At 41.9% G+C, this 60,948-nt stretch overlaps 3 protein-coding genes across 8 annotated transcripts; 1 reads left to right on the top strand and 2 right to left on the bottom strand.

Moving 5' to 3' along the window:
• The first annotated feature begins 5,626 nt into the window (after positions 1-5,626).
• On the top strand, positions 5,627-26,753 carry LOC142097306 (uncharacterized). Of its 4 annotated transcripts, none has more exons than XM_075179025.1 (13): positions 5,628-6,058; positions 8,621-8,660; positions 8,756-8,790; positions 12,628-12,675; positions 13,652-13,693; positions 15,582-15,615; positions 17,014-17,054; positions 17,955-17,987; positions 18,739-18,792; positions 21,390-21,420; positions 23,868-23,914; positions 24,972-25,127; positions 25,803-26,748. In XM_075179025.1, exons 1-13 carry the CDS (start codon positions 5,947-5,949, stop codon positions 25,847-25,849), a joined length of 720 nt encoding a protein of 239 aa, XP_075035126.1. In that variant the 5' UTR covers positions 5,628-5,946; the 3' UTR covers positions 25,850-26,748. The 4 variants fall into 4 exon arrangements, with proteins under 4 accessions (XP_075035129.1, XP_075035126.1, XP_075035125.1 ...); XM_075179024.1 differs by having other exon boundaries at positions 15,558-15,615; positions 25,803-26,747; XM_075179028.1 differs by lacking the exon at positions 24,972-25,127 and having other exon boundaries at positions 5,627-6,058; positions 15,558-15,615; positions 25,803-26,753.
• A 415-nt stretch (positions 26,754-27,168) lies between these two features.
• LOC142097305 (matrix remodeling-associated protein 8-like) lies at positions 27,169-40,183 on the bottom strand. Of its 3 annotated transcripts, none has more exons than XM_075179023.1 (6): positions 40,086-40,183; positions 36,528-36,857; positions 34,181-34,228; positions 31,406-31,771; positions 29,432-29,485; positions 27,169-28,692 (listed from the first exon to the last, which is right to left on the bottom strand). In XM_075179023.1, the coding sequence occupies exons 1-6, from the start codon at positions 40,099-40,101 to the stop codon at positions 28,556-28,558; spliced, it is 951 nt and encodes a 316-aa protein (XP_075035124.1). In that variant the 5' UTR covers positions 40,102-40,183; the 3' UTR covers positions 27,169-28,555. The 3 variants fall into 3 exon arrangements, with proteins under 3 accessions (XP_075035124.1, XP_075035123.1, XP_075035122.1); XM_075179022.1 differs by lacking the exon at positions 40,086-40,183 and adding an exon at positions 39,427-39,669 and having other exon boundaries at positions 29,432-29,482; XM_075179021.1 differs by lacking the exon at positions 40,086-40,183 and adding an exon at positions 39,427-39,660.
• Positions 40,184-43,622: 3,439 nt separating this feature from the next.
• Positions 43,623-46,581, bottom strand: LOC142097304 (obscurin-like). Its single transcript, XM_075179020.1, has 3 exons — positions 46,432-46,581; positions 45,351-45,683; positions 43,623-44,674 (listed from the first exon to the last, which is right to left on the bottom strand). Exons 1-3 carry the CDS (start codon positions 46,484-46,486, stop codon positions 44,502-44,504), a joined length of 561 nt encoding a protein of 186 aa, XP_075035121.1. The 5' UTR covers positions 46,487-46,581; the 3' UTR covers positions 43,623-44,501.
• Positions 46,582-60,948: the final 14,367 nt, after the last annotated feature.

Here is a 60,948-nt window from a genome sequence, read left to right as displayed (position 1 = left end):
TGGCTCAGTACAGAAAATGGCTGCCTCAACATTACTCATGAACATTGGTTCAGTACACAAAATGGTTGCCTCCACAGTTCTCGTGAACTTTGCTTCAGTCCACAAAGTGCACCAGTTGTGTGAAGACAACTTTAAGGGAAAAGTATTGATGGCTATAATCCAGGCGTGCTGGTCGCGGCGGTTAAAGTCTATCCACCAGCCATTGCACGCAGACAAAGGGCGCATGCCCCGTAGAAGGCAGCGTCGCTGCCTGTCTCCGGTGCTTCTGAGGAGTCGAATAATTCAGCGAGGTCAGCAAGGAGGAGATCCCTCTCCCCTTCTCGTTTCCGCAATTACCTCCCTGGTCAGCAAAGTTTGTTTCTCCCATTAGCTCCCACTGGCTCACAGGCACAAAACAACAATGTGAGTAAGCCGGGGAGGGAGAGTATTGATGTTAATGCCAGTGGTCAGATAGAGCGCCACACAGCATGTATTTTGTCCATGTCTCCAACCCACCCCTGGTAAGCCAGATATTTTCAGAAATCCCAACACAGACACAAACTTCACTCTCTTATCCTTGGCATGAACTTTTTTCCCCAGCCATCTGGCCCTTCTCAATTCACAACAGTGACTTATCCTCAACAACAAGGGAGTGCTAGAGGACAATTCTTCGGCAGCTGTCTGCTACATTATCCTTTCCCCCATGCAACAAGTTCTGTATTGCGCCCTCATTCATCTGTGTTCCTGTCTCCATATCTCCCCCCCCCCCCCTTAATTCAGTACTCGGCCCCTTTAATTCACACTACTTTTCTCCAAACTCAACAATCTGCCTCTTCACCTCATAACTCCACCTCATTTTCAGGGTGGTCCACCCCATATCCGCCCTCCCCACCACTACCAGATTTTCAATTTAATTTTTTTCATCTCAGGGTATAGGCCCCTTACATCATGTGCACCTATTTTTCTGGAGAACACATACAAAAAAAACCTCCCAAAAAACAAAAAGTAGGAAAGTAGGAGTAGAAAATAGGTCTGATGTTGATATATTTGCAGTTCCACAGGTCACAAGTATAGTGTGAGAAGGTGGGAAACAGGCAGATGTCAGGTCTAACGTTCAGATGGATAGTTGACCGCACTCTGCAGCGGATCAGCAGATGAGTCAAGCAAATGCTCCAGAAATTCAGATGATTTCAGCGGATGGTCCAAGACGGATCAGCTGGCCAAAGGCCAATGCCTATCTTTGACAGCTCAGGAGGATTGGAAGATCTGTCCTGTTCATTTCTGTAAACAATGGCAAAGAGTAGGTCCACGAGGGTTATAACCGTGGCTAATTCATGAAGATGGTCCCCACTTGCTAAATTTTAATTTCAAGCAATTCTAAAACGTGTTTTGGAACATGTGGGTTTAGAGACCCAACCCTTAATGACACCCATTCTTTTAAAATTGTGCGGCTACTGTTGCATCCGGCAGGGGTGCTTCCATTTCTGATATCAAATCTTTAGGCAGGTGGAAGTCTAATGCTTATAAAGCATATATTAGACCCAGGCTTTGAAAAGGTAAATTTATAGTATCATAATTAATTTATCGGTAGCCCAGGGCTTTGCTGTTCATCGCTTTTAGCGGGGGCATGAAGGGATTTTCTCCTAGTTTCTCCTTGGATTAAGACCTGATTAGTCGTGAGCCTCTGGGGTTTATGGGTTTTTCACCTTTTCCCGGTCCATCCACTTACCTTTATTTCTTCATCATTACCTTGTGGATGTTAACTCGTATAAATTTGCATAACAAAATTCTTTGCTGAAAACGGACAGACATGCTTAAGGGATGTATTTTATGCAAAACCCATCCTCCAATCTCAATTTCTTTAAAGTTTAGCTCGTGGAGGTTATATGGATATTTTTCGTGACAGGAGTTTTTTCAGTGGAAACGGACAGACATGCTAACGTTGGTGTCATTTATTTGCTTATTTATAGATTCAGCTCATCGGAAGATACAAATTTGGTTTGTCGGTGTTCAGGGCGTCCAGGCACGATTTAGAAGTTAAAGGCTCAGAATTTTCTAATCTGGTTGAATTTAAGTGGTTGGGTGAGATGAGACTTAAAGTGGTCTTCTCTTCCACCTCTTCTTAAAGGCGAACAAGCAAGGAACGGTATACCACACATTTTGCTAATCCACTTGGGAAGTAATGATTTAAATTTTGAAAAATCATTAAATCTTCTGATAGCGATTAGAGAGGACTTGCGCACGATTAAGGTCCAATGGACGCGAGTGTGTATTTGTCTGGTCAAACATGATACCTAGAATTTCTTGGAGAGCCCCAGAAGAAGCACCTGTTATGATGAACCTTTTAAAGAAGGCAAACAGGATAGTAGGTAAAGAGGTAAGGTCGTTGGGTGGCTTTGTTATTTCACACTAATAGATTACAGTTGTGAAAGGTCACTTGTACAGATCGGATGGGGTACACTTCTCTGATAAAGGTAATGAGCTATTTTTGGTTCAGATAAGTTAGGTTTATTTGTTAGGTCTAGTGGTGGTGGGCTGTACATCCCTTAAGGACTTCAATGTGGCAGGACAGTTCTTGCAGTCAGCGACTGATTCCATACGGTGCTATCGCTGATTGGCCGCACGTCACTGCCCCCATCGAACCACCTTGGCTCTTGGTCCCTTTGTGAGAGGGAACCTTGGCTTGTTTTGAGAGGGCTCGTGATTGTGATACCAGAGGGGGGCAGTCACGATGATGTCAGATTTAGCATCGGTCAATCATAAGGGACTTTGTCTTGGTAGCAGTGACTGTTTGGTTTCCGGGTATTAGTTGTTAGCTAACGTCCAGGTTACTCTCACCGCCATCATTTTATTCAACGTGTAATAAACCGTGACCTATATTTCCAAATTGAAGAAGTTGTCCGTCTCATTATTTCTGTAGGTTATAGTTATAGATTTAACAATTAAGATAGGTGGTTGCTATAGTTGACAGTATCAACAGTATGGAGTTTAATAAAATGCCCAGGTTAGATCACCAAAACAAATGTATATAATTGATCACACATATTGTTTTTGTCACAATGGAAACCATGTGTGTACCCGTTCACACCCAAGCGATTGCATTGGGCCAGTGAACGCCCTGATGACCTTACGCATTTTAGAATTTGGGATTTTAGCATGGGCACACTTCCAATGGCCACTATCTTAATACATTTAGTAATTTTCTTTTTAGAAGTTTATCAGAACCGAACATATTTGAGACACAATTTGATTGTGGGGGGCAGGGCCGCCATCAGGGGGGTACGGGGGGTACTGTTGTACCGGGCCCGGGCTCACCAGGGGGCCCGGTACAACAGCTCAGCAAAGATTTACCTGGGGCCCGCCGCTGGTCTCCGCTATTCTGTCTTCAGCCTGTCTGTCACCGTGACAGCCAGGCACCAGGATCCGATCGCAGGGGTGGAGAAATCATTCCCCTGCGATCATGTGATCTGTCACAGGCAGAGCACATGATCGCAAGCTGAAGACAGAATAGCGGAGACCAGCGGCGGGCCCCAGGTAAGTATGTGTTGCTCATGGGGGGGGGCGCTCATGGGGGGGGCCCGGGTGGCACGGGGGCCCGTACTGGGCACCGATTTTTTCTGAAGGCGGCCCTGGTGGGGGGAATAAGTTTTGCCTATGTCCTCCAGACTTTCTGTCTGTAAGAATATTGAAGGCTCTTTCATATACTTATCCTAAGCCTAAAATGGATAATAACAGGAAAAGTCACTTGCAGGTAGACTGACAACAAGGTTAAATACAATGGTAAATGTCTTAACTCCTGATAAGCTATAGGAACATTTTCAAATGCATTTTTAATGTTGCAAGATGCATTTTACAATGAACAACATATAGGGGGATATTCAATTGTCAGCTAGTTTTAGTCATTTTAACGCTGTTTTTTTTTATCATTTTCGAGCAGGTTAACTTAACCCGCAATTCAATTCCATTTTTAACGCAACGTTTTTTTTTCATGAAACGGTCCTCTCGCGCTCCAGTAGAAGGTCTATTGAAAGTATAGGGTGTGCGAGAGGCAGCCGCGTTAAAAGCTATTTAATTGTTTTTTAACGCGGCGGGTTAAACAGGAAAATATGTTGTTTTATCTCGCACCTCATTGGGGTGTGTTGAAAAAAAAAAACCTCTGAAAAGTATTTGAAATCATGTAAAAATGTGGGAAAAAAGTTAAACTTATGTTTATCACTAATGCCTAACTTGTGTAAGTTAATTTTCTTGTGAAGAAAAAATGAAAAAAACTAATAAAAAAAACAAAACACTAATTAATTATATTTATGTATGTTTTTGGCACAAATATGAATGTAGTAATGTGTTTTGACATGGTCTAGATGATTGTATGGTAAAAAATAGTTCAATTAAAAAATATGCTAAAGAAAGTACTGCAATGTAGATATTATCAATATGTAATGCAATCTAATGCATGGAAATGTATGCAAAACCTTTTTTTTGTGTTATACATGACCTCGTTAAAACTCCCATTCACTCCCCTAATTGTTAACGCGTGGGGACAGCACTCCCTCTTTTTTAATTGAATTGCACAAGTTTTCCTGCTGCGCTAACTCAAAACGGTCGCTATCGCCGTCAAAAACCCGCGGGAGATTTTTTTTTTTTTTTTTTACACGGTGGGGGATAAAACAACTCGCTAACAATTGAATACCCCCCTTAGTGTAGGAGTAATCAATCATTTGGAGCGTACAGTGTCTGAGCTCACCATAACCAATCAAATTCATGTGTGTCATTGGTAAAATGTTGGTAGTTTGAGTAATTGGTCCTATTTTTATTTAATCATTTGCTCAGATCGTTTAGTGCGGGTTGATGAATGAGGTTGTAAGGAATATGCTTCAGTTGTCGTGGTCTCACTTCCTTTATCACGCTGTATATAGCGAGCGGCAGAGGCCATCACTCTTCCCCCCCCCGTGTGAGAACAGAGAACCTGTAGAAACAGTAATTATCAAAGCTGTAGATATATACCAATATGCCCTGTGTTTTCTATTGTGTCCTTTCAATCACCCAAAGCCCAACAAACTACCAAAACGAAAGTTGTTTTGCGTATCTCTAAGTGGGCTGTATAATGTATTTATATATAAATAGACTTTTCAAAAAATATAATAATAATATCGAGACAACTCTAAATCCGGTCAGAAAATCATGCTAAATTCTTATATTTGTTTATTTTTACTCATCACTGAAAAACATCTTTACAAAGAATTCTAATGTCCAGACAGATTTGTGTTTTCTCTTTGCAGTAGATATGACACCAAATCTGCTGTGTAATTACAATTGTATCCAATAAACAGACCTGGAATTAGCTGTTGCCAAGTGCTCAAGAAATTGACACATGTCTGCCTGGGTGATAGAATTCGAATTTGGGGTTCCCCCTTAAACAGTTTGTTTTTTAGCAGATCAAACTCACAAACGACTTGTACTATGCGTGTGTTGATCCCTTTTAAGAGTTACATAGACCCCCTGTTGTAGCGTGTGAAACTAAAATTAGGACAGCTTGAGACTTTGAAGTGGCCGGTAAAGAGCACAGCATCCTGTCCTCTGTGGCTTTGTTGGGTTTATGTGAATCATGGTTCTCAGAGTTTGTATAGTGTCTTACTGGGGGGGTGGTGTATATAGAAACATTATAAATCCCTCTCATTGTTGCACTGTTGGAGAGTCAGTGACTATATTGAGACAGGCACACAGTAAGAAAGGTTCAAAAGAACAAGTAAGGAACGTGTGGAAGAAGAGAAGACATCTCTTGGATCAGAAAGTGACACCAACAATAAAACCACAACACTTGCACAGAAAGCTGCGGAGTGGCAAAAAAAAGGTACAAAGTGCGAGAAGGAAGAAGAAGGAGAAGAGACGGGTCATAGCGAGGAAGAGAAGGGATGAGTTAGAATAGTTGGACACAATAAAGAAGAAGCCTGAACGAGGAAGTGGCTGTGAATGACACTTGGTTCAGAGGACCTACCCTACACAATTCCTGGCATCTGGGATCTTGGAGTGCTCACGATATTGGTCATGGCTTTCTTACTTGGATGCGCCAGTTGCCGGCAGAGTAAGTTCGATTTACCTGATGTGACTTTTCATGTTCACTGGCCGTTTCACTCATTAGCGTAAAGTCTCTTGCGGTAGAAGACAGTCACTGACAGTGGCAGTTCTCTCTATAGATGTAAGGTAGCCCAGTGACCCAGCCCAAGGTAGCCAGCTATGGGACTGTCCCAGGGGACATATGCCACCCTGGTCCATCCAGCCCCTGCCTACTGAGAAGTTGTGTCACTGGTAATGACGGAATGGCACTCCCCATCCATCTGAAGGGTCAACAACTGGATGGCAGCCTTGTAAAGAAGTCTCACAGGGCCTCATACCCGACGGCATCTTTTTTTTAGTTTAAACAATTTATACTTATTCATTAGGTTTCTTCTAAGGGGCATTTTACTCCAAAGTAAACAAACCTATTTTTTCTAAAGTTTTTTTAAATGAAATGTTGCCTGCCTCTGAACCCTCTCGTGACTTCTTAGGTCCTTCTTACAGTGTGGTAGCCAAAGCTGTAACCGTTATCCAAGGTGTGGTCTAACTAGTGATTTATACAATGGTAATATTATGTGCACATCTTTCCCTTTTAATGTAGCCCCAGGATTTTGTCAGCTTTGTAGCCACTACCTGACACTGAGCTTACTGTCACCCAGTATTCCTAAATCTTATTCCATATCAGTCTTCCCCAGCTGTATTCCTTTTAATGTGTAAGTAGCATAGTAATTAGTGCTACCTAGGTACATAACACTTCCTTTATCTACATAAAACCTGCTCACACTGTGTTGTCACATTATGGGCTACAGTATATTTCGGAATCACATCTCTCAAATCCCCTACATATCATGTACTCTGGCCAAAGGCTCACAGTCCTGTCATTTCCTTGATTGTCTTCCCTTATACGTACCACCTCTGCTTTCAGCCAAATTGATGACACTGGCCCCGTTATGATGAATTAAGGAGTATTATCAATTACTGAACTTTGTTTTTTCAGCTGTTCTCTTTCTCTTTCTAACAATTTAAATGTTTTGCACTTTTACCATATTATCCCCAAAACTTTCCAATATTGTCAAATTTAGCCTGATTGCATTTTATTCCTAGAAATGGTGTTGCTCTACGGTGTGTACGTGCAACAGTATTAAGTTCAAATAAATGTAAAAATGTCATATGAGGTCTTTGTGTTTTTAAGAGTACGCTCTCTAATTACCCAGAGCTGATTAACCCTTGCCCTTCTAAATTTCATAGATTTTGTAGCTCCGTTCCAAAACAGTTGATTGAAAAATAGGTCAAATGTCATTGTCTTTTGTATTTTAAAATAGATAACAATTATCTTCCTTTGACATACCCATTATCTGTATTAGGATAGATAAAATCACTTATGAGAAGGACACATTTCTTTTCTGTTTACAATATTAATTGAAGTTAAATAAAATCATTACTTGCAAAGCATTTGAGCGATTTTCCAGCTTGTTTAATTTTTAAAGCTACAAAGTTGTTGTCTACACAAAGCTTCTGTTTGGCTGGAAGCAAATCCTCGGTAACCATTATTTAAACACGAGATGTATTATGAGTGTTTTAGATGGTCCCAATGGATAGCCCCAAAGTCAGATAGTACTTTGAATGGGACTCCCCGTTTTCCCTTATGGTTTGCTGGTGGGAAAACAGCGAAAATCTATAGCACCTGTGTGCCCTAAACACCACAATACACTTGTGTGACATGACTTTTTTTTAAAAAAAACAAAACAACACAACGTTCATTTATATAGGAGAACATCGCAAGAAATCTAAAACTCTGAAATTTCCTGCAGGACAATAACGCAGAAACAAAACTGCTCGTGTGACACCAGCCTAACTGTGAGGTCAGCTGCATCTCCCGTCAGGGAAGATTGTATACTGACATCGCTCATTCAATTCTGCACTAGAACATACCATCCTCTCAGAAAATTGCTTCTATTGTGTAATGTGTATTAGATACAGCAACGCTAAGCTCTGATTGGTTCGTATGGTTTAAGGGCAGATTTGCACCTTTGACCTCATTTACAGCTGACACTTGAAGAGCAGTGAACGTACTTTGGCTTTGGACTAGTGAACACTAGCTGCTTTGCACATAAAGAGGCACACCGACTTTCCCATCTGCATACTAGAAGTGTCTAGGTGTAAAGGGAGGCGTGAAAATCTGCGCTGTTTGCACTACTATAGATCCATCACCTTTCATTAAAGGAAACTTTTCAGTTTCATCCTAAAATACTGTTCCGCTTAGCTTTTTTTTATCCACGAGACAATTCTCTGTGTTCTCGACGCATTTCTTTGACACTGGTCAGTGAAATGCGCTTCTAAGCCAAAGTGCAACTGGATGGCACAAAATGGGTACTATTAAAAATATAGGACATAAGACAAGACCAGGCAAGATTCTAGTCTTCTTGCAGGGTGAAAAGGGCTGCGTACACAAGAGGTGCCTCAGTTTCCCATACAAAGACATTAAAATGGAGGGACTTTGTCAGTTTTATAAAACAGGGATTGTATGGACAATTGGCACAGACATATTGGAAATTCGATACCAATTTGTTAATCCCTGCTCTCTTCACAGATAAATCGCCAGATTCTACGGAGCGCCGGCCGCCTCCTCCGTAAGAAAATATCTCTAATTAACAGCAATCTTTGTAAAATTACGTATGCAGATTTACCTACATTGGCATCATTTTATCATTCTTTTATCTAAAAGGTCTCCGGAACCCGAACATCCTCGATATCAGCCTGGTAAACTCGTATTTATCTATCACTATTTGTATTCCTTTACTCCCTATGATATGATATCCCATTAATGGACTGTAGAGCAAAAAGCCAAAACTCATGGTGTCACAGCGCCACCCTGTACAATGGGCAGTTATAGTACTGCACCCACTCTATCATTTATGAAAAATGTCATTTCTGCTAATGTAACTTTTAAATGAGGCACAGTATCAGCAAGTCTGGTAACAGATAACTAAAACCCATAAACTTAAACAAATTAAAGGAAACAGAATTTGTATTACACCAAATGTAAATCACCAACTTTAACAATAATAAAAATGAAATGAATAAATGTTTCTAGTGCCCTATATGAAGATTAAATAATATACTGTAAGCTATCATTTTATTTTACTATCATAAAAAGAAACTTAATTCAAATATGCAATTGTCTGTAGACTCTTATATCTTCAAAAGTAATACGATTTTACTCCGAACGTAAACTAATGAGGACACCAATCGATAATTGAATAATGTTATTGAAATAGGCCCAGGATGTTTCAGCCAAAAATTATAATAATATTAATTTGAAGCTGACAATCAACGCCACAGCTTGGAACGTAAAACTCTTGGTATATCACTTCAAATGCCAGCGCACACTGGTAATAATTCTAAACTAGCTGGGCCCAGCATCGGACTGAAGCTCTATATCTACGGTGAGACTTATATTTGTCCAAAATGAATATATATGTTCCCAGTTCTATGGCCAGTTTGTGTAACTTAGACTTCTGGTACTTAGATATTGTTATTCATAACATTTACAATTGCTGCTGTAGGTATTTACCATAATAGAGTTTTGAGTTCATTGTATTATTTGAAGGTGTAACAATATTCAGTCATTCAAATGTTTTTGTTTGTAATGTTTTGTTTTTGTTTTGTTTTTTTTAATGTAAATTGTATTTTCAAACAGATTTTAAATATTTAGATACACAAATGAATATATTGTTACATAGATAATTTCTATCACGTTTCTGTAAACAGTAATTTTTACACCCATTGCATTCCTTAGTAATATCCCAATTTCTAGCACATTTACCCCTTTTAATGGTTATGTAAACAAGATGTTTTTATAATCACTGTTGTATATAATCATCATCATCAGTTATTTATATAGCGCAACTAATTCCGCAGCGCTGTACAGAGAACTCGCTCACATAAGTCCCTGCCCCATTGGAGCTTACAGTCTAAATTCCCTAACACACACACATAGACCGAAAGAGACAAACGTCTATTTAATAGCAGCCAATTAACCTACCAGTATGTTTTTGGAGTGTGGGAGGAAACCGGAGCACCCGGAGGAAACCCACGCAAACATCGGGAGAACATACAAACTCCTCACAGATAAGGCCATGGTCAGGAATTGAACCCATGACCCCAGTGCTGTGAGGCAGAAGTGCTAAGCACTGAGCTATATCCATGGCTCCTGTGTAGAATAATACCTATTTATTATCCAAACAGCCAGCAGTTAATGCCACCTTTTTCTGTATTACACTTTTTACCACATCACATTAGGCTCCCACATTACTCCCTCTGCACAATATGTTTTCTTGCCACAAACCAAAGCATTTATTAAAGGTTTTTATTATTAATTTTAATAGTAAAAATTGAGCTCATTAGCCCCTCCCCCAAAGGGGTCTTATTCTGAGGCACTGTCAGCATATAATTGTTATCATGTATTTATATCAGGCCTGATCAACCTGTGGCTCTCCAGGTGTTGTGATATGTGACATGTCCCAGCATACCTTGCCAACTATCAGCTGGCTTATCTGCTGGCAAAGCATGCTGGGGCTTGTAGTTTTCACACCTGTAGAGGTCTGATTTATAGAGTGTCAACCACATTGCTCAGTGCTAGGCAGATAATACTTCATTGGAGCTTACAGCCGACATTTCCCAGAAAACACAAACAATTTTATACTATACCCTGTGTTATTTCATCATTTATTTTGGTTGCTACACACAACCCACTGGTCTGTAATGAATTGACAAGATGCATTTTCATGAACATTGGTTCAGCTTGCAAAATGGCCGCCTGCAATATCAGAGCTTTGTACTGGTTTAAAAACTGGATTTACCTGATTATTGGTTAATTTTAACATGTGAATTTACTGCCTCACATTCCATCTATGATGTCCCTAATTCATATTGACATGATAGTCTGCCTTGGTTCAGCATAAAACATGGCCGCCTCCACTGTGTGCAGGTGACAGATGCATGGAAAATATTTCAATATGTAGATGCACAATAAGGTTCTCTGAGCTAAAGGCTGGAAGGAAGATGACACATGATCAGTATTATAATTAAAAACAAACACCAGCGACAGAACTCAGATGTGAGACAGCAGAGAGCGCAGCGTCTGGTCAGTACAACAGAATCATTTGCATTTCTTAGACAATAGACATCTGACAGGAAGACAGGAAGCCGTGGCTGGAAGGTTGGGGGCAGATGAGATCCCATCTTACAGACTTTCATTTACACTGTAGTGTGTTCACTAATGGTGCAACAACTTGCAGATGGGGGATGGTGCAACAAATTACAGATGGGGGATGGTGCAACAACTTGCAGATGGGGGATGGTGCAACAACTTACAGATGGGGATGGTGCAACAACTTACAGATGGGGGATGGTGCAACAACTTGCAGATGGGGGATGGTGCAACAACTTACAGATGGGGGATGGTGCAACAACTTACAGATGGGGGATGGTGCAACAACTTACAGATGGGGGATGGTGCAACAATTTGCAGATGGGGATGTTGCAACAACTTGCAGATGGGGGATGGTGCAACAACTTACAGATGGGGGATGGTGCAACAACTTGCAGATGGGGGATGGTGCAACAATTTGCAGATGGGGGATGGTGCAACAACTTACAGATGGGGATGGTGCAACAACTTGCAGATGGGGGATGGTGCAACAACTTACAGATGGGGGATGGTGCAACAACTTGCAGATGGGGGATGGTGCAACAACTTACAGATGGGGGATGGTGCAACAACTTGCAGATGGGGGATGGTGCAACAACTTACAGATGGGGATGGTGCAACAACTTACAGATGGGGGATGGTGCAACAACTTGCAGATGGGGGATGGTGCAACAACTTACAGATGGGGGATGGTGCAACAACTTACAGATGGGGGATGGTGCAACAACTTACAGATGGGGGATGGTGCAACAATTTGCAGATGGGGATGTTGCAACAACTTGCAGATGGGGGATGGTGCAACAACTTACAGATGGGGGATGGTGCAACAACTTGCAGATGGGGGATGGTGCAACAACTTACAGATGGGGGATGGTGCAACAACTTGCAGATGGGGATGGTGCAACAACTTACAGATGGGGGATGGTGCAACAACTTACAGATGGCGGATGGTGCAACAACTTGCAGATGGGGGAAGGTGCAACAACTTGCAGATGGGGGATAGTGCAACAACTTACAGATGGGGGATGGTGCAACAACTTACAGATGGAGGATGGTGCAACAACTTGCAGATGGGGGATAGTGCAACAACTTACAGATGGCGGATGGTGCAACAACTTGCAGATGGGGGAAGGTGCAACAACTTGCAGATGGGGGATAGTGCAACAACTTGCAGATGGGGGATGGTGCAACAACTTGCAGATGGGGGATGGTGCAACAACATGCAGATGAGTTAAGATGCAACAAGCGGCAGACGGGGATGGTATATTAGATGTAGTTGTTGATCTATACAAGTGTTGCTCACTTTGCAGGCCACAAACTGTTGTGTATGATCAGGATATTTTTTTGCACTAACGTTAGTATCTTAACTCTATTTTCTTTTATAGATCTTTATCCTCAGTCTTCCTGTGTCACTGTAAGTCAAGAAGAAGCAAGTAAGTCACTATGTAATTCATGTATTTGTATAGCTACATGTGTTTCTCTACTGTACATCTTTCAACTCCTTAAAATTTGGGTTTCATTACAACTCTATCTGTAGCTCATGATTAGAGATGTTCGAAGACTCTGTACAAAAAATTTAACATTTATTACATTTTTGACGTGTTAAAAAAACTAAGCTAAATTCAAGAAAGTTAAACAAATACAAGTATATTGTGGCTTGATCAAAAATGTTTCCGGCAAGTTCGAACATCTTTGAGCTTAAATTAATACAGTTCAACCGTTTCTAATGGCGGACGGTAAGCCTGGCACATGAACAGGGTACACGAATGGCAAACATCTGACACGATAGCGTTCCCAGTTTGGATTTTTTTTAAAAATGTTACATTTACATACATTTTAATTATTTAAAAATGTTATTTAATTGGTGTTTAAAAATAATTGAAAAACAGACATTTTAACCCAAAACGAAAACGAGAAACCACCAAATGTCTAACGCAAACTGTGAATAAGACCTGCAGATTCTGGACCTCCAATTCGCATCGGGGCCAATTGGCTATTTTATGGCAAAAGACATATTTGTTGCCATCGAACCAGTGATATTTGATCAAATTTCTAACCAGTTTGAAATGTTCGAGCATCTCTGCCTATAATAAAGATAATTACATTGTTACAGCAATGTAAAATTCCTGTCTGTCTGCCAAGTTCTATTATAGTGCTCAGACTATTGTCTTTTAAAAAATAATTGATACACGTCAGCTGAAATCTCCAACTCTCAAGTTTTGGACTAATTTTACATTTTTTTTTTTTAAATATATTTCAATCTCTCTACCAGAAAGCGTCAGGAAAGTTAATAACAATATCTTGCAAATCATCTTTTTTTTTAATTTGGGTATAGAATAGTTTTAAAGAAAAAGATTTTGTATGGTTCCCTACAAACACCAAAACAACCTGTTTTTTCACCCTATGAAGGACAGAGCGAAGATGATGATGATGAAGATGATTTTGAAGATCGTAAGTTCAAAATCTTATACGGGATAATTCACTCCTTACTGTATATTATATGGATATTGGGAATCACAGAGGAGTTTTGTGACCATATAAAAATTCTAGATCATAGGCTAAGTGCTTCCATACAGGTCACTAAAATCGGAGATGACATGTAATATCCGCAGTGAGTTATAGTAGTAATTAATTATTCCTTTTTAATACACATGTTTTCCTCATGAACACAAGTGAAACTACAAGCCCCAGCATGCTTTGCCGTCAGACAACTAGTTGATAGCTGGAAGGGCATGCTGGGACTTGTAGTTTCACAACACCTGGAGGGCCGCAGGTTGGACAGGCCTGTTCTAGAACATGATAGCTAGAATCTGATTGGTTGTTGTGGGCAACACCTCCACTTTTTCGAAGGTTTCATAAATTCCTTTGCAATTGCAGTAGTACAGGATGTGCTGGGTTTTGCATTGGCACTTGAATATTTCCTGAATAGATAATGGTGCAAATACCGCTCTATACAGCAGGCATCCCCCTTCCTTATTGTTAGAGGGAACCGTGAACGATTGGTAAATACCACAACTTAAAGCAAAAAGCATCAAAAGGAAGACAGTCCACTTAAAATTAAAGGTAGCAATGTAAGACTATGATGAACGTAAATCTATTTCTGTGGCACCAAGGCCTTGTTCTCGGTACTGGTAACAGGAAACCAGAATTACTGTCTTCCTGTTAGTCTCACCACGTAACTAAGTGACACAATGATATTCTGAAGCAGTGACAGTCAGTTTGGCTTTAGGTGCTATTTAAATGGTTTCACGGTAAAGGAGAAGTTTACTCTATCTCTTATCATAATTGCAAATTGTCCTGATTTTCACTGGACAGTCCAGATTTACGGCAGCCACAATGGGAGACATGAATGGGCGTGGTTTGTCAGGCCAGGGGCGTGTTCTTTTGTCGCACTTGTGAGTTGGCTAATGAGCCCCAAGTGTTCTAATCAGGTCTGTTGGCAGATATATGACTGTGAGCACCTGACAACCACCGTATGTGACACCAGCCACTGACAGTCAGTTAAAGTGAGATTCTACTAGTGAGAAACAAATAGGCCAGTAAAAATCAGCTGTTATGCAGAAATTACTGTATTTCTGAAATGAGCACAATTTGAAAAACTGTTGTGTAAAATAGATCACCTCCTTCTGCATTTGACCTAGTCCCAGTATTCTAACAAAAAAAATAAAATAAAATTTAATATATACAGTAAATATAATATATACGTTACGTTATAGCTACCTTTTTTTCTGGAGGGTGGGTCAATAACCCTATTCGTTTTGGAGAGATCCAGACTGTTTAATAAAAAATATATTTTTGTTTCCTATCCAGGACTTCTGTTAACAGTATCCTGAGATGGCGTTACGCTAACATAACGGTTACTATGCTTTTTGGTGGTGTAGCCCCTTTAATAGATAGGGTGACGCGATAGCAAGCTCTATTGCCAGTTTCCGCTAGCAATGGGGCTTTTCCCCCTTTAGTAATAATTCAGCCCTGATGTCCCCTCCTTCAGGTGGAAATAATGCTTGGAAATTGCCAAATCGGTAATATTATTTGCCTCGCGGAGATGTGTGAGAATTCCGCCATAAACATCTTACTGATGGTGCCCACCGGGTTCCCATACGTACCCTTAATTTACTGATTGGGAACACACACCTGGGGCACATGTATATGCACATTTACAAATGTACTAGGTAACGTCTTCCTTACACTCCCCCAATACCCCCTATTTTATAGTTGATCATATCCAAACATTTGAATTTCTGTTATGTGCTGTGGAGTTCCAAATAAATTAATTCTATGTAATATTTTTCTTTACCCCCCCTACCAAAAAAAGTTACCTTTGTTTTCCCAAAAACAGCAGAAGACCTGAATAAACAGCGCCAGTCGGATATGTAAGTTGTATAATATTTCTGTAACATTGTACCAACAAAGTTGCTAAGTTATAATGCTAAATATTTTATCTTCATTCTTTCATTCAATATTTCCCTCTTTCTGTTGATATTTAAATTGAGAAAATTGATATTTCTAAAGTCAATTCTGCAATCTCAGTGTTTGATGCATATTTCAAACGTTAAATCGCGTTATCGTTAGACGGTGTGGAATACACTGTATAGAAGGTACCTGTGGACACTACAGGTGTCAGATTATCAGAGGGGAAACCACCAGTGTTGTGTAGACTGTTTGGTACAGAACAAAGTCACTAAATGCCAAGTTCACATTAACGGTGCTCGGGAGCAGCGTAGACTCCAATATTGTTAAAAGTTTGGGACATTCTAATATGTATAAGGCCTTGGTATCTCTGGGAGCTTGCAGACCTCACCTCCTCGACCTGACCATAGACTTTAAAGTATAATTCTTCAGGAATAGGGCCATACAAATTGCCATTATAATGATCAATGTATAGATTTTATTATCTTATGACAGATTTGGAACTGTTGAACTTATCGTAATGTCGAAGTTCAGTTGATGAAACCGGAGATGAAAGTCTCGAGGTCACTGCGTTGGGCACAAGCCTCAACTGGCAATTCCGGCACTTTCCAAAGGGGCCGGGCACTGAAACCTTTGTTAAAAAGAGCCGCTCATTCAGTCGACCAGCCCTACGTTCTTCGGTCGCTGTGCTCTCTATACTTGTCCTGCACTACTGCACCAATAGTACACACAATTGTGAAGAATACCGTGAATGGTGAAACCCTCTTTGACATCATTGGGACGAGCAAAACATTTTTGGGTTCGGGCACTTCCACAAATGTGGGATGGTGTACTTTCAAGGGCCGCGGTGACTCTTCGACCCAGTCTGGTTGGGTGTTGGGCTCATTGAGTTTACCCAACTGTAAACTAAGAGTGGGGTACGAGCAGCTTAGTTCCCAGTATCCTGTTTCTAAGAAATATCTATTCCTTAAGCAGTAGACCCACTCCTAGAACAAGGCAAGACAGTAACTATTTATGGCCGGAGGACAAGATAAACGTTTCTCAAAGCTCTCCAGAGCAGGGCAAACCGTGCCAGTCCTTGTTTTTGGTAGGGAGCCCAGGTTCCTGTCTCATTCCTTGTAGATTGACACGATGAAGGACGAGAATGTTGCAGAAGGGTTGTACTTGGGGCTGGAGTTAGGTGCAGATTAGTCCACCGTTGACAAAGCAAAATACAACTAGGCCTAGTAATAAAATGTTCCTTGGGTCCATTGGGATAAAATAAATTTTGTTATTTAAGATTGCATGAAATTCCAGGAGGTTTATCAAATACATTCAAACATATAGAATCCAATTTGACACCTTCATTTATTCCATTCTAGGAGCGGTCAGCATTCTGCAGAGTCTCAGAAATCCCTAGAAGGTAAATGATACATATTCAGCAGATCTGAGGCGTTAGAGGTGATCAGAAATAAAAGTTAGTCACTGAAATAAATACCGTAATGAGGCACAGAGATAATGATTGGTCCAGTATCATAAACATTCTAGGCAAAGCACGGTGGCTCAGTGGTTAGCACTTCTGCCTTACAGCACTGGGGTCTTGAGTTCAATTCCCGACCATGGCCTTATCTGTGTGGAGTTTGTATGTTCTCCCCGTGTTTGCGTGGGTTTCTTTCGGGTGCTCCGGTTTCCTCCCACACTCCAAAAACATACAGGTAGATTAATTGGCTGCTAACAAATTGACCTTAGTCTGTCTCTGTATGTGTATGATAGGGAATTTAGACTGTAAGCTCCAATGGGGCAGGGACTGATGTGAGTGAGTTCTCTGTCCAGTACTGCGGATTCAGTGGCGCTATATAAATAAATGGTGATGATGATGATGATAATCACTACACGGCAGTCAAACTCCCTACACCACCTAACATGCATCGATCACGCCCACGTCTCTCTGTGTGACACGTGGGCGTGATCGATGGTATGTCATTGAAAAAGATGTTTTGGGAAATCACAGCTTTGCAATCCTACATTTCAGAACATGAAGTAGATTTACTAAACGTTCTGAAAAGGAAAAGTGGAGGTATTTCGCATAGTAGCCAATCAGATTCTAGCTATCATCTATCAAGTATCATCTATAATAGATAGCTAGAATCTGATTGGTTGCTATGGGCAACATCTTCACTTTTCCTTTTTAGAAGCACGAGATACGTTTGGAAAGAAATTCAATTGTTGGAATTAATACCAGGTAGAAACGTCTGTGGTCAGTGATTTCCATTATTAATTTGTGTCTTCTGAAACAAACGTTCTAATATTCTGTTCCTTACAGATACCAGTAGCCAAGCAACATACGTTAATATAAGTAAGTTCCCACTGTCATATTCATATACATGATATATGGAAGTAAGATAGTCACATTAGTCTTCTCTCATTTCCAGCCCCTCGGTCAGGGTGTGACTTTGGTGGATTAGGATGTGCTTTAAGGTGTCTCTATTTTTTTTTTTTTAATCAGGAATGATATGGGTAAGAAAAGTGTACCTTATATTGTATATGCAAAAAAAAAAAGGTACTTTTCGCCCTGGTCTTGCACTGAACTTTGCGAAAAAAAACACCTCACTCTATATAACTCCTCCCCTTGGCCCATGTAAATTACTGGCCCTCCGCAAACCTTGACATCTTGCCCCGGTCGGCACCATAATTATAACTGAAATACAATAGTAGCGATTAACAGTGTTAATAGAACTTTTTTTTTTATATAATTGTTCATGATCGAACAATATTTTTTATGTGTATTTATATCACCTGAAAGCATACTTAATGCCTTCCAGCACATTCAGTAAAAAACGGCAACTTCCCAATAGGCCAGAGATCCCTACCCCAAAGAGCTTACAATCTATCTAGCTGAAGCTTTTCCCGCTAAGTGAGTAAATTGAGGTCTTTTGCAGCTTGACTGGCTCTGGGATTTGTACGATGTTTAACCATGATACTGGTTACATAACCGTGAACAGAAGCAGACCACAAAATGTGATTAAGTTAGTTTTGCTAGTTTTTTTTTTTCTTCCAAGTCTCCTAAATGATTTCCTTTGTTACATGATACTGTTCACACATTGCAGAAGAAGATCAGACTGAGGATTACGTCAATGTCGAAGTTCCCAACAATTCGGGCGGTGAGTGGACAGAGCAGCGATGTGTTTACTGAACTGATCCATATATATATATTATGTGCTCCCACAGTCGATAAAGATTTGTTTAGTTGGTTTGTGATATGAAAATCAGAAATTGTTGAACTGACTTCTTGTATTTTCACCCAACCTATAGAGTTAGAGGTCATCTCTCTATTTACACTACAGGAATGTCTGATGAGTCTGTCTTCTGTCTGGAAACATTAGATGGGGAAGGGCAACAACCAGGGCTGGTAGAAGCCCCAGGCACTGCACTGCACACCCTACCAGAATGGCGCGCACTCCACTACTGGAGTGCTAAGCAGTAATATTTACCCCAAAGAGTAAGGAGAGAGTTTTCTCTAAACTAGACATATTAATATGTGTACTCTATGCCTCCCAACTATCCCGATTTTGGCGGGACAGTCACAAATTTAGGGCTCTGTTCCTCTGTCCATCTGTGCAGCATGGGGATATAGCCTCCCCCAATGGGCCCGCAGGTGGGAGAGTTGCAGGAATGGAGGTATCTAATCCACAGGCTAGAACTTTACAGCATTGGGCAGTTCTCTGGGAGAGAGGCCACGCCCTGGACACAACATGACCACACCTCCATTGCGCCACGGTCAGACCTCTTTCCCGCTGGCGGAGACTGACATGTTGAGAGGTATCCTTGCGACAGTTCACAGCAATTCGAGGATGTATTGCGAGGGGTCAGGTGGCTTAACACCTGTCAGAAGCTCCAGTCACGCCCCAGGGATGTGGCCACGTGTTAGTTTCCAGATTTAGGATTTTTAATTGTTGGGACGTATGGTACTCAGGTATAGGGTGACCACACTAGGCTACTCTACTACCACCCTCTACACAGCTAACACAAGACAACAACCCTCTGACCAACATTGCTGTGTGACTGATCACACAGCCCACTCAATACTTTATACCTTTGTATTCTAGCTGGACAAATATGTAATATGATGTAGCACTTACCCCTGTGTATCAAACCATTGTCCCATAGATTGTAAGCCTGTGAGCAGGCCCCTCTTACCTCTCTGTCTGTATTACCCAGTATTGTTTTATTAGTTTGTTTCCAATTGTAAAGCGCTACGGAATCTGCTGGCGCTATATAAATAAACGATGAATGGTGATGATATAGGGTCCTGGACAGAGGTCAGCTTGTTAGATTTCTTTTTATGTTTGTGACCCGACGCTCTTCTTTCTCCACCTTCAAATTATTATACTTATTATCCTTTATTTATAAAGCGCTGACATTTTACCCAGCGCTGTACATAGAGGGAATCACAGTGCAAATTACATACAGTGATATGAAACAGTAGTTAAAGATGGCCCTGTCCCATGAGCTTACAATCTAATACATTTGACAATAGCAGTCTTCTGTTACATTTCATTTAACAGCAGCACATTGTCCGTTTCCTCCTATAAAATGTATTTTTCTTTAGTATTGAGTCTCCGTGTTCATGGCTACTGCATACTGCTAGAAAACCAACATTATCCCAATCAGATACTTCCCATGTAGGGTGTATTGTGATGAGAAACGTCTGTTACGTAATGTTTCCGTCTCAATCACTATAGGATTTTATATACATTGCTGTGGGATTCCAGAGACTTATAAGGGGATCAGCGGGGTAATGCAGTTTCTTATCACTTGTTTAATATGAGATTTTCTGTGTATTAATGTAAGTCTCTAAATCTTCCATGTGGAAGTAACATAAGCGTTTCCTATCTGTGCTTATATAACCGTCTGGATTGTTTAGTCTGATACAAACATTCTTAGAGATCAGTCAGGTTGCTGCGTTCTGCTGAAGTTGAGATTCTGGTGATACAATCTTCTGCTCGTTGCGTGGGATTGTTTTAATAGGACACCAGCAAAACATACAAAATCTTGCAGCCAAATGCGGAACAATAAGAATATAGAATTCTTATTGTATATAAGAATATAAGAATGTACAGAAAGATGATTCCGTGCCCAGTAAGATGAGCTTATGTTGCACTTCGTAGAAATTCCTTGACATTGATTTTGTGGCACTTTTCCAAATTTTGTGTACCCGATTAGCAAAGTTCTTTATAAGAGTATACAAAGTGAGAGTGCACAAAATGAATGTTGTTACCAATGTATGTTTAGTTTATATCATTTTTTTATTATGATGAGTTTTGAGGGCCACAATGCAGAGACCCAACTTAAGATACTCATATATGATATGATGTCCCCACTTAAGTCGCTTTTCTAACTGGAAAGTACAGATTGTGGGCACTGCTTAACCTGATGTGGTCAGACAGTGACGTATCTCAGAACCACTAGTTGTGGCCAAATTATATATAGATAACCTTATGTGGGGGTATCTTAAAGGGCTTGGGAACCTCCAGTTAAAACATCCAATCATAAGACCCCATCTTAGGGATGGACCGTCCCCACTGTCACAATCTCTCCATGTAGATGGCATTAAATATAGTGACAGCTGGTGGTTGCCTATTCGCCTTCAGTTAATAAACCATGCAATGGTATTTCCTTTATCCATCTGAAAATGTTATAATCATTATTAAAATAATTAATTAAACTGTATTAATTATTTGCTTTCTTGTTTCTTCAGGTCCTGACCGGAGAAGAGATCACACGTATCTGTGAGACAATTTTACATTAAAAGCTAGCACCCTAATCCCCTCTGTGATATGTGTGAGAGCACCGTGCTATGTGAATACAAGGGGGACCTCAGTCGTGCTATCCCAATGTTTAGAGGGTATTGAAAGGAAAACTCTCCGCAAAACTAAAACAAAATAGTTTGGAGTGGAATTCTCTGAGATTAAATAGAAAAAAACACCTTCCAAGCTTCATTTGCCAAAGTGTTGGTGTGAATGGTCCCATCCTACTCTGCTCTCTCCTCATCCAGCTCGGTCTATTTGACAAAAAGCTGAACGGATGTTGACATCCTTCTTCCAAGAACCGCCTGTGCCAGCTTGACAATAATGATGATAGTGGTGGTGATGATGATGATAGTGATGGTGATGATGATGATAATGATGGTGGTGTTGGTGATGATGGTGATGATGATGGTGATGATGATGGTGGTGATGGTGATGATGATGATAATGATGGTGGTGACAATGATGGTGGTGATGATGGTGATGATGATGGTGGTGTTGGTGGTGGTGATGATGGTGATGATGATGGTGGTGGTGGTGATGGTGGTGATGGTGATGGTGGTGATGATGGTGATGATGGTGATGATGATGGTGGTGTTGGTGGTGGTGATGGTGGTGATGGTGATGGTGATGATGATGATGATGATGATGATGATAGTGATGATGATGGTGGTGACGATGATGGTGGTGATGATGATGATGATGATGATAGTGATGATGATGATGGTGGTGATGATGATGATGATAGTGGTGATGATGATGATGATGGTGATGATGATGGTGATGGTGATGATGTTGATGATGATGGTGGTGATGGTGATGATGATAGTGGTGATGATGGGGATGACGGTGATGATGGTGATGATGGTGATGATGATGATGGTGGTGATGATGATGATGATGGTGGTGATGATGATGATGATGATGGTGGTGATGAAGGTGATGATGGTGGTGATGATGGTGATGATGATGGTGGTGATGGTGATGATGATAGTGAGAATGATGGTGGTGATGGTATGGTGATGATAATGATGATGGTGGAGCTGGTAGTGGAGATGGTGATGATGATGATGGTGGTGATGATGATAGTGATGGTAGTGATTATGGTGGAGCTGGTAGTGGAGATGTTGATGATGATGGTGATGATGATAGTGATGGTAGTGATTATGGTGGAGCTGGTAGTGGAGATGGTGATGATGATGGTGATGATGATAGTGATGATGGTGGAGCTGGTAGTGGAGATGGTGATGGTGATGGTGATCATCATCATCACCATCTCCACTACCAGCTCCACCATCACCACCATCATTCTCACTATCATCATCACCATCACCACCATCATCATCACCATCATCACCACCATCATCACCATCACCACCACCATCATCATCATCACCATCGTCATCATCAACATCATCACCATCACCATCATCGTCACTATCATCATCACCATCACCACCATCATCATAATCAACATCATCACCATCACCATCATCGTCACCATCATCATCATCACTATCATCATCATCATCATCATCATCATCACTATCATCATCATCATCATCATCATCACCACCATCATCATCACTATCATCATCATTATCATCATCATCATCACCATCATGATGATGATGATGATGATGGAGATGATGATGATGATGATGGAGATGGTGATGATGATGATGATAATGATGGTGATGTTGGTGATGGTGATGATGATGGTGATGGTGATGATGACAGTGATGATAGTGATGATGGTGGAGCTGGTAGTGGAGATGGTGATAATGATGATGATGATGATGATGATGGTGGTGGTGGAGATGATGATGGGGATGATGATGATAATGATGATGTTGGTGATGGTGATGATGGTGATGTTGGTGATGGTGATGATGATAATATGTATAACATGTTTTATAAAACTATATATAGTTGAACATTTACTTTTGGATCCATGATTCAGAAAAATGTCACATTATCCAATTTGGTGGCACATTAGCTGCACCCTAAATTAGTCTGATGAGTTGTTTTGTATGAGAGTTACCGTCCATCAAAGGCTAGCCTTGTGCAACCTGTGGAACTACAAATCCCATCATGCACAGTCAGCTTCTGCTATAAGCCATTGATTGTCACATTAGGAAACTTAGATATGATCTCATATTATAGTGTCCGATTAGTTTAATGCAAATATTTAGAGGCAATTCTTTACCTTCACAGGGAAAACAAATGACATTTAAAATGTTTTTAATTTGTCCTTTCACCATGTAACCCCACAAAAACAGAGCACTGCATTATAATCGTGAAGTAGCATTTATAAATCAATATTAGGATAAAATCACAAATAAACCGTTTGTGATTTGTATATTTATTCATTAATGTTTTTGAAATGTGACCTAGATCATATTAATGTTTTACTGTTTATTCCACAGGGAAGTATTACCGAGTAATAATGAAAAATGCGAGACCCCCGTAGATGGTAATTTACTTTGTGTATTCTACCGTGTGACGCCATCAGACGCTGATTTAAAGAAAATAGTACAATTGCATGTTTCACTGATGGAACTTGATCCTCACCCACAACGCGCATCAGAATGTGCGCTGTACTATAATTTCTTAGCCCATATTGGGCCATTTTGCGGAGGAAACTGTAGTGTTGTTCATACCAGCCAATCAGACGTCTGCTTTCATCGTCTAAACTGCACTACAAAAATGTGATTGACTGCTATGGGCAATTTTCCTGTGCGCTATCTTTCATAAATGTCCCCACTTATTCATAGCGAACCGCAAAAACTGCGCTGGTTGGTGTAGAAAGTGTGGACATCGCTGTCTTGATCGAGAAGGTGGGATAAAGCCCTCAATTCGGGACTTTCCCACTTAAATTAGGACAATTAGGAGGTATGATAATGCTCAGAGCCAAAATAAGATTTATTGCACCCTGGCTAAGGATTAAGTGGAGAATCTGCTATTGACTGTTAATAGCTCAGACATTTCAGTTAATTGCAAAAGAAAAATTCTATAACATATTGAGCCCTTCACTGCAATAAATTCTGCTTCATCTGTGCTGTTATTTCCAGGAAGGTTTAGGATTTCAAAATTCCCTGGTCTATTAATGACGACTTTTCCATTTTTTACTATTAATACTGCGCCATTCAATTTATATCCCCTGTCACTTTTGTACATTATAATGTTTTTATTATGTTGGCGTTTTGCCTATACATAAGCATTGCACCCCATTGATAATAATAACTGCTGACACCCTCTCTCTGTCATTTTAAGTTTCGCCTGTCCTTTAAGGCACACCACATCACAAAAAGACAAAATTAGTTTTCTCTAGTTTACACGTTTTTTTTCCCAGTGACTTAGAATAAGGTTTGACATAAATATGACAGCCTGCAGTGAGCAACTATTGTTTATGGAATAAATAGAGCAGTTCAGACATACAAGGAAAGGCGAGATGGAACAAATCACCCTCCACAACATCATTGTTAGGTATTGTTCTACTACAGATTCCTGATAGCATCCTCTAATTGCAGACACAGCCACGAGATCCAGCAAGAACGTTCCTGGCAAGGGTTCTTCCCTTTCAGAGAGTCGCAGTCACTCATATGAGAACATGCCCATGGATAACCCTCCTTCCTGTAAGGGACATCTCCCGTCTCTCAGCGATTCTGAGACCGCCCAATACCATGGTGAATAAATACAGTTGTTAGTCATTGTGTCACACGTACGGTAAACCCCATCATTCACTCCTCTAACGTCACTACTGGACAAGATGGCCGCCAACTCATTCACTCCTCTAATGTCACTACTGGGCAAGATGGCCACCAACTGGCTGTCAGTAAAAAAATAGTCTATTTTATGTCTGTCAGTAAATTATAGAGGGATAAGGACAAACATGATTCCTTTCTGACATTACTAATCTATACGTAGCATGTACCACGCCAGTGGGTTGAAGGCCACCATTAATAGGCCAGGGAAAATGTTGCCCATTCAACTTAGGCAACGAGGGTTGTAGGACCCAACATTATTTTTACCTCATGTTATGTTTCAAGAACACATCAAATCACTTATAATTATGCACAAATGTTAACGCTAGTGGTCGTGTTCTCATACCTCAGTTATATATGACCCCTAATGCATTGATAGACTGCATTCAGATAAAGACTGGTTTAGCTCACAAAATGGCGGCCTTCATTGAGTGAACGTGACGCATTTTAACATACAACTACACCTTAATGTATATTTTTAAGATGTTGGTGCTATATTGAGACTAGTTATATGTTTTAACATAATTTTAAGACTATTTTTACTTTACGTTTCTTTTATAGGTTAACCCCGATATCTTGTTATGTTTTCATCTACAGATACAGAGCTGGATATTGACTACGTGAATGTGATATCACAAGCGTGACCTCCCCCCGGGTCATGTGACCATCCTTTCCACACAGCAAACCTGGGGATGTTTTGTGGTGCCAGAATACGTAGAGATTACAAGACGCCATCTGTGTGTGTGTGTGGGGTTGGGGGGGGGGGTTATTTTGTGTAGATAGCAACAGAGGCTAATTAGGATGTTTTATAACATTTTAATGCAAAATTAAAGTTATGGCTTGATAAGGCTACAAGAACAGGAACGACAGAATCGCTGTCGTTGTATCCAGACTGCTTAATTTGCAATTAAATCATTCTTGTCTATTGTCCCAGAATGTTTGGGAGACTCCCGAATTTCAGGGAGGTCCCCCAGAGTTTGGGCCACCCTCCTTTATCCCACCCACTTCCCTAGTGAAGTGAGCATAGCCTTAGATAGCGATTCGCTGTCGAAACGCGTCATCTTGACCCTGCTCTGTGATGACGTGAATCACAGCACTGTACAGCGATGGGTGTGGCCATGATTGCGCTAATTGTGTCTCCACGCCCCCTGCGTGAAACGTACAATGCTCCCAAATGCAGACTTATTGGTGCGTCTAGTTTGCCTAATTCACAGTTTTCCTTCTGTCTCAGTATTAACCAGTGTTTGTACTTATACAATGAACTACAATTTGGGTAATAAAAATAATGTAATTTTGTGGGAGTAAAAAATATCAATACTGTTAAACTGACAAATGTATTCGTTTAGCGATATAAAATTTCATATATTTTTCTATATAGCTTATATGACAGCTGAGAAGAAGGAGAATCATAGTGCATTAAGAAATAATAAAAAGAGTAATACAATAAACTAGATATTGGAAATGCAGTGCCCATTGGGGAAACTGGGATATTGCATGCTTCTGAAACAGTTAAAAATAAAATATTTCTAATGTTAAATTGTTAACTTTGGTTCATATTGAATTACTTGATTCAGACAAGACTTCTCATTCTGAGACAATTATTATTGTGGGCGCTAGGAGAGGCTTGTGGGTAATTTTTGACACAACTGAAATCTCTAGAAAACAGACGTATACGGTTCTGTCACCTACACAATAGAGATGTCAAAAATGTTCTGCAAAATCTTCATTTCGTTACACATCTGGCTATGGAATTTTGCGCGTTTTGCCGCTCATTTCTGCTACGCACAATGGAAGCGGCCAGTTCCACAGCCTCCGTGAGATTTCAGCCTAGCAACCAGCGCAATTGCTGAGACTTGAATTGATGGGCTGAGTCACTCACAAAATGTCTGCCCACGTAATATGGATGATGAGTCCAGTTCACAAGAGCCGCAAGACGCAAAAAAATGAAGCTTAACATGAAAAGGCAGATTGTAGTACGTACAAATTTATATATAACAATTCCCAGAGCATTAAAAGACATATCACAATGCATGTATTCTTATATCTATGTCAATAGATTAACAGATTGGGGAGTAGTTGCATCAAACCTTCTATAAAGGGAAAGTGGAGATGTTGCCCGTAGCAGCCAATCAGATTCTAGTTGTCATTTTATAAACTGTACTAGGTAAATGATAGCTAGAATCTGATTGGTTGCTATGGGACGACACTTCTAAGATTCGCCAGTGAAGACTTATCACTCTGCGCCAGTATCGCCAGGGGCAACTGAGTATCCCTGAGCTGCCTCGGTCATATTTTCTTCATAAATTGCGGCAATACGTGATGGCGATCAAAAAAATCATCCTTATCACCGCATATTGATAAATAGGGTCTCTGCATTTACAATCGAGATTTACAAACATATGTAAGAGCGTCAACGAAACATACAAGGTATTAATTCTTATTGTAAGGTTCTCAGAGGACAGAGCAGAGCTAATCAGGGGGTCTCATTTAGGAAGAGTGAAACAGGTGAATAGGAAAAGCACAAAGTCCTCTTGGGGTGGTCCCGTGCCCCTCAGTTTACACAGCTGCACATAGATTACTGCCACGGCACGGTTGGCGGGACAAGATGGCAGCATTTGCGGAGGAGCAGAACTTTGCAGCAGCCAATGGGAGAATTTGGGGCGGAGTGAGGGCATTCCTTGGTAAATACCAAGTGTGCTTACTGGTTCTCCTGGGTTTCTGGATCAGGGAGATGTTGAGACTACTGAATTGAGATACAGGGCTGGAAAGGGCGTATTACAGCCAGTTCCACTCCTCAAATGGACTTCATTTTTGTGCTAGCTCTCAGTGGACGTTCTTGGGTCTCACCCTATACTTTTTATAGGGTGCATTTTGCACCTTTCAATTGCACTTTGGGTGTTTGAAGCCTTGTCTTGTTCGTCAAAGTGTACCTGGTAGATGCAAAATCTCATTAAAAGTGTTTTGTGAGGGCCAATCGCGGAAAATTCATCTGTTTCTGTGGGATGTAAATGACTGTGGACTGTGCACTCTTCCACAAAGCCAGGAACGCCCCTACAACTGCACCATCTTCCCCCCATTCTCTCATTTCAACAATCTTGCTTTGCAAAATGAAATCTTGTTTTTGCACCACCCTTGCACTTACAGAGGAACGCCCTCACTCTGCCCAATTACTCCTGCAAACCTCTGCTCCAATGCAGATACCGCCATTTTGTTTAGGCAGCTATCCGGCGTAGGTCAAAAAGCGCAGCACCAACAAAGAGGGTTTTGTGCTGTCTGAAGGACCTCCTCTGTGTATGCAGCGGGCACGTAGGAAGCCCTCATGGAGCACTGTGAGGAGAGAAGACTCAAATTCAACCAGGAAAACAAAAGAAAATAAATACAGCCAGGAAGCCGGTGGCAGCCACCGCTCCAACGACCAGTCCAATTTTTAAAGTCCTGAATTTCTGAGCGGGTCTCTGTTCAAAGGGGCTTTTTGAAGTTGTAGAAGCTGTATAGAGAAAAAAAAAATCAACAATAAGGGTTTTACAATAAAAGGTAATAAAACATATACTTTCTAATAACTAATAGCAGCTCTGTAAAATACCTACCAGATGGTAATTCTATCAGGGTCCAAATACTAAAATTAACTCTATGTTATATACGGTACTATGTGCCGTGTTTTAAATCTTAAGGTAAATACGCTTGGACAGCATCACCTTCCCACGCAGTTACCTATGAAACAGCTTTCAGAAATGTCGCTTAGTAGGTTTTAATCAATATAATCTGCAGTGGCCCATAGCAACCAATCAGATATCAGCTTTCAGCGGTCTAACTAAACTGGAGTGCTAAAAACTGATATCTGATTGGTGGCTTCACTATGTCCAAAATCCCCTTGCAAGTCCTCACTTTCCCCGACAACTGTGTACTCTGGTGTCACCGCAGAGCTAGATGGTGTTTCACTTGCCCACCATAGAGATGCCTTCTATGGATGGCCGCAGTGCTTACAACTAAGCAAGAGACCACCGCCCACCACCTATGCCACCACCTACCACAGCTGCTCTAGATGTATACATACTGTCCTTGTGCCCCCAGTGCTGTGGATTCCGTATCTCAATGCACAGGGATACGGGGACAGACGGGAAAATCAACACAGCAAACGTAAGACAGAGCAAAAATATACGTAAGAAAAACTTCTGTGGAGGGAGGGGGGTGAAGACAAAAGTCACCTTTTCCATGACTTAACTCACCTTGTGTTTCGCCCTGACTAGTTGTCGTTCTCTTTGTCGTGGAAGTTGGCGCTTCTGGGAAAAGAGACATGTCAGTAATGCACTCCCTAGACTATCAAGCGCTGGATCAGGGAAAGGGATGATTGTCGTGCAGGTAGGGTTGAGGGAACAATTGGGGGTAACTGGATGACAATGAAGGCCCGGTAATGATGAAAATACTGTTCTGTATCTGTGTCTCCCTGCGCTGGAATGGGATTCCCAGGTGATGGGTTGGTATGGTAGCTGCAGTACAACAGAGGCCTGTTGGTGACTGCTGTACAAGACAAAGCCTTTTCCCCTTGCTCTATATGAGGGTTACTCTGCATAGAAGGGTACGGAACCCATTCCTGTCTTGCAAAATTCCTACATGTGCAATGAGCAAAAACAGAGTTAAGCGACTAAACATAGCGGCATTCTGCCCTTGTGTGAGGGGTATTAGAGCTTTAAAGGGAGCAATCACACTTAACATAAGCTGGATTTTCAGTAGTAAGCTTTGTGCGCAGAGCCGTAACTGAGAATTCTACCGCCGGAGCCAAGAGAGACAAATGCCGCCCCCACCTAGCCCTCAATTTTAACCAGATTAACCTAAAATATTCCTAAACTGCGCCCCCCTTCAGTGTTGCGCCCTGGGCGGTCACCCCTATCGCACAGCCCTAGCTACGGCCTTGATTGTGCGCATCCATGTACATGCATCATGACTCACAACTTGTATGACCATGAGTTAAACCATACAAGCCTGTCCAACATCAAAATGAAACATTTTGCAGTACTCAAACAAATCCGTGAACACGCTCATACTAAGACCAGAGGGATGGCTGCAAATGACAGAAGTAAGCAGATCAGACACATATACTCAGTCTGCGAAAGGGAAAGTAATTACACATTTCAGACAATGCAAAAACTTTTTTTAGCATCAATCTGAAAAAAATAACTTGTGGCGTGAGTGGTCTGACGCCAGTGCAAAATTATATATGGATGATTGCATTAACGCTTCCTGTTGTATTAGAGATTTGTTTCACCAACAGGAAAAGACGGTAAAATATGAAAACATGGCCCTTATATCAGGTACAGACTGAGCAAAATTCTAGTAATCAAATCATAACAAGGAATCTATGTAGGAAAAAACAAAACAAAATATTCAGCAAAATACAAACCGCGCAGAAGACAGAATATATGAGACGGGTTTTATACTTAGATAAAATTCCTATTAGGAAACCTTGGAGATAGTTAGTCAACTGTATAAGTCATTCATCCCACTTATAGCCTGGCCCACCATGGAATGAGATGTGTAACAGATGTCTGACCACACAATGCTACACTAAGGCATAGGCTTAGCAGCTACAGCTAGGGCAAGGTGCAGGGAGGCAGGGCGGCAAAGCAAAGTGGGAAAAGCAGGAGCAGAATTAGCAGTGATGATGTAATGAGGGAAGGGGGAAATGAATAGAAGACTGGTCAGACTGAAAAACATGTGTGAGCACCAGGTGAAATAAATCACAAGGGAGAGAATCTCCTACCACATCCCTGAGGCTGATCCTGCCCGAAAGGGAACCTAAGGCTGTTCATGGACCTTAAACAGTCTCCTTGTAGGAAGGAAGGGCTGGCCGGAAACTTTTAGCCAAGTGGATAGACCAACTGAGTGGGCCGGTGTGTGCCACCGCCAGAGGATGAATGACCGACCTAGGGAGAGAGCGTGCCTGGAACTAAATCTGCAACTCCCTCCCTCTCCATTTGTACATCAGAAATAATTGTCCTCTCATAAACCAGCCCCATAAAGCTGTAACCCCAGTAAAAGACAAAAATATTAAATTGGGTTAGGGACCTCTCAGGGTCCACCTGGCCCTATGCAGGAGCCAGATTGCCTCAAAATACACAGTTCCCAGGTGCTTGTACCCCATAATGTCACCAGGACCTTTTATTTGATGGGTTGGTGATGTCCCCTAATCTACTGTAATGTACCTTCGACCTGAAGAACGGTGTCCAAACTTTTTGCCAAAGACTTGTACTTTATGTAGCAGGTATAGACTCCGTTATCTTCTCTCTGGACATTTGTCAGTTGTAGAGATACGTGTCCTCTAAGGATGTCTTGTTCACTGATGTAGGGTTCCTTACGGACACAGCACGTCTTGTTTGAGAACCACTTTGTCACCCCGTCTTTGGACCACTGTGTGGTCAGCCTTCCAAGTTCCAAGGGATCTTCTGTCTTGAAAATACAGGGCAGAAGAACATCATCTCCAAGTCTAGCCTTAATGTTGGGGTTTCCGACAATGTGTAGGTATGGGACACCATCCTTCGGCTTTCCGGTCTGTTGGCCTTGGCTCAGATCTAGACGGGGGCAAGTTAACAGTGAGAGCCTCAGTTACCACCAAGGTAAATCATAAAGTTTGCCAAGATTTCCAACTTGGAATAAACCAAAATCTTAATGTCTTCCTAGCCAAGTGACCTTATCATTTATATAGATATAAATGAACTTACCGGTAAAAAGAAAAAGGAGTTGGAAAAAAAGATAGCCCCTAGTCATGGTAAAAGTTAGCTCCTCTTTCCATCAGTTCTGGAGAAAAGTAACCCAGTCACTGAGTTAAACCACGCGTGCAGAAAAAATAACCTTATCACATGAAAACACTTGTTGGCGGTTGGAACACATAATGAGTATGTGAAATTAAATTTGATGAGGGCCTCTTGATCCTTCTAACAAACCTGTCACCATAAGCTCCATGGTGAAAAATGTCTTATGTTGTTAATTTGAAAAATGTCAAACGATCACCCCTTTTTTTTTAATTAATATATCAATACATGACTAGGGGCAATTTGGCAGAGATACTAGTCCTACAAAGCGATGCAACAACTAAAAAATATCACTAATATTTTTTTGTTTATTTTGAGGTACAGATGTGCAACCCTCCCCTGGTCCATTTATTCTACACTGCAATGCAGAAAACAACCGACAAAACAAGTAATATAGACATCAATAAAAATGTATTGTGAATACATAACAAAAAATAAAAATTTAGTTAAAAAAAATACAGAATAGAAAAATAATTAAAACAAACAAAGTCAGCTGATTGACTTATTGCTTTTCAGAATAGTGAATTATTACTTACTATGACATGCGCTATAACTATATATTCCATAGAACTCTCATTTGACGATGACGCTTTGCACGCTTGTGTTTTGCATTTAATTTGCACCTTACCTGGGATTAAAATGAAAAACCACAGCAAGGAAGAAGCACAATAAAAGCATAAAAAGTGTGTACAGCGCTATAGATTAAGTTGTTGTTGGTCCTCGAGTTTTTTGTGTTTTCTGTGCTTTAAAAATGCACAAAAAACAGATTAAAAAACTGATCGTTCGGAGCCTGGTCTGATAAGACCTCAATGTTTTAAGGCTGGAGAGGAATCATTTAGAAGATAATAGTTTCAGGCTGGAATGCATCAAAGTGCGATTTTGTAAAACAGACATTCTTCATGAGATTTGCAAACTTTGAAATGTATTGAAGGCGAAAACCACAGATCAGATCTGGTTTAAATCTGCGTCAACATGGCTCTTAGTGATGATTGGTGAAATCGGTGGCGTTTTTTATTTGCTTGACAAAACATGGAGGGCAGCACGGTGGCGTAGTGGTTAGCACTTTTGCCTCACAGCACTGGGGTCATGAGTTCGATTCCTGACCATGGCCTTATCTGTGAGGAGTTTGAATGTTCTTGCCCGTGTTTGCGTAGGTTTCCTCCGGGTGCTCTGGTTTCCTCCCCACAAAACATACTGGTAGGGTAATTAGGTTTTACCATGCGGTCTTTTAAAACCGCCACAGATCGGATGCAATTTAATGCTAATCGCCGACTGTTAAATATGCAGTGTTGAAAATCGCATTCCAATTTATGATGGTTTTGGCGGTTCTAAAACCAGCTTACGAAAGCATTGCATATTATATAACCCCCCTATAGTGTCTTTTTTTAAATGTCGTCCTGCATTTTAATGTAGGCTTGAAATGACATGTATCCATATACATGGATACATGTCATTTCAATGTAATGTATTCGTTTTTGTGTATACAAGTTAGTAGGATTTGTTTGGAGGTTGCTATAACAAATTATTTGCAGACATGGAGTTACCTGAAGAACTGAAGATTTTCAGGACGTAATAATATTCTAGATCTCTGGATGCTCAGAATTCTAATTTCTACAGATTTAATGTTCACTAGTGGCCAGACCGATGGATAGACCGCGTGTTTTGGCACCCATGGAAAAGATCCCGGGCCACCTCCATCCCTCTAAAGCTTCACAAATAAACATAATCTCTGAGCAGCAATACTACACGGTTATAATTTATGCTGTATACTCTGGTGGAATGAATCTAACTAGCCATGAAATCAGTTGATGTTGGTCAGGTACAGACCTCACAACGGAGAAACACTTCTGGTGCTGGTATGGGAAGCAGGTTTATAATGATTGTATTCGGTGCTACACTTCTGTCCCAAATGTTGTTGCACCTGATACAGCTGCCTCTTCGGCACACCCCTGGCCAAGACCTAGGGGTATATTTACTAAACTGCGGGTTTGAAAAAGGGGAGATGTTGCCTATAGCAACCAATCAGATTCTAGTTATCATTTATTTAGTACATTCTACAAAATGACAGCTAGAATCTGATTGGTTGCTATAGGCAACATCTCCACTTTTTCAAACCCGCAGCTTAGTAAATCTAGCCCCTAGTCTAGATTTGCGCTATATAACTCTTACCTGTCATTTTTGGGTCAGGTGCCAAGTTGAAGAGTTGAATCCTGTGCTCTGGATAAAGAGGAGAAAGAAGAAGGGTTAGTTCCTGTATGAGCCAGGACAAATATTAAGACATCTCTCCATATTGGGTAACAAATACTACTACTTAAAAGCAAAAAAGGAGAACAACACTGTCCAATGTACAATGTATAATATATATATATATATATATATATATATATATATATATATATATATATATATATATATTAGATTGTACGCTCCTCTGAGCAGGGCCATCTCTCCTCCTGTTTCCACCACTTCTAACTCTGCTCTCCAGCTACTTTGCCCTCCTCCTCGAGGGCCCTCCTCCCCCCTCTGGGGGTCTCCCTGTCTTCCGCGCCCTTCTTTTGGGCCCCGTCATTTGCGGATACTCCCCCCGCCCTCACTAGCTGTGCATTGAGCTTACTGAGTTACTGTGCTTTATGTTTACTGTACTGTGCTGTCTCACCTTGTATTGTAATTCGTTTTTGTCCCTGTACGGCGCCACGGACACCTTGTGGCGCCCTATAAATAAAAATTAATAATAATAATAATATATATATATATATATATATATATATATATATATATATATATATACATATATATATATTTGATCAGGTTATATTGATACAAAATAAATATAAAATATACTAATATAATCAATATAGCAAAAGTAATGATAAAAAATTTGCAGAGTTTATCTCACAAGGAATTGATCACAAGGAATTGATCACCAGCATAAGTCTTCATAATCAATATAGCAAAAATAATGATAAAAAAATTGCCGAGTTTATCTCACAAGGAATTGATCACCAGCATAAGTCCAGTACATATAAAATTGTATTCAAACAATAATCATAAAAAAACATAACCATTAATCAAATATATAAAAATACGCATAAACAACACTGACACCATTGAGCTCACACCCAGAGATAGTGGGAATGTCTTAATATTAATGTGTATATATAGCAATCCACTAATTAATTTAATATGTAACTCTTGTCACTGCAATTCAAAAGTTACAAAGTATCCAAACAGATAATTGAGGATCGCGTGACTCACTCCTCAATTCAAACAAGAAACTCTGTAGACGTGGAATCCAGGGATACTCCTATGTAGAAGCTTCCTAAGGCACTTTTTAAGTTCATGAATAATCTGTCCCTCTCTCCATCTTAGTTCATAGGAGTAAATACATAAATTGCTCACCTCTCCCTCCGGTCCAGTGCTCCACAAAACTGCTCCTTTAGTAGTAATAAAACTGTTTCTTCTTACCGATAATTGAACCTGTGATTAATCTCTCACTCCTCCAGAGGTAATTGCACACTTCCTTTTAAGCGTGCAATTAATTTATCTTCATTGTGTATAATTTTTATTTTATTAATTTTTAATATATTAGCGCCAGAGATTATTTCCTTCCTTTTGTTGTGACACCCTGCTCCTTCCGCTATATAACTCTCAGTCTGTGGCCTCCTGCTGCCTCCATTCCCCTCCTCACATCATGTCACTGCCCCTGTCACATGTAGCCCTGTCCTCACTAACACATCACTCATTTCCTGATATACTCTGTGCTGCTGGGGGACCCTGCTCCTTCCACTATATAACTCTCAGTCTGTGGCCTCCTGCTGCCTCCATTCCTCTCCTCACATCATGTCACTGCCCCTGTCACATGTAGCCCTGTCCTCACTAACACATCACTCATCTCCTGATATACTCTGTGCTGCTGGGGGACCCTGCTCCTTCCACTATATAACTCTCAGTCTGTGGCCTCCTGCTGCCTCCATTCCTCTCCTCACATCATGTCACTGCCCCTGTCACATGTAGCCCTGTCCTCACTAACACATCACTCATCTCCTGATATACTCTGTGCTGCTGGGGGACCCTGCTCCTTCCACTATATAACTCTCAGTCTGTGGCTTCCTGCTGCCTCCATTCCCCTCCTCACATCATGTCACTGCCCCTGTCACATGTAGCCCTGTCCTCATTAACACATCACTCATCTCCTGATATACTCTGTGCTGCTGGGGGACCCTGCTCCTTCCACTATATAACTCTCAGTCTGTGGCTTACTGCTGCCTCCATTCCCCTCCCCACATCATGTCACTGCCCCTGTCACATGTAGCCCTGTCCTCACTAACACATCACTAATCTCCTGATATACTCTGTGCTGCGGTGGAATTTCACCTGATCTGAAAACCTGGAGATATTTCGGATAAACAGGACACGAGGATTACACAGTATAAATGCAAGCGACATGTAATATGTAATTATTATTTTAGCGCCCTGATCTATGGTGTCCCTGGTAATTCCTAGGTGCGTTCCTTACTTTCTACTATTAGGGTGTAGCGGGCCGTCTCTCGTTGTGCGCCGTAATGGATCACACAGGTGTAGTTTCCGCTGTCGCTCAGGGTAAGGTTAGTCAGCACCAGTGAGATGTTCCCATCCTTAATTTGTTCCAGAGGCATTAAGGCCCGGGGGTTGTGATTTGTCATGTTTCCTTCCTTGTAGTCCACCAGGGGGCGCCCATCGTGTTCCCAGCGCACTGACAGAATGGTCAGCCTCACCGGTGGCTTGTCCACCACAATCACGGTAGACATGAGTATATAAGTGGGGAGACGAGAAGACGGAGCTGCGGCATCCGATGGTGCGTGAAACACTGCGGGGAAGAAGAAAACGTAGATATGTTCAAATTCAGTAACACAAGAAACCGACCACTGATCTAACTGCGTCTCCTGGGGCAAACGCCCTCTCGGACCCTCCGTTACAACAACTTATTCTGAGTTGAGAAACATCTGTAGAAATGTAACCGCGTTGGCACGTTGGGTGGAGTAAGGTGCGATGGGACAATCTTGGGTGGATCAACCACCAGGGGTCTAGCTCAGTCCATCGCCCATCAGGCCCTGCGGGTGAATCCACAACCAGGTGCCCTTAACATCCAGGTTCAATAACATCAACGTACGTGTAGAGTTGGTGCAGCCGGTGTAGAATTCTACAGTTACTAAGGTTGGAATAAATGGGCTTCAGACCATTTCTCTTGATAAACATAAAGGAGGTTTGACTTTACACGGTATTCGGACCTACCTCATGTGTTTCTCTCAGAGCTCACACTCAGGCTTACAGACAGGGCATGGTAGCCTTGTACCCCAGGGTGGTACCCCATGTACACCATGTCCCAGGTAGTCCATCACTCAAGCTCCCTCCCTCCGTGGAACCAGATTGCCGGGCTCAGATTTTTCCCCCCGGCACTCTTTGAAACTTTAAAGTCCCACAAAACGTTCTCGTACGCACCCCTTGAAACGGCGCACGCACTCACACACGTTTTACGGGGACGTTATATAGATGATATCTGCCAGCATCCATATATTTGAAACCTGAGTTAAAAAATATTTTTTTTCTAAGCTGCCCCCTATTCCTCTGCTAGTTCTGTAATACCGGCAAAATACATTTTGTAAGTCATATTTAAACGGCTTTGGTGGAGGAGGTACAAGCATGAGGACCAATCACAAGCCGCAAACTGATGAGAGACACGGAGGATGATGGCGGCACGGCGCAGCGTCTTTACATAAACATTTTCATAACATTTCAGACTATGTGGATTATATTGGTGGTTATACTGTCTGTCACATAATTTTAGAAAAATGAGGCATTTTGGGGAATGGCAAAGAAAATGATTGACAGGATTTGAAATTATATACATTTAGTTTTAAACCCATTTGTTTCTATATATGTTGGGCCTGATTCATTAAGGAAAGTAAAGCAAAAAAAAAATGAGTAACTTTGCACCATGTTGTATTGGAGGGGAGGTAAATTTAAAATGTGTGGACAGTTTTATAGTTGGGGTAGGGCATGTCCTAGATCAACTTTACATTTCAGTGTACAAATAACCTATCAAGTATTTGTGTGTTAGATGAAAAAACAGCCAGTATTTAACTTATGTGCGAAATAATAAACTAATTTGCAGCCCTTGTAACGTGGTTTGTTCAGGAGAAAACTTTTTACTCCTCAATTTTTTGCCTTACTTTCCGTAATGGACCAGGCCCATTGTGTGTGTATATTTGAGGCTAATTGCGTTATCACACCCCTGTCACGCCTGTGGCCCCTGAGGTCACGGCTTGTGTCATCAAATGGGCAGGAGAGCATTTATCTGGGGAATTGTCTGTTCCCTGGGAGTCCAGAAGGTCTCACCCCAATGTACTCACCATTCTCGGAGTATAGATAAGTGTGATGTGTAAGCATGTAAATACTGATATAGGAATGTGTTGTATATATAGTGTAAGTATGTGTTATATGTACTGGTGTAAGCGTGTGTTATATTTATTGGTGTAAGTATGTGTTATATGTATTGGTGTAAGCGTGTGTTGTATATATTGGTGTAAGTGTGTATTGTATATATTGTTGTAAGAGTGTGGTGTATATATTGGTGCAAATGTGTGTTGTATATATTGGTGTAAGTGTGTGTTGTATATATTGGAGTTTTCTATATATTGTTGTAAGCGTGTATTGTATATATTGGTGTAAGCGTGTGTTGTATATATTGGTGCAAATGTGTGTTGTATATATTGGTGTTTTCTATATATTGGTGTAAGCGTGTATTGTATATATTGGTGTTAGCGTGTGTTGTATGTATTGGTGTTTTGTATATATTGGTGTAAGCGTGTGTGTGTGTTATATGTATTGGTCTGAGTGTGTGTTGTATATATTGGTGTAAGCGTGTGTTAAATACATTGGTGTAGGCGTGTGTTGTATGCATTGGTGTAAGTGTGAGTTGAATACATTGGTGTAAGCGTGTGTTGTATGCATTAGTGTAGGCGTGTGCTATATGTATTGGTGTAAGCGTGTGTTATATACATTGGTATAAGCATTATTTGTATGTATTGGTGTAAGCGTGTGTTGTATATATTTGTGCAAGGGGGTGCTATATGTATTGGTGTAAGCGTGTGTTGTATACATTGGTGTAAGCGTGTTTTGTATGTATTGGTGTAAGCGTGTGTTATATATATTTGTGTAAGCGGGTGTTGTATGTATTGGTGTAAGTGTGTGTTGTATACATTGGTGTAAGCGTGTGTTATATGTATTGGTGTAAGCGTGTGTTGTATACATTGGTGTAAGCGTGTGTTGTATATATTGGTGTAAGAATGTGATGTACACATTGGTGTAAGCGTGTGTTATATACATTGGTGTAAGCATGTGTTGTATGTACTGTATGTGGTGTCAGAGTTACTTACAGATCATACACAGGACGAGGCTGAGGACTCTGCGGTACATGATGACTGTCACACAGCTGTGTAGCGTGTGCTCCGTCTCCTGTCCATCCATGTAGTGTTACAGGCTGAGAGCAGCTCATCACTTGCACCCAGGTAACCTCTGCTCATAACACAGCACTTTCCTCCTTATCTCACACTGACATAGGATGAGGTGCAGAACTTGTACAGAGAGATAAATGTGGACACAGCACAGAATGCTCAGCTGCCTGTTATCGTGGAAACAGTGTAACAATGATCTGTCTGACTGGTAGTTACCAGAGACTTAAATTTTAGTGCAAATGAACCTAAAATCTTCATGTACTGTCTGTACCTCCCTTCAGCGTTGTGCCCTGGGCGGTCGCCCCTCGCACACAGCCCTAGTTACAGCCCTGGTAGTTACTGCTGAGCCAAGTGATTTTCGTGCAATACGCACAAGATCGTCAGATATGTGTGTTGGTGAATACGGCCATGTATCTTCTGGTAGCAAACACGTTGGTTTTTAATGAACTCTTTCATCATAAATAACTTTAAAAGTCACTTACATTAATAAAAATGTACATTGAGGCATAATGATGGCTGCTAACAAGTAAAGTTCTAAATCAGGCCCATAATGAACATGCACAAGTCACATAAATCCATACTTGCCAACTTGGACATACTAAGAGACTACCGAAATCCAGGTAGGTCTCCCGGACTCCAGGGAGAGCAGGCAAGTATCCCGCATACTGCAATTTACTCACCAAAATGACGCGATTTGCGGGGAACCACGTCATTTTGGCCCCACACCCGCAACAAAATGATGTTTTTGTTGTAGAGGGTGGGGCCAAAATAATGCGAATTACCATGCCCACCCCCTCCCGCCCTCCAACCACACCCCCTTCCAGTGATCTTTCGAAATTTACTATTCAAAGGTTGGCAATTTTTTGCATTTTAAAGTGTTTATTCCTGAGCATCAGATGCAATTAAAGAGCGGCATCTGCTGGTCACCAGTGGTATTGCTCAGGTATAGCTGTGCAGGAGGAATGGTGAAACAAAAGAGGATATTTATGAAGTCAAAACGTCCTCTGCGCACACCAAACGCAGGTTATAACACACTCTGCACTGTGACTTGCCCAAATACCATAGATTTCCTCTTGGGGTAGAAAAAGATTATCAGAGAAAACTGTCCGTGTTTGCAGAGGAGCGGAAGTTTGTACTGGCAAAGGGGAGGGGATCAGGTGGGGTATACTGCCCTGTACATGGGCAGAATAGTGCAGCTTATTGTACCCTAGCAGAACTTGGGTAAGAGCCCGGCAATGTCTCTCTAGCCTCCCGGGCCACTGCTCTGCGTTTTTGAGAGGGCCACTTCTGAGCATGTACGGGTCCAGCTTATGGGGGAGGCCTTGGAGCAGGTGGGGTCAATCAGGCATTGCCGGGCCCCACTCACCCCCTATTGTGATAGGATTTGTCACAGGCTCAGCTAAGCACACATAAGCCCAAATAGAGCCGGTGTAAGCGCACATAGAACCGGTATAAGCGCACATAGAACCGGTGTAAGCGCACATAGAGCCGGTGTAAGCGCACATAGAACCGGTATAAGCGCACATAGAACCGGTGTAAGCGCACATAGAGCCGGTATAAGCGCACATAGAGCCGGTGTAAGCGCACATAGAGCCGGTGTAAGCGCACATAGAGCCGGTGTAAGCGCACATAGAACCGGTGTAAGCGCACATAGAACCGGTGTAAGCGCACATAGAGCCGGTGTTAGCGCATATAGAACCGGTATAAGCGCACATAGAACCGGTATAAGCGCACATAGAGCCGGTGTAAGCGCACATAGAACCGGTGTAAGCGCACATAGAGCCGGTGTAAGCGCACATAGAGCCGGTGTAAGCGCACATAGAACCGGTGTAAGCGCACATAGAGCCGGTGTAAGTGCAGATAGAGCCGATATAAGCGCACATAGAACCGGTGTAAGCGCACATAGAGCCGGTGTAAGCGCACATAGAACCGGTGTAAGCACACATAGAGCCGGTGTAAGCGCACATAGAACCGGTGTAAGCGCACATAGAGCCGGTGTAAGCGCACATAGAACCGGTGTAAGCACACATAGAGCCGGTGTAAGCGCACATAGAACCGGTGTAAGCGCACATAGAGCCAATATAAGCCCGGTGCTTTCTCCAAGATATTTCTCCAAGATATTATACATATATAGTTATGGAGGGAGCGATGATGGTTAGAGAGTGCTGTAATTTGCACTGGTTATCAAAAGATTCTGAATTGTACACTGGTGAGAGAGGACTGAACTGTAAGGTGCAGTAATTGTAGTTGTCAGAGAAGACTCTGTTTACTAGCCAGCAGATGGAGCTGCATTGTACACTGGTGAGATGGGACTGAATTGTACACAACTACGTTGTACACTAGTAATATGTTGCTCTGGTGCTTACTAGCCATCAGACAGGGCTGCATTGTGTTCTCTAAGCTTGTAGGAACTCACAGTGCACGCCCGGAAACTGTCCAAGGCTTCAGATTCCATGAACCACAATCACACTGTGCACATTTTATGCAGCTAAAATACTTCTTACAACATCCCCAACATCTGGCAATACATAATACCCCTTCATCTGGGTTATTAGAAGCACCGTACTGTGCTAGGCGGAATTCAATCATCATCATTTATTTATATAGTGCCAACATATTCCGTAGCGCTTTAGAGTTGGGGACAAATATAGTAAACTAATAAACAAACTGGGTAAAGCAGACAAAGAGGTGAGAAGGCCCTGCTCGCAAGCTTACGATCTATGGGACAATGGGAGATTGACACATGAGGTTAAGTCTACATTTTGCATTTTGGCCCATCCAGACTGCAAAGGTAAAAGTGACTCATAAGCTAAATGATCCAGTCACACAACAATGTTGGTCAGGGGGTAGTTGTCTTGTGTGAAATTGTGTAACGGGTGGTAATAGGGTAATGTAGTGAGTTTAAGAGGGTGGTTGAGGAATATTATAAGCTTGTCTGAAGCGGTGGGTTTTCAGAGAACGCTTGAAAGTTTGTAAACCGGTGGAGAGTCTTATTGTGCGAGGGAGAGAATTTCATAGAGTGGGTGCAGCCCAAAAAAGTCCTGTAACCGGGAATGGGAGGATGTAATGAGGGTGGATGAGAGAGGCATCTTTCTATTCCATTATTACAGTACATTCATTGATACTTACTCACCTAACTCCATACTGTATACATGTGAAAATGTCCATACAGCAACATTTCACCAAGGCTCCGTTCGTTTGGCTGAATCAGGGGCAGGATTGTTTTGTTGACGCTACATGTGTTAATTGCACAAAATTCTGCTTTTTTTTTTTTTAGCAAGTGACATACTTTCCTTATGTCCTTCTTTAGTCTGTATACATAGGACAGCGTCTATCTGATAGATATTGTCTGACTTTAGGTTGTCTTATCTTATGTGTATCCTGTTTTTTATTATTATTATTATTATTATTATTATTATATAATAGTTTCATATTGTATTAGCACATTGTGTCTGTAGTGTAGTTTTGTATCTTTGTTGAATCTATATAGTCAAATGTTTATATAATAAAATGCTCTGTAATTCTGTTATGTAGAGTGGTGTTTAATATGTCTGTGTAATACTGCTCTACGAACAATAGCTGCAATATTTTTTATTAAGTCTTTAATATTTCCCTCAGTACTTTAGATGAGGTCATAGATAGAAGGCAGGGACCTGAGTCTTTCAGTGAATTCATCCCAAATATTTTATCACCGCTTCAAATGGAAAAAAGTGGTTCAGAAAGACATTTTAAAGGTGCAAAATGTTGTTTGAAAAGTAAATTAGTTCAAATATTGTTTTTATTTTCTCTTGTTTTCCATTGAAATTTGTTCAAAGACAATTTTATTCCGAATGATGAATTATTTTTATGCAGGAAATTGAATGCACCATTTTTGCCATGAAACACTTATATGATAACATACTTTTAAATTACACTCTGGTTAACATGTTCTACTACTCTTGTGTGTGTGTTTTGTCTTCACATATGTGTTGTAAATCTCACAGAGGTGCTTTATTAAGTACCAAAACCCTTGTATTTAAAACAAGACCCAAAATCATTGATAGTTTTATTGTTGTTGTAATAATAATAATATTTATGATAATAATGTTCCAACTACAATAATCACAGAGGACAAATCACCAGGTAGAATATTTCTTTATTGCAGAATAATTTCTTTGCAAACAAAAACAACATATAGTTTTTTTCATTGTGGCTTCATTTTAATGCCTGAGAAACTTGCAAAGCAAACCCAGCTACTGTAGTTGGATCGGAGAGTAGAAATGGTACAGAATGCTTGTCCTGTAAGAAATCTTCACAGTAATTTGTCAGGGTTACAATTTCAATTATCGCCTGCATGAAAACTTTTACATACTATATATAACTGTGGATACTATAAGGTGTCTTTTCATTTTAAGTACATTTTTATATAAGGTGTTGCGGCCCTTTAAGGAAACAAACCTTTGCATTTCAATGCCGGTACCGACGCGTTGTCTGCAATGAGTGTACGGTGTGTATGTAAATTTATTTAATTGCATGCAGAAAAAGATTGGCTTTCTAATTAGAGTAGTCTCATTAGCTTTAATGCAACAAACATTTCCAGCAACACTGTAAGCTGTCCTTAGCTCTCAGATTCAGGTAACTTGGCGGGGTACCCTTATTGGCTACACGTGAATGGCCAATTTGATTACGAAGAGGTTTGTCCAAAGTGGACAAAAGTTAATTTTGGACCTTTGAGACCACATTCAGACATTTTATTTTAGCAACACAAGAAGATTGTGAAAGGAAAGACAAGAAGATTGGTATAGGGCAGTGTAGGCTAACCTGTGACACTCCAGGTGTTGTGAAACTACAAGTCCCAGCATACCCTTCCAGCAATAAGCTGCTATATATTGGCAAAGCATGCTGGGACTTGTAGTTTCACAACACCTGGAGTGTCACAGGTTAGCCAACACTGGTATAGGGCAACAAAAGATGGCTGGCGTTAAATGGCGAAATGACGAATTAATTCTTGGCATTTTTCACTTATTTGATTTGATTATACGCTGAGTTCCGGAGCATTTCCTGTTCACCTCGTCCAGTTTGCCGTCGACTTTGGTGAACCAATCAATGACCTTGTCCAGCTTCTTGTCAAGGATACTGTCACATGTGGTCAGAAACGATTCCTCCACCTCCACCTTTGGTTTGGAAGGATCTGCAGAGACAGAATGGATTTGCTTATATATCTGACTTAAAGGGGGTGCTAAATCTGGCACAAATTAAATAGTGACTGGTGGCATTCATAAATAAACATGTCAGCATTTCAGGAGCGCAGCCGAACTGAAGATATTTGCAGCAGAGTTGTGATTATGGGATAGTGAGATATTCTCCTAGGCACAGGAGAAGACCTATCAGTCATCCTGCTGAAGAACACAACACATGCACTCCATAGATAGCAGCAGTGCCACCACCAGGCTGCAGGAAGGAACTACACCCCATCAATTAAAATGTTTACAGATCTGAACTTAACAATGTGAAATCTTAGTTTCCCAGTAACAACGGTGCTATCATTCAGTCAGAAAAGTAAACCTTGGAGCCTATTGGTCATTAAATGGAAGCTTATTGTATTACTAAAAGAAGGCACATTTACACTAGTAAAAAGCCACAAGACTGTGGGTTAGATTTATCAAACCTTGTAAACATTAAAAGTGGAGGTGTTGCCCATAGCAACCAATCAGAGTCTAGCTGTCATTTATCGAATACATTCTAGAACATGATAGCTAGAATCTGATTGGTTGCTATGGGCAAAACCTCCACTTTCCCTTTTTAGAATGGGACATTATTATTACAAGACGAAGGTATGTTATTAACAGAGTTTGGACACTACTTACCCTCCACTAACAGCTCTACCTGCTTCATTATATGGTCCGCGGCGTAGTACACATAACAGCGGAAATTCCCAGAATGCTCTTCAGTCACTGAGTCGATGGTCAAGGTAGCATCACCCTTCTGCAAGGCCTCTAAAGACATCGACAAGCCGGGTTTATCAATGATGATCTTGTTATCGTACTCGGCCACCTGTTTCCCGCGGGTGTACCACTGGATCATGAAGTCCTTCATGTTAAAAGGTTGTTTTATCCCCGTCAGGAGACATTTCAGCTGGACTTTCTCTCCAGGTTTGGCCACGATTTTACGGGGTTCAGCGTCGACTTCAAGTTTGGCCTCTGGGTGAGAGAACAGAGTGAGCTCAACACAGTCTCAGTATCTGTTCTAATGATTTATGTATAGAAAACAACACAGTACCACTTCTCTTGTTCGGTATGCTGGATATATATATATATATATATATATATATATATATATATATATATACACACAATTATTGCTGCAATAATACTGTCCAAATTGACTCTTATTGACTCTCATATTATTAAATAACTGTGGGGAAAGAGTACATTTGGACACTATTATTACTAATATATATAAGTAGAACACATAGAGAGGTAAGGAACTTGTTAAATATACAGGCACCGCTTCTCCTTGAAGAGCATGACAAGTTGTCCGAGCGCTGGAGTCTGCGGTTGGTCCCAGAAGTGGCTGCTGCCCCCCCTGCAAGCAGATTACTGCCAGGATTCTGTCCACTTATCTCACCCCATCCTCCATAGCACGCTGCCTACCTGATTGCCAACGTTCTTAAACAGCTGGTGGGCATTGGAGCGTCAGGGCTTTCCATGTTTGGCACGGGAGGGAATTTTGGTCAGTAGCTTCAAGTTAAGTGGGAGATTTGAGACATCTGCACAAGTGTAAGCAGTGCTGTTGAGTTTCTACAGTGGTGCCTGTATAATTAACAAGTGCCTATATTACATATGCTGCCAAGATTACCCCCAATCCTATTCCCTGGCAATGCAGGGTTAGTTCCTGAAGCTCATTCTCATAATACATGGAATAGATTAATTATGATCAGAAACTTACGTGAAGCGTGGAACGCCAGAACCAGGGATAAAAGGAGGAAGACGTGACAAGCCATCTCTCTCTGTGTCTCTGTCTCTCTCTCTCTCTCGCTCTCTCTCTCTGGTGTGTTGGGTGTGGTGGAGTGCTGGATTCAGCTGCGATGTCTTTGTTGATATTGTCGTTTTTGGGGCGTATCACTCAAGGACCTTATCACCAGACACTTGGAGACAGTTACAGGCTGCAGAGGGCAGATAGGGCTGTTTACCTCTGAGTATGGAACATTCTGTCCTTATGCAGTTTGTGGAGGTTTCCTCAGAAGACACCGATCCACTAAGTGTAACTAGAAATTATTGTTACAAACGCACCTGCAGCAAATAAACTAATAAGTCACTTTCAAACTAATACCAGCTAGGCAAACCCAAAGCAGGCATTACGCCACTGGTGGCGGGGCTCTATAGCCGCCGTTGTGCTGACCTCACTCGGCGCCGCCTTGAGCGCTGATTGCCTCGCCGCAGCGCCAATAATTTAAACGGCCGGAGGTGAGCCAGGATTGGCTCACCTATCCGGCCGCCGATTGGCCAACAGGGGCAGGTGAGCCCTGATTGGCTCAGTCGCCCTGCGCTGCTGGGACCTGCGGAAAAGAAAGAGAAATACTCACTGTTGTAACGTAGGACCAGTGAGTAGATTTCCATCTCTTCTCTCTTCGCCCTCTTCACGGGCACGGCAGTGGGGCACATCTTCTTCGCCCTCTTCACGGGCACGGCAGTGGGGCACATCTTCTTCGCCCTCTTCACGGGCACGGCAGTGGGGCACATCTTCTTCGCCCTCTTCACGGGAACGGCAGCTGCTCGGTACACCTCTACACAGCGTGTATCCTTCAATAGAGAACATGGCTGCTCGGGTACCCCTAGGTCATGATAGTCTGTGTGAATAAGCTGTATTGTTTATAAAACTGTGTGGATACTGCAGAGGACTGAGATACACGGAAGGATTGCGACTATCAAAGAATCTTCATACAACACATAGAGAAACGTATCGCTGCCTGTTGACCGTTTAATAAATCACATTTTTTTTTTGGAGACACTTCTCTTTGACCGTCTATTTTATATATTTAGCTGCTTTTAAATGTTTCCATGTTTGGTAGATGCGTTATCAATTTTTGAACCTATCAATAAACTTATGGAGATGTTATATTTGTTAACAGATGAGTGGGCACCTCTATTGAAACGAGTGGGGTACGTTTTCACGAATGTGAAAACACTGATACCGAAGAATATTACCAAAAAAAACGAGCACTTGCCGTGACCCATTTAAGAAGGACAAGTTCATTTTTGCTTAGCCCATATCAGCCTGGTGAGTAAGGCACGCCGCTACAAGCGTATTAGCCTATGAACCCTTAATCAGGCCCTGGCTAAAAGTCTTGTGATAAATAGTTTTTCCAGCAGTAGAAAATGGCAGAAAACAGACAGATTCCAGTATTTGTTTTGAAGGAAAATAGAAAAGGAGATTTTTAAGGCAAATACAACGATTCATACTAGCGGAAGGGACTTGGTGATGTCATTGGTCCAACAAAACGGCTACGTCTAGGAAGGCTTCCGCGCACTTATGCATACGGAAGCCTACTTTACAAGCATCGCAGCGGTACACATGTGACCGCCATACTTGTCCTGTTGTCGTCATCTCAGGGTAGCAGTAACAGAAGAAAATCATTGGGGGAAAAATGCTTTATTAATTAAATAAAGCCTTTTTGGATTTTTTGGTTTTTTTTTTTAAATGATCAATAGTTTTTAAATATTTTTTGTATATTTTTAATCTATTTTCTTTCAACACATTAGTGGAACTGAAATCCAAAATCTGGGAAGTCGCCTCTTCGGGGTACCAATGCGCATTTCTGCAAAGATAAATGGTGGCGCACGAACGTCCCTCACACTTTGTACCTTAATCATGTTTCACGAACAGTTTGTCTGTTTTTCTATTACAGCCTCATCATTGAGGAATGAAATGTTCTTTATCTCTTCCCACACATGAGACCATCAGACTTATGTCATGCGCTGTGCGGGCGATCCTGGGGGCTGATGGCAGGGTCATGTGTCTTGTATTACGCAGCAAGCAAATATTTATGTTATAGAGAGATAAAGAATATAAACACGTCTGTTTACATGGCCCTGCAAATGAATTCCTCTGTCTGGGTGTGGAAATAGGTTAATACTTCTGGAACTTCCCAAAGAGAGAACACTGAAAAAGAGAAAACACCGACATATGTAGACATTGGACTCGTATGATTACACAGCGAGCAGACCCCTGTCTCTTGTACTCCTATGACGTGTACTTACATTCGGGGGTCACTGACATTTAGAGACCCAGTTTGTCATAGGACACCCGCAGGCATCTCAGCAGATCTTCAGGTGTAAATTAACTTTAAAAAAAAAGCAGCTACCGAATCATAAAAACATCACAACATCATATATACACAAAAAGATATATGGCATGGACGGTGATATACATTTGGGAGCCTGAAATAGACTTTTAAGACCAATTTCTGAATTTATTTTTACAGGTTCGATCCATCAGACCGAAATGAGGGACAGTTTGGTTGGAGAGAGGTTTGGTTTCAAAAGAGGGACTATCCCTCGGATAGGTTGGAGACAGTTATGTGTTTGTAACGCTGTTCATGCCGGAGAATAATACAAAATAATGATTCATATCTGCACTAATATAAAGTACAGATACCAGGATTTGGCAACCTGTGACCCCCAGCTTTGTGGAACTATAAGTCCCAGCAGCTAGAAACTAGAATTTGACTTGTCGTTCCAGCTGAAATGACCGAAGGCTGACATTTATTATACAATTTATATAGGCATGGCATACAGACACAGTCCCTGTTTTTTCTTATTTATTTTTTTGGAAGATGTTTTATCTGTCAAATCTTTGCATCTATGTATAATATGTGCATTGCGTGTGCTACCTACCAAATCTTTAACTACTTTGTGCAATAATATCTGTAAAAAACTGTCCTTTTAACCCCTAGAATTCACTCTCTCCTTCTGGCGGCGGCGTTAAAGCTGAGATCAAATCGGATTAGCGACTTAATCTGGGGTTAATCCTGGATCTCTCTTCAATTAATTACTTCTGTCCTGCGAGGGTGTTATCGGGGGCGGCAGTTCTCATAGACCCCCTCCCCCGATACTGTCGCCCTAACGAGATGCTGTCACAGCTGCGATGAGGATTTTTCTTAGATGCAGACAAAAAATCCTCTTATTCTATATCTATAAATTTGTTTTTGTGCAGAAATCTTCTATTGTGGCTCAATAAAATATATTTTGTATTTGTAAATGCAGTTTAGTCTCTTCAATCAAAACTACGAACTTGAGTGATAGATTATGGTGCGGGGGGGACAATTGCCAGACATTTCACCCCCCCCCCCCCCCCCCCCACACAGTCGCTGGCTTCTGGTTTTCCCACTAATTTTCCTACTGCAGCAACCAGCGCTGATTCTAGTTTTTTGGAGCAGAGCAAAAAATTAGGTTTCAGATGGCAAGTGGGATTATTGAAATGAGATACAGTGGCCCATCTACGGTCTTCAAAGACACTAAAAACTAGAAAAAAATGTGTTATATATGCATATATATAATGGGATAGGGCGCCAAAATAATGTAGTACTGTTGGACCATTAACAATACTGTAATGACTGCAAATGTGTATAACAATAGATAGAATAATCCACGTGTGTTATATATATTTGGATGTTCCAAATCTCATAGCAGAGTCAGACAGAGTCAGATAAATAGCAAATTAGGGCAGAAAGAAATATACAGCTTTCATGCATATCCCCTGTGCACCTAGGCTCTCCAATACTGATTGGATACTTCACATTTCTCACAGTTGCTCTGAGCCAGACTCTACCACTATGTACATACGTGAGCCAGTTAGACCACTTATGTATGAGGAGTGGGACCTAATTATCGCTTTCAGTACTGCAATACTGTGTTCAGTTCTGAAGGCCCTGACTCCTAAGACAGTCAGTGTGTGAAGAAACCAGTGCCCCCATTGGTGATGATGGTGATGATGGCTATGATTATGATGATGATGGTGATGGTGATTATGATAGTGATGATGATAATGATGGTGATAATGGTGATGGTGATGATGGCTATGATGATGGTGATGATGATGTTGATGGTGATGGTGATTATGGTGATGGTTGTGATGGTGATGACGATGGTGATGATAATGATGATGATGGTGATGGTGATTATGATAGTGATGATGATGATGGTGGTGGTTGTGATGGTGATGACGATGGTGATGATGGTGGTGATGGTGATGATGGTGATGATGATAATGATGATGGTGATGATGGTGATGATTATGATGATGGTGATGATGGTGATGATTGTGATGATGGTGATGATTATGATGATGGTGGTGATGATGGTGATGATGGTGACGAAGGTGATGATGGTGATGACGATGGTGATGATGGTGGTGATGATGATGATGATGATGGTGATGATGGTGATGATAGTGGTGATGATGGTGATGACGATGGTGATAATGGTGATGATGGTGGTGATGATGATGATGGTGATGATGGTGATGATGGTGATGATAGTGGTGATGATGATGGTGATGATGATGGTGATGACGATGGTGATGATGGTGGTGGTTGTGATGAGGGTGATGGTGATGACGATGGTGATGATGGTGATGATGATGGTGATGATGATGGTGATGATGGTGGTGATGATGATGATGATAGTGGTGATGATGGTGATGGTGATGACGATGGTGGTGATGATGGTGATGACGATGGTGATGACGATGGTGATGATGGTGGTGGTTGTGATGAGGGTGATGGTGATGACGATGGTGATGATGGTGATGATGATGGTGATGACGATGGTGATGATGGTGGTGATGATGGTGATGATGATGATGATAGTGGTGATGATGGTGATGGTGATGATGGTGATGATAGTGGTGATGATGGTGATAACGATGGTGGTGATGATGGTGATGATGGTGATGATAGTGGTGATGATGGTGATGATGGTGATGGTGATGACGATGGTGATGATAGTGGTGGTTGTGAGGATGATGATAATGATTATTTCACTCACTAAACATAACTTAGCAGACAAGGCAGCATTTACAACTTACCCTCCTTGGCACTTTCTCTTATCCCCCAGCCATCTCCATGCCAATGCACCAAGTGTAACTATAACAGTGGATTTTGGTGTCATCAAATGACCGTTGTCTTGCTAGCACAAGCAGCTTCCCTGACACTGCCGTACACAGAGAGGACAATGGCACTTAGGGAATGGGGGGAGGGGGGCTATTGAAATATGAGGCCACATAATGAATTTACAATGGACTTGTACCCAGGGGATGTGGCACCCCCCCCCCCCCATTTCACAAGTCCACGCCTCTGTGCAGACTGACCACTCAATCTTCCAGTGCATTGCAGCAACTCACACTGTCCCGATTAGGAAAACCTAACAGTTAGGAGCCATGACCAAGATAAATATATATGCAAAAAATTTTGAGGGTGCAAAATTGTGGCATGCAGAGGTGTCAACTGAAATTAATTTTAAAATATATAGAATTAAACTCCACCCCGGCGCCACGGCTGTCCTCCTATGTGTGAGCCACTAGCCTCACTACACTGAACATCCCCCCGGTGACTTGGCCTGCTGTCACCAGGGGCGGGGCCTAAGGAGGCAACATTGCAAGCGTTACATCGCCTTACGCATTTCGCCCTGACATTTTATTTGCCGGCGGAATCTGTTCTTAAAGCTGCATTACCACCTATTGTCAAATTTTTCTAATATGAGTGAGACAAACCGTTGAGCCTTGGTCGGGCTATTTTCCTGGGGTTCCAGGGTTTTCCTGGGGGCCAAAAACTGTGACTGTGTGACAGTACAGATTGAACGAGAGGTGATTTGTTCTTCCACATCAGCACTCTCACTAACGGACCTTAGATTGCACCTTGGAGATCCGAGCCCTGCTTAAAGCTCTTGGTCTGCGGCTTTCTGCCTTCATATAGTTACAGAACTCGTCAATGCCTTCAAATATTTTACTATTTCCACATATACTGTAGAGAGCGTCTAGAACCCCTAATAATATTGTCATCGCAGATTTCCCTGTCCTTGTATGTACATTCCCCAGAAGACATTCATTACACAGAACACTGACTGAATCCAACAAGGCTGAAAGTTGGTTATTTGAATATATTTCCCAGTGTTTATGAACAGCGGATTCCGTTCAGCGTTGGCTCAGACTGGCTGGCACCGACATACGTAATTGCCTTATTGTGTTTCCTCTGAATAACACTGAACGGTATTTGTCCCCTTGCGTTGTGTTTGCAGTTCAGACTATAGTAAAAGGTTAAAGATTCATCTTAACGGCAAATAAACACTCGCAGCAGCTTCTACAGAGCCCCAGAGACACGGGCAGGAGGACTGGACAGAGCAACTGAGGCACCTCTCCTCCTGGTGCACCAGGTGATGTTACCATAGCAACAAAGCAGATGTTTGCTTCAATACTAGACAAGTGAGAGAATCCGATTGGCTGACAATATGCAATAATAATATTTTGCACAGCATGTCCCACACGTCACTGTCTAGTTGGTTTCAGGACATGATTACTGAACTTGAGTACAATGTGTTTTTGCATTGTGTGTACTGCTTTTCCTTAAGTATTACATTACGCAGCCCAGAATAGACAGTGGAATTGCAGCAGTGTATGGAAGAAGTGGCGTTGCGCTGTGCGTTTGCTTAATATTGAAAATAAGAAACATTTCCAGGGACTAATCTGTGGGAAACTGGGACTGGCCCTGGGAGATAAGGACAGTAGACAATTGCATGGATTTTTTTCCTGTTTCGTAGATGTTCCAAGATGTGTGACAGAGACCCCATAAGGAGAGTTTTTATTCAGCGCCTTATGCACAATGAAGCAGCCCAACTCTCCTCCCGCTGCTCTGGCCACGCACTGCGGCAGTCTGTGCGATGTCTGACAGAAGGATGCTTCCTCTCACCATCACTACGCCTCACGCTGTCAGTCACTGCGCTACAGCCAGTGCGCACCTCCTGATTTCAGCGGGACAGTCCCAGATTTTGGGCTTTGCCTCACTGTCCCACATGGGGATAAGTTGGGGGTAAGGGAGGTAGCTAGGCATCCCTCTGGGGTGTGGCCATGCTCCCATTGTGACCTGATCATCCCCCAATCGTGATGTGGCCATGACCCTCTCCCACTGGGAAAGGCAGCGATAGAGGGGGGGCATTACCCCTCCCCCCATGAGCCCAACCCCCCAGCGCCAACCTCCTTCCATTCTTCCATCACTCCCTTTAGTGCTTCCGCGGTGTAGAGTAAGCTCCTTACTGAGGAGATCTCGTGAGTAAGGAGATTACTCAGTAAGGAGATTACTGTGCACCGAGGAAGCAATACAGTGACAGCAGGCAGCTAACAGCATAACATTTGCTGTTAGCTGCCTGCCATTCACCTTGATCCGCTGACAGTCTGAGCCGGGGCCCCCGATCCAATGAATGCCAACGGACCCCCCAGATGACCGAGGCCCCTGGGCTCTAGCCGAGTTAGACCTCGGGTTAATCCGACCCTGACTGGGCCCCACAATCTCTGATAGCAGAAACCTAAAGGCCATACTTGTCTACGCTCCCAGAACATCCAGGAGAGTCCTGAATTTCAGGGGAATCCCCCTGGACTCCTGGGAGAGTAGACCCCACGAACTTGACCCTTTGACCTCCGCTTCAGGATCTCCTGGAAGATGGGGTCAAAAAGTTGGCAAGTATGTGTTAGCCCTTCGCCCATTGCCCATGGGAACACAACCCCCCCTGCAAAATACAGTACAGTCAAGGATCTGAGATTTGGGTGGAAAAACACGGAAGGTAAAACACTGGAGAGAATCAATTTAATAAAACAGAAACACAAGTATGGCCTCGGTTTTTTGGAAAGATGTCTGTCCACAACCACTGTCATCTGTTTTTGAAATGGCTCATTAATACGACGCGTTTTACTGCATTTACGTTTTCAATGCGTGCAGAGTGCATACAACTGCTGAAGAGTTGCAGAAAAACTGCCCCTAACCATTCCCACATACATTGTTTATATCCTTCAATCCATATTTGTCTACATGCGGTAATGTATGCACCACAGATATAGACTATATAGATTATATCTCAGTATTTCACTAAACTGTAATGCGGACTGTTGGAATTCTCCTGGCGCGCTGAGTGATTTATTGTTGTCTACAAGGCTTAATGGCTCCTAAAAATAGGAAGTGTGTGTCACACAAGACTGTCCTTTATAATGTTCCCACCCTATCTATATCACATAAGTAATAAAGAGAGATTAATACGTGATACAGTGTAGGATTCCAGAGCTCTCTGTGACAGGAGTGTAAATGTGTCTATTCCACAATAAACACTCCGCTCAATCTTCTCATTTATACTGAGCATCAAATCAAATCAGGGGGGTTTCAAGCCCCAAAAAAGCCATCTATAGCCTGTCTGGACTTTTACAGTGTGGTCACAGATCTGTACGCCCGTATCTGTATTCATTGACCCCCGTGAACTGGTTTTGGTTTTGGTTTTGGATCTAAATTAGCTTCGTGTTTTGGTTTTGGCAAAACCGCCCTTGTGTGTTTTGGTTTTGGTTTTGGATTTTTTAGGGAAAAAAATCCTAAAATATGCTAAAATCACATATTTTTGCTCTTTTTTTGTTCCTACATTATTATTAACCTCAATAACACTAATTTCAAGTCATTTGCAGTGAATTTTGACCACCTCACAGGTCACATTATAATTATCATACACTTTCGGACAAAGACTGCAGCGACCTGGCTGGATGGTAAGCGACAGAGCAATGACACAAACACACGGCAGTTCCTACCACATCTAGGACACATTGGCACACAGTAGTTAGCAGTTGGATCTTAAAAAAGAATTCAAAACTTGCGAGATCCGAGATCCGACGACGTAACGATGACGTTTTGCCCACGAAAGTACCGAGCCGGCTCCATGATTTATGTAGGGTAGTGATTTATGTAACCGGTGGGTTTCTCAAAATTTACTGACAGCTGGAATTTTTGCCGACACACTGTCGCGCTCTATGAAAATTTGCTGTGAAATAATGGCAGAAACCGCACTAGCAAAAAAGGGGGAAGGCGGCTTAGGTATTGTAAATAAGGGGTTCAAAACGCTTTATTATTGTCTGGTTTTAAAAGACTTCAGTGGGGCACCCACGTACAAGAAGGTGGCATGGTCATGTGACATGCGGGCATACAGCAATTCGCCATATAGTAACGCCTCACTATGCTGCTTACAGTGGTCTGGTCCAAGTTTTTGTCCCCGGGAAGTCCCTATTTTTTTTTTAATACTGACCAGCTGCAAAGTAAAATTGCTTTTTTTCTATCTGTGCACAGAGGCAGTATTGTACGCCATAGATACACTGACTTAACATGCCATACCTGCCAAGACACCTAATTTAAGCAAGACAGTGCAGAAAAATGGGCGGGGCTTCATCACAATCGGGCTGGGTGTGGCCTACTTTGTCCGGATTTTCCATTTGTAAATGTCGTCAGGTATGCAAAGCAAGACATGTCTAAAAACAAATCCGTCTGACAAAAACATATTGTTTCCTCCTGTTTCACTTACTCCTATGCAATCTATATTGCTGTTTCCTTATTAGCAGACACTTGTTATATTACGTCTGTCTATGTGTAATAAGGTCTTATAATCCTCTGCTCACATCTCTCTCTCAATTCTACTTTAAGTTCTGCCATTTAGCTGTCCCCAGGCTTTCCAATGGGCACTCTATCTACTGTCATACAGAAGGACTAAGCAGAAAAAATAATTTATTAATTCAATATTTTTGTCCATTGTGAACCAGTTTAAAGTGAATAAAGCTATTGCCCCATCCCCAGAAATGATTGTTGGTGGTGCAATATCTAGCTCCTTAGTTTTATCTATATATGTATTTATTTATTTAGTTATTGTTTGTAATAACGGTGCTCCATACTTGTATCTTTACTGGTTTTGGTGGGAGCCCGGCTTTACAATAATGAATTGTTTACTTATTGGCAGGTTAGACTATAGGAAATGCATCTGAATCCATGCAGGAAATCACAATTTTCCAGGCAAGGCATGTGACGTGCTAGACACCAATTCATTAGAAGAGATACACCGGTAATTTGGAGAGATTTCACAGACTTCCCATCAGGTCCGCCTATAGAGACTTGGAAATTATGCCAAAAAATTGGGCAGGGTTGGGCGTATTGGTCGTGGCCTAATTTCATACGGGGGAGGTGGGCGTGCAGGGGTGGGGCTTGACAAATCGCATCATTTTGACCACACCCCCTAACAAGTGTCACAATTTGTCCAATTACAGCACGGTGTGGGGCTAAGATGACGCAATATTTGCGTCATCAAGCCCCGTCCCCCGACACTTATCTATTGCGGGGTGAGAACCGGGAGATTGCCCTGCTCTCCTAGGAGCCTGGGAGGTCTCCCACAAATGCGGGAATCACCCGGACATTCTGGGAGAGTAGGCGACTATGCGTTAAAGAAAAGCAGCTAATGAATCTCTAGAGACTGAAGTGTCTTTTATATTTCTGTCTCCATTACTGAAGTCATGTTGTCTTACCTGTCAGTCTTTGATTAAATCTTGGTCTCCATGAAAATGGCCACCTCCATAGGCATCAATACATGGACATAGGACACAATTTCTGAACCGTGTCATCATGCCACAGATGGCGAAGCCAACCACGTCTTGTACTGGCTCAGCATCAGGGAGAATGCCAGACTCTTCAGGGAGTGCGGGAGATCACCCCTATTTCAGGGAGTCTCCCTGACATGCAGGGAGAGTTGGCAAGTATGTGTAATTTGTCCTGATTTTCCATTTGTAGATGTCGGTAGAACAAATGTAAATGAACTTTTCTATAAATAAAATGCTATGTTTGACCACGCTGGGTTCTCTTTATAGTAAACACTTATAAATATGTTAGTTGGGTTCCAACATTCCCTTCCTTGTATACTAACTTCATTATATCGTACAAATTTCCCCATCTATGACAATGATCTGGCTGATGACAGCTTAATCTTTATTTTAAGTTTTATAAACTTGAGGTATTTACAGCTGTATAGGTTCAGCTGTGTTTTATTTGCTGTAAAGTCTTTGTGAGCATCTAGGTATAGAAACACAAAGAGTCATAAGGAGAGCAAAGCATTAGAAAGGGGAAACTTTGCATCTGGGCAAAATCATGTTGCATTGAAGGAGGAGCTAAATTTAAAACATGGGGACAGATTTATAGTTGGGGTAGGGCATGTCCTAGATCTAGTTTAAAATTCAATGTTAAAATAAAGCTATAAAGTATTTGTGTGCTACATGAAAACTAAGCCGGTATTTAAATTATGTGCAAAAAAATATGCTAGTTTGCACCCCTTGTATTGTAACATGGTTTGTGCCTCACTATCCTTAATGACTCAGGGCCAATGAGTATTTTTAGATGTTCCTGTTGCCACGTAAATCATTCAGTGAGATGTTACCCATAGCGACCAATGAGAATCTAGCTATCATGTTCTAGAATGCACTAGACAAATGATAACTAGAATCCGACTGGTTGCTATGGGCAACACCTCCACTTTTCCTTTTTAGAAGGCTTGATAAATCTACCCCCCCAAGATATTATATCATGTAATCAGCAGGCGCAGTTAACTCAAGCTGAATTTATGTTACGCCAATGAGAATCTAAAGTCGGTTTTTTTTGGTGTGGGGGGGTTGGAAGAGAGGGTGTTAAAGTAGAACCCCTGTCTACTAACAAATGCTTCCAAAATCTCCTCAACCCCCAACTAGTAAGGCCACGTGGGGTTGTGGGCTGGAACGTACATTGGCAGTTTTACTTGATAGGGCGAGCGAGGGGTTTTGCAAACATCTTTTTATACAATAATACTTTTGTAAGGTGACCATACGCGTATAGATGATGCCGGACAACTTAGACTTGATGCCGTAACACGTATTACTATCAGGAGACCACCCTGTCCAATCAAAAAATGATCCAAATTCATAGGAACAGAATGAGCAGGAGGGAAACTGAAGTTGTCTAATGACGTAGGTTGTCTGATGACGTAGGTTGTGTGATGACGTAGGTTGTCTGATGACGTAGGTTGTCTGATGACGTAGGTTGTCTGATGACGTAGGTTGTGTGATGACGTAGGTTGTCTGATGACGTAGGTTGTGTGATGACGTAGGTTGTCTGATGACGTAGGTTGTGTGATGACGTAGGTTGTGTGATGACGTAGGTTGTGTGATGACGTAGGTTGTCTGATGACGTAGGTTGTCTGATGACGTAGGTTGTGTGATGACGTAGGTTGTCTGATGACGTAGGTTGTCTGATGACGTAGGTTGTGTGATGACGTAGGTTGTCTGATGACGTAGGTTGTGTGATGACGTAGGTTGTCTGATGACGTAGGTTGTGTGATGACGTAGGTTGTGTCATGATGTAGGTTGTCTGATGACGTAGGTTGTGTGATGACGTAGGTTGTGTGATGACGTAGGTTGTGTGATGACGTAGGTTGTGTGATGACGCAGGTTGTGTGATGACGTAGGTTGTCTGATGACGTAGGTTGTCTGATGATGTAGGTTGTGTGATGATGTAGGTTGTGTGATGACGTAGGTTGTGTGATGACGTAGGTTGTCTGATGACGTAGGTTGTGTGATGACGCAGGTTGTGTGATGACGTAGGTTGTCTGATGACGTAGGTTGTGTGATGACGTAGGTTGTCTGATGACATAGGTTGTGTGATGACGTAGGTTGTCTGATGATGTAGGTTGTGTGATGATGTAGGTTGTCTGATGACGTAGGTTGTGTGACGACGTAGGTTGTCTGACGACGTAGGTTGTCTGACGACGTAGGTTGTCTGACGAAGTAGGTTGTCTGACGACGTAGGTTGTGTGATGACGTAGGTTGTCTGATGACGTAGGTTGTGTGATGACGTAGGTTGTGTGATGACGTAGGTTGTCTGATGACGTAGGTTGTGTGATGACGTAGGTTGTGTGATGACGTAGGTTGTGTGATGACGTAGGTTGTCTGATGACGTAGGTTGTGTGATGACGTAGGTTGTCTGATGACGTAGGTTGTGTGATGACGTAGGTTGTCTGATGACGTAGGTTGTGTGATGACGTAGGTTGTCTGATGACGTAGGTTGTCTGATGACGTAGGTTGTCTGATGACGCAGGTTGTGTGATGACGTAGGTTGTCTGATGACGTAGGTTGTGTGATGACGTAGGTTGTCTGATGACGTAGGTTGTGTGATGACGTAGGTTGTGTGATGACGCAGGTTGTGTGATGACGTAGGTTGTCTGATGACGTAGGTTGTGTGATGACGTAGGTTGTGTGATGACGTAGGTTGTCTGATGACGTAGGTTGTCTGATGACGTAGGTTGTGTGATGACGTAGGTTGTGTGATGACGTAGGTTGTCTGATGACGTAGGTTGTGTGATGACGTAGGTTGTCTGATGACGTAGGTTGTGTGATGACGTAGGTTGTCTGATGACGTAGGTTGTGTGATGACGTAGGTTGTGTGATGACGCAGGTTGTGTGATGACGTAGGTTGTCTGATGACGTAGGTTGTCTGATGACGTAGGTTGTGTGATGACGTAGGTTGTCTGATGACGTAGGTTGTGTGATGACGTAGGTTGTCTGATGACGTAGGTTGTGTGATGACGTAGGTTGTCTGATGACGTAGGTTGTGTGATGACGCAGGTTGTGTGATGACGCAGGTTGTGTGATGACGTAGGTTGTCTGATGACGTAGGTTGTGTGATGACGTAGGTTGTCTGATGACGTAGGTTGTCTGATGACGTAGGTTGTGTGATGACGTAGGTTGTGTGATGACGTAGGTTGTCTGATGACGTAGGTTGTGTGATGACGTAGGTTGTGTGATGACGTAGGTTGTCTGATGACGTAGGTTGTGTGATGACGTAGGTTGTCTGATGACGTAGGTTGTCTGATGACGCAGGTTGTCTGATGACGTAGGTTGTCTTATGACGTAGGTTGTGTGATGACGTAGGTTGTCTGATGACGTAGGTTGTCTGATGACGTAGGTTGTGTGATGACGTAGGTTGTCTGATGACGCAGGTTGTCTGATGACGTAGGTTGTCTGATGACGCAGGTTGTCTGATGATGTAGGTTGTCTGATGACGCAGGTTGTGTGATGACGCAGGTTGTGTGATGACGTAGGTTGTGTGATGACGTAGGTTGTGTGATGACGTAGGTTGTCTGATGACGTAGGTTGTGTGATGACGTAGGTTGTCTGATGACGTAGGTTGTGTGATGACGTAGGTTGTGTGATGACGCAGGTTGTGTGATGACGTAGGTTGTGTGATGACGTAGGTTGTCTGATGACGTAGGTTGTCTGATGACGTAGGTTGTGTGATGACGTAGGTTGTCTGATGACGCAGGTTGTGTGATGACGTAGGTTGTGTGATGACGTAGGTTGTCTGATGACGTAGGTTGTGTGATGACG

Source organism: Mixophyes fleayi, chromosome 7 (assembly GCF_038048845.1).
Source record: "Mixophyes fleayi isolate aMixFle1 chromosome 7, aMixFle1.hap1, whole genome shotgun sequence".
Classification (NCBI taxonomy): domain Eukaryota; kingdom Metazoa; phylum Chordata; class Amphibia; order Anura; family Limnodynastidae; genus Mixophyes; species Mixophyes fleayi.
The sequence above is the reverse complement of the archived record's forward strand: the minus strand, read 5'-3'. Positions and strand labels throughout refer to the sequence as shown.

Coding starts and splice junctions, on each gene's coding strand:
- LOC142097304 (XM_075179020.1), bottom strand. CDS start 46,486: ATGGCTTGTCACGTCTTCCTCCTTTTATCCCTGGTTCTGGCGTTCCAC. Junction 45,684..46,431: donor TCTGGCGTTCCACGCTTCAC/GTAAGTTTCTGA, acceptor TCTCTCACCCAG/AGGCCAAACTTGAAGTCGAC. Junction 44,675..45,350: donor GGTAGAGCTGTTAGTGGAGG/GTAAGTAGTGTC, acceptor CTGTCTCTGCAG/ATCCTTCCAAACCAAAGGTG.
- LOC142097305 (XM_075179021.1), bottom strand. CDS start 39,517: ATGGATGGACAGGAGACGGAGCACACGCTACACAGCTGTGTGACAGTC. Junction 34,229..36,527: donor CTACACCCTAATAGTAGAAA/GTAAGGAACGCA, acceptor CTCTTTATCCAG/AGCACAGGATTCAACTCTTC. Junction 29,486..31,405: donor CACCGTTCTTCAGGTCGAAG/GTACATTACAGT, acceptor CTCTTTTCCCAG/AAGCGCCAACTTCCACGACA.
- LOC142097306 (XM_075179024.1), top strand. CDS start 5,947: ATGACACTTGGTTCAGAGGACCTACCCTACACAATTCCTGGCATCTGG. Junction 13,694..15,557: donor TGAAGATGATTTTGAAGATC/GTAAGTTCAAAA, acceptor TACCAAAAAAAG/TTACCTTTGTTTTCCCAAAA. Junction 18,793..21,389: donor AGTTCCCAACAATTCGGGCG/GTGAGTGGACAG, acceptor TTGTTTCTTCAG/GTCCTGACCGGAGAAGAGAT.